Here is a 72,089-nt window from a genome sequence, read left to right on the forward strand (position 1 = left end):
GGCTCCAAAGAAAACGAGTTCAGTGGGAGGGTAACTATTCCACACCACTCATAAACGGTATTTATTTATTTATTTGGTATGAATTTATATGTAGTACAAGAGTATATTGGTTTTCACACAGTAATATAGGCAATGTAAGCATTGTTTCGCTCACCAAACACATCAACATACTTGATGGTTTTTGGCGACATTACCTGATCAGCATTTCTGACTGTTTCTTCCTCTAATGCTACATAAACTTTGTCCTTCAAATTGTCAGCAATTGGGGAAACACTCTGGCCTTGAATTTCGTACTGTGGCACCACATGTCTTTACTGGCCAGGTCACTGGTATTGGGTAAATTGCCGAGACAATGGCATGCCGGGGGGGGGAGGTCATTTGGGGTAAGGCATTGACTCTGCCCGGCATCTTGTAAAGGAAGGTGTCCCATGTATACGTACCAAAAATCACGCGCAAAATTTGAAAATTGTGCAAATTAAGGACCTTGCAATTGATGTGCATTTATATACATCAATGGGACTCACAGTGACAAAACATGTGGATGTATATATACGTCAACAAGAGTCGACAGGTTAAACAACTATCATTCCTCCTCCACACTGCCATTCTCCTGATCTTTCACTGCGTTCCACTTGTCTTTCAACTTCTCCTGGTACTCTGTCATTTTCTTTCTTTTGTCCAACTCACTTTCAAAACCTCTCTGCCACACCTAACTCTCCTAGCTTTCACCCATCTCTTACCTGCTCTCAATTTTTCTTCCACCATGTAGTGGTCAGACTTACCTCCACCCACCTCTCTCGAAACTCTCACATCCAACAATCTTCCTATTACATTCCTGGACACAACCACATAGTCCATCAATGCTCTATCAACAACACTTCCACCCTCCTGTCTCACGCATGTATACTTATTAACATCTTTCTTCTCAAAAAAGTATTTCCATTCACCATCTCTTGCTCAACACACATCCTTATCATTTGTTCCCAATTTTCATTTCTTCCAGGTACTCCATGCATACTAACTACACCTTCAACTTTTTTCTTATGCGAGGGAGAAGGAACCAAAGGCCATGAGCCCGCAATAACATTTCCCTGCAAGAGAAAAACAAAATACAAGAGAGCCAAATTCAAGATCCGATTATTTCGAGATGCCTGGACACACTGAGTTTGAAAGACTGGAGATCATAGGAAGAAGGAAATACTGACAGAGGGAGACAGTTCCAGAGTTGACCTGTTGCATTAATGAAGGACTGGGAATAACGTTTAACTCTTTCATTAGAGAGTTGGACAGAAAAAGGGTGAGAGTTTGGTGCTAGACGGGAGCTACACGCCCGTTGCAGAGGTGGTGGAAAGCATCCAGACAGTTCAGAGGAGCAGTGACCATTAAGGTAGCATTAGAAAAGAGATCAAGATGCAACAGTGCGGCGCAGAGACAGAGGTTGAAGGGAGTCAGTAAGAGGAGGAGAGTTAAAGAGACAAAAAGTCTTTGACTCCACCCTATTGAGAAGAGTTGTATGTGGGGAGCCTCCCCACACATGAGAGTTGTACTCTGGCTTCGGCTTTCCTGTCATTCTCTGACTAAATATATCTGTGCTGTTTACTTATCCCCTAATTCTACTGACTATCAAAAATTCTTTGACTATCTTACTTCTACGATGGAACACATTCTATCCATTTCTCCTTTCTCTGAAATCTCCATTCTTAGAGATTTCAATGTTCACCACCACCTTTGGCTCTCCTCTCCTTTCACGGATCCACCTGGTGAACAAGCCTACATCTTTTCTATCCTTAATGATCTAGACCAGCTTGTACAGCACCCTACACGTATCCCTGACTGCCTTGGAGAGAGCTCCAACATACTTGACCTCTTCCTCACAACTAATCCTTCTGTTTACTCTGTTAATCTTTTCTCTCCGTTGGGCTCCTCCGATCACAACCTTATTACCTTAACCTGTCCTATCACTCCGGTACGGCCTGTGGACCCTCCAGGGAAACGTCGTCTGTGGCATTTTGGAGCCGCGGACTGGGAGGCCCTCAGGCAGTACTTCTTTGATTTTCCCTGGAATGATTATTGCTTCCATGGCCGGGAGCCATCTGAGTGTACCTTGCGCATTATGGAGGTTATTCTCCCGGGCATGGAAGCATACATTCCTTTCTCATATCCTTTGACTAACGCAAGAAAGCCTTGGTTTAATCACGCTTGTTCTAATGCTGTCCGCAACAAGGAGAGGGCCTACAAAAGGTACCGGAGCCAACCCACCCCTGAATCACATCATCTTTACGTATCTGCCTGGAATCGTGCTAAGTCTGTTCTTCGCTCTACTAAAAATAATTTCATCCATACTAAATGCACTCAACTCTCCAACTCGAATTCTTCCCGCTCCTTTTGGCACCTTGCCAAAAATCTTTCTAACAACTTTACCTCAACATCCTTCCCTCCTCTTTTCTGCTCTCATGGTTCTGTAGCTATTTCTTCTACTGATAATGCAGATCTCTTCGCACAAGCCTTTCTCCTCCAATTCCACCTTAGACGATTCCGGTGCTATTCCTCCATCACTTCCACCCTCTGACTTCCTCATGGCTGACATTAAAATTTCTTCAGTTGATGTATTTTCTGCCATCACTGGCCTCAGCACTAACAAGGCATATGGGCCTGATGGGGTCCCTCCTGTTGTTCTCAAGAACTGTGCTTCTGCCTAGGCAAACTCTTTCGCCTTTGTCTGTCAACTTGTACCTTTCCTTCTTGCTGGAAGTTTGCTCTCATTCAGCCAGTCCCAAAGAAGGGTGACCACTTCCAACCCTCCAACTATCGTCCAATTGCTTTAACGTCCTGTATTTCAAAAGTTTTCGAGTCAATTCTCAGTAGAAAAATTATAAGGCATCTTTCCTATCACAACCTTCTTTCCAATCGTCAGTACGGGTTCCGTCAGGGACGCTCCGCTGGCGATCTTCTCACCTACCTTTCAGACTCCTGGTCATCCTCCTTTCGGGACTTTGGCGAAAGCTTTGCCATTGCACTTGACATCTCAAAGGCTTTCGATCGAGTCTGGCATAAATCTTTAATTTCCAAACTGCCCTCCTACGGTTTCTATCCTTCTATCTGTGCCTTCATCGCTAGCTTCCTTTCTGATCGTTCTATAGCCGCTGTTGTAGACGGCCATCGCTCTTCTCCTAGATCTATCAACACTGGTGTTCCTCAGGGCTCTGTCCTATCACCAACTCTCTTCCTTTTATTCATCAATGATCTTCTAAGCTGTACATCTAACCCTATCCACTCATACGCTGATGACTCCACCCTTCACCTTTCCATTCGGTAGCCGCAACGCCCATCTCAACAGTTACTTCAGCAAACAAGGGATGAGGCTATGGCACACCTAATGTCTGACTTGGCTCGTATCTTTGACTGGGGTAAAAATAATATGGTTGTTTTTAATGTATCTAACACTCAGTTCTTTCACCTATCAACCCAACAAAATCTTCCACAGGTATACCCACTAACGTTTAATAATATTCAGCTTAATCCTGCATCATCCTTGAACATGCTTGGGGTTTCATTTACTCGGGACTTATCTTGGAAAGATCATATTACATCTCTTGTAAAATCTGCTTCCAAGAGATTGGGTGTGCTAAGCCGACTCCGCTCTTTCTTTACCCCTGCACAATTGTTGACTCTATACAGGGGTTTTATCCGCCCCTGTGTGGAGTACAACTCTCATGTGTGGGGAGGCTCCCCACATACAGCTCTTCTCAATAGGGTGGAGTCAAAGGCTTTTCGTCTCATTAACTCTCCTCCTCTTACTGACTCACTTCAACCTCTGTCTCTTCGCCGCACTGTTGCATCTTGATCTCTTTTCTATCGCTACTTTAATGGTCTCTGCTCCTCTGAACTGTCTGCTTGCATTCCTCCACCTCTACGACGGGCGCGTAGCACCCGTCTGGCAGGAAACTCTCATCCCTTTTCTGTCCAACTCTCTAATGGAAGAGTTAACCGTTACTCCCAGTCTTTCATTTATGCAACAGGTCAGCTCTGGAACTGTCTCCCTCTGTCTGTATTTCCTGCTGCCTATGATCTCCAGTCTCTCAAACGCAGTGTGTCCAGGCATCTCAAAATGATCGGATCTTGAATTTGGCTCTCTATTGTATTTTGTTTTTCTCTTGGAGGGAACTGTTACTGCCGGCTCATGGCCTTTGGTTCCTTCTTCCTCACATAAAAAAAAAAAAAATTGTGCAGGGGTAACGAAAGACTGGAGTCGGCTTAGCACACCTAATCTCTTGGAAGCAGATTTTACAAGAGATGTAATATGATCTTTCCAAGATAAGTTCCGAGTAAATGAAACCCCAGGCATGTTCAAGGATGTTGCAGGATTAAGCTGAATATTATTAAACATTAATGGGTATACCTGTGGAAGATTTTGTCGGGTTGATAGGTGTAAGAACTGAGTCTTAGATGCATTGAAAACAATCAGATTATTTTCACCCCCTCAGAGATACAAGCCAAGTCAGACATTAGGTGTGCCATAGTCTCATCCCCTGTTTGTTGAAGTAACCGCCGAGATGGGCGTTGCGGGAAGCGAATGGAAAGGTGAAGGGTGGAGTTATCAGTGTATGAGTGGATAGGGTTAGATGTAGAGCTTAGAAGGTCATTGATGAATAAATGGAAGAGAGTTGGTGATAGGACAGAGACCTGAGGAATACCACTGTTGATAGATCTAGGAGAAGAATGATAGCCGTCTACAACAACGGCTATAGAACGACCAGAAAGGAAGCTAGCCATGGAGGCACAGATAGAAGGATAGAAACCGTAAGAGGGCAGTTTGGGTAATTAAAAATTTATGCCTGACTTGATCGAAAGCCTTTGAGATGTCAAGTGCAATGGCAAAGTTTTCGCCAAAGTTCCGAAAGGAGGATGACCAGGAGTCTGAAAGCTAGGTGAGAAGATCACCAGTGGAGAATCCCTGACGGAACCTATACTGACGATCAGAAAGAAGGTTGTGGTAGGAAAGATGCTTTAAAATTTTTCTATTGAGAATCGACTCAAAAACTTTTGAAATACAGGGTGTTAAAGCAATTGGACGATAATTAGAGGGTTGGGAATGGTTACCCTTATTTGGCACTGGCTGAATGAGAGCAAACTTCCAGCAAGAAGGAAACGTACAAATTGACAGACAAAGGCGAAAGAGTTTGCCTAGGCAGGGTGTAAGCACAGCAGCAGAATTCTTGAGAACAACAGGAGGGACCCCATCAGGCCCATATGCCTTGTTAGTATTGAGGCCAGTGATGGCAGAAAATACATCAGCTGAAGAAATTTTAATGTCAGTCATTAGGAAGTCAGAGGTGGGGAAGTGATGGAGGAACAGCACCGGAATCGTCTAAGGTGGAATAGGAGAAGAAAGTCTGTGCAAAAAGATCTGCTTTATCAGAAGAGAAAATAGCTACAGAACCATCAGAATAGAAAAGAGTAGGGAAGGATGGCGAGGTAAAGTTGTCAGGAAGGCTTTTGGCAAGGTGCCAGAGGGAGCGGGAAGAATTCGAGTCGGAAAGTTGAGAGCATTTAGTACAGATGGAATTATTTTTAGCAGAGCGAAGAACAGACTTAGCACGATTCCGGGCCGAAACGTAAAGATGATGTTATTCATGGGTGGGTTGGCTCTGGTACCTTTTGTAGGCCCTCTCCTTGTTGCGGACAACATTAGAACAAGCATGATTAAACCAAGGCTTTCTTGCGCTAGACAGAGGATACAAGAAAGGAACGTATGCTTCTATGTCCGAGAGAATAACCTCCATAATGCATAAGACACACTCAGATGGCTCCTGGCCATTGAAACAATAATCATTCCAGGGAAAATCAAAGAAGTACTGCCGAGGGCCTCTCAATTCTCAGCTCCAAAGTGCAACAGATGACGTTTCTTTGGAGGGTCCCCATGCCTACCAGAGTGATAGGACAGGTTAAGGTGATAAGGTTGTGATCGGAGAAGCCCAAAGGAAAGAAAAAGTTTAAGCAGATGGATTAGTTGTAAGGAAGAGGTCAAGTATGTTGGAGCTCTCTCCAAGGCAGTCTGGGATATGAGTAGGATGCTGTACAAGCTGGTCTAGGTCATTAAGGATAGAAAAGATGTAGGCTTGTTCACCAGGTGGATCAGTGAAAGGAGAGAAGAGCCAAAGGTGGTGGTGAACATTGAAATCTCCTAAAATGGATATTTCAGAGAGAGGAGAAATGGATGGTATGTGTTCCATTGTAGAAGTAAGATAGTCGAAGAATTTTTGATAGTCAGTAGAATTAGGGGATTAGTAAACAGCGCAGATATATTTAGTCAGAGAATGACAGGAAAGTCGAAGCCAGAGTGTAGAGAATTCAGAAGAATAGAGTTCAGGAACACGAGAGCAAGATAAGTCTTTGCGTATATGTACACAACATCCACCTTTGGCTTTGAAATGAATATAGAGAAAGTAGGAGGATACAGAGAAGGGTTTGTTGTCAGTTGCCTCAAGTCTCAGTTAGAAAGAGAAGGTGGGGTTTAGAGGAAGAGAGGTGGTGCTCAACAGAGCGAAAGTTAGAGGAATGGCTGCGAATGTTGCAGAAATGAAGAAGTGAGGTAGACAGTGGTTCCAGGCAGCTCAAGTCATCACCGGGAGAGGGGCAGAAGGTGGAGGCATTTATGGTCCCACCCCTGGGGACTCCGAGGCTGAGTGTTGAGAAGCCATGATTTATTGAATTTTGGAAAAGGAAGTGTAGTGTGTACTGTGCATGTAGTTTGGAGTAGATGATTAGATAAATTTGTATTGGAGAGCATGCTGGCCTACACTCTGTGTAACTGAGACACTGAAAAAGTTCAGCAAAGGGGGATGGTCGGGACCTAGTCCCGAGGGCTGATGAATCAGGAGTTCCAGCTCTCCCTGTCATCAGCTTTCCATCCATCTCAGGAGTATTACCCTGCTTGACTGGTGCTACAGTCTACTCCCACTCTAGCATTAAGATCTCCCATCATTACCACATTCACATTCGCTCCCAAACTCTGCAGACACTCATCAACATCATTCCAAAAAGACTTCCTCTCTTCTTCATCTCTTTCACTACCAGGCACATATGCACTCAAATACCTACAACTCGAGTTCAAACTTCACTTTCACCCACATCAGTCTCGATGACACATCCTTCCATTCAATCACACAATGCTGTACTTCTGGGCTCACTAACAAGGCCACACCTTCTCTTGCCTTTCCTCTATCAACACCTGATAATCTTCCTTTCACACTTCCAAACTTAGACTCAACTTTCCCTTTCATCTTTTGTCTCACTCAAAGCTAACACATCCAACTTTCTTCTCAGACATTCTCCCAATGCCCTCCCTTTTAACCTCAATCGTACTATATCCACGCATATTCATAGACCCAATCTTCAGGGTACGGGGATAAGTCAATCCCCCATCCCTTTCTATGGTCTGTCTCTTTTTAGGAACTGAAAAAACAGAGCAGGGGTCCCTAGTCCCCTCACCCCTCCCCTTTCAGTTGCCTTTAACAACAAGTAAGGAATACGGTGGCAGAATTCTTCCTAACACAACCTGGCCACAGAGTAGTAGTACCACCCCATAGTGCAGCCAGATTGTATCCCTCCCCCCCACAGGGGGGGACACAATCCTCACCTGTGTTGTAATCCTCACGTGTTGTAATCCTTACCTGTGTTATAAACCTCTCCTGCATTACTGTATATTCCTCATTAGAGTTATAATCCTCCCTAATGGTGTAATCATGTTATAATTCTCACGTGTATTATAATCCTCAGTATTGATCAACTGCGTTATTATCCTCACTTGTGTTACAGCTCTCAGAACATCATCCAGTGCTGGTTTGAATGGGGCATCAGCGGGCAGTTTCCAGGCAAAAAGCGTTTCCTGTAAACACTGCTTATCCAGATACAAGGACCTGGTTCCGTCCAAGTTTGCGAAGTGCTTGGGGACGATCAGTTGGTGTTTAGCAAAAATCCAATGTGCGCACGCCTCCTGTTGTGGTATGAAATTAGTTTTTTTGTTACATTAGTTTTAAGTTTTTGTCTTTTTGCACCTTATTTCACGTATCTCAATCGTAGAAAAAGACAACACAAAGTCTCTACTTTGCTTTCCATTACTCTTCGTGGGGAGCCTCAGATTCCTGTGTCAGTCTGTTGTTAAACCTCAGTACAGAAAGTGGAAAGATGGTAGTTTTAGGCCAAGTTAGAGTAAAAAGAGTATCGTTGGTCACTCTCGACATTAATGCCCTGGACTAAGCTGTTTAACCATGAGCTCATACACAACTGATGGGGCTATTGTAGTTGTTGATATGACGTGCTCAACTGGATGTGAACCCGGTGGTTTGCAGGTTGAAGTTCCCTTTCCCTGCAGTCCACCATCCTTTTGTGGGGGAGTTAGGGAAGGGAGTATGAGACGTTTGTAAAACCAGGCAGCTTCACTGCTCAGTCATATCAGTGCTAATACGAGAAACTATTCTTCTCCAGCAGCAACTGGGACAGTAAAGAATGCATTAACACAGTTATGTAGATTTTTTGGTATATATTCCGCTTTTCAACACAAACCTGTATTATTTTTATAACACTCCTTCTACACTGGAGGCCAGTACTGGATAAAGATGCCTTCTCGCGATGGCAGTAATACAACCGGTCAGTTCTGCTGCCTGGTTATAAAAACGTCACTCAACTCCCTCACTCCCTCCAAAAGGAGGTTGGCATAATGTGGGAGGGCAACTTCAGCCTGCTGTCTGCTTGGTTCATTTTCAGAGAGCCTGGGATTCCAGTTATTACTGCTACTACTAGTGCAAGAAAAGCTGACGGCTCAATGGTGAGTACATCCAACTCATAAAGGGATATGTAAACAGTCCTCTTGATTTTTCGGCAGGTCAAACTCTTCAGGTCAGCATGCAGTTTTCTTCCCTCCGTCCATGTTCCCCTATCTGTACAACTGGAGATCGGAGTGTAACTTCGGCTGTTACGAAACTTACACACCATACTCTTTTCACTTTAACTTGGGCCAAAACTGTCGTCTCTATCTTGAAAGCTGAATGGTAGCAATAGGTTAACACCAGAATATCTTGCTAGTCATTGGATGTTATGGAGAGGATGTAGGATCGTAGTATTGTCTTTTTCTGCCACTGGGCTGCGTGATTTTTTTTTTTTTTTTTAATGCGAGGAAGAATGAACTAAACGCCGCGAACCCGCAATTATTGTTCCTTCCAAGAGAAAAACAAAGTACAAGAGAGAGCCAAATTCAAGATCCGATCATTTCGAGATGCCTGGACACACTGCGTTTGAAAGACTGGAGATCATAGGAAGAAGGAAATATAGACAGAGGGAGATAGTTCCAGAGTTGACCTGTTGCATAAATGAAGAACTGGGAGTAATGATTAACTCTTGCATTAGAGAGTTGGACAGAAAAGGGATGAGAGTTTGCCACTAGACTGGTGCTACGCGCCTGTCATAGAGGTGGAGGAATGCATGCAGACAGTTCAGAGGAGCAGTGACCATTGAAATAGCGATAGAAAAGAGGTCAAGATGCAACAGTGCGGCAAAGAGACAGAGGTTGAAGGAAGTCAGTAAGAGGAGGAGAGTTAATGAGACAAAAAGCCTTTGACTCCACCCTACTGAGAGGAGCTGTATGTGGGGAGCCTCCCCACACATGAGAGTTGTACTCCACACAGGGGCAGATAAAACCCCTGTATAGAGTCAACAATTGTACAGGGGTAAAGAAGGAACGGAGTCGGCTTAGCACACCTACTCTCTACTCTCTTGGAAGCAGATTTTACAAGAGATGTAATATGATCTTTCCAAGATAAGTCCCGAGTAAATGAAATCCCAAGCATGTTCAAGGATGATGCAGGATTAGGTTGAATATTATTAAACATTAGTGGGTATACCTGTGGAAGATTTTGTCGTGTTGATAGGTGTAAAAGCTAAGTCTTTGATGCATTAAAAACAACCAGATTATTTTTACCCCAGTCAGAGATACGAGCCAAGTCAGACATTATGTTTCCCATAGCCTCATCCATTGTTTGCTGAAGTAACTGCTGAGATTGACGTTGCGGGAACCGAATGGAAAGGTGAAGGGTGGAGTCATCAGCATATAAGTGGATAGGATTAGATGTACAGCTTAGAAGGTCATTAATGAATTAAATTAAGAGAGTTGGTGATAGGACAGAGCCATGAGGAACACCACTGTTAACAGATCTAGGAGAAGAACGATGACCATCTACAACAGCAGCTATAGAACGACCAGAAAGGAAGCTAGAGATGGAGGCACAGATAGAAAAATAGAAACCGTAAGAGGGCAGTTTGGAAATTAAAGATTTATGCCAGACTCGATCGAAAGCCTTTGAGATGTCAAGTGCAATGGCAAAGCTTTCGCCAAAGTCCCGAAAGGAGGATGACCAGGAGTCTGAAAGGTAGGTGAGAAGATCGCCAGTGGAGCGTCCCTGACGGAACCCATACTGACGATCAGAAAAAAGTTTGTGATAGGAAAGATGCTCTAAAATGTTTCTATTAAGAATTGACTCGAAAACTTTGGAGATACAGGATGTTAGAGCAATTGGAGGATAGTTAGAGGGTTGGGAATGGTCACCCTTCTTTGGGACTGGCTGAATGAGAGCAAACTTCTAGCAAGAATTTAGCTGCAAAGGATTATAATCAGGGCTAACTTAAACTTGTTATGGATCATGCAGGGAGATTTGCGTCTTTGAGGGTCAAATCAAAGTCAAAAACGTTTAAACAAGTAAATCTTACATTACTTACAAAATTTCTACACAGCACACCACAGAATTAGACTCAATGAGATAATAAACAGGGGCACAGCAGGACACTTCTTACTTAGAATCATTCACAGATCTACTCAAACAAGATCAAACATACACTTCAACAAACAGAGAGCTTAATGGGAAGACTTACGTTACTGTGCTGCTATATACATGTTAAGTACAAATTCTTAACATACAACTCGATTTCTTTGAGTACTTCTAATACTACATCATTAAACTAAGAACGGAACTTAGATGAGACTGGGGTCGGGAGAGAAGTGCTCTTTCTCCTCTAGCCATTCTTCATCTATCCCAATAGCCACGCTTCTTTTTCCTCCACTCATCAGTCCGAACCGCAGCATTATATCTGTTTCAAATAAATTTTTCAAGAGGGTGGTCCCAACAGGTTATTCAGCTAGAGCTGGCTCCTGCATTGCATGAAGGCGGTCCTCTTCACTTGGGTTTGGCTCTGCCTGCTTATCCTCTTTGTATTTCAAAATGTGTTGATTCTTATCACTGCTGATATTCTGGGCTCCAAACTGGGTCGTAGTTGAGTCAGTACTGATGGTAAACTGAATCAGCATCAGTCGAGGTAGGAGGATATCTTATGGTCACTTCACATGGCCAAACCCCAGATAGCAGCCAGGCAGCAGGCAGTAACACCTCCTTTCCTGGAGAAAGAAATTTACAAGGAGAAATTTTCTTTACATTTCAGAAGGTTACATCCTCGACAAAGAGTCTGCCAAAACATTCCTTTCCCTCTTGACATGGTGGAGATTCAGGGCATAATCGTGAAGGAACACAGCCCAGCGAGTTAAGTGTTGATTCATATCTCTCAATTTTGCTAAAAATTGAAGGACAAGAAGCTGATGAGTTGGGAGAGTATGTAAGAAACGGAATCTAAAGGTGAAAGTAGGGAAGAGCAAAGTTATGGTCTTCGAGGCAGGTGAAGTCAGTGAATGTACAGTGAGGTTGGATGAGGAGAAAATGGAAAATGTGAGTGTGTTTAAGTACTTGGGTAGTGTGATGAGTAAGGATGGAAGTTTAGAGGGTGAAATGCTTGAAAGGGTACAAAGAGAAAGAAAGGTTGCTGGTTCCTTGAAAGCAATGATAAGAAACAGGGAAGTGAGCATCGAAATGAAAAAGTTACCACATGAGAGTATTGTGATGCCAACTCTAACGTATGGAAGTGAAGCTTGGACCTTGTTGGAGGAACAGAAGTCAAGATTGAGAGCTGTGGAAATGAGTTATTTGAGAGGAGCATGTGGAGTCACATGGAGAGATAGACTGACAAATGAGGAAGTGAATGATCGTTGTGATGTGGATGTGGATGTGATAGGAAGCGTTAGGAGAAAACATTGAGGTGGTTTGGCGATGTGGAGAGGGTGGAGAGTGAGAGACTAACGAGGAGAGTGTATGTGAGTGAGGTGGAGAGGGGAGAGGGAGGAGGAGGAGGCCGAGGATGAGATGGAGGGATGGAGTGGAGAGATATATGAGAGAGGGTTGTGTGATCTGGGAGCAGGGCAGGGAAAAGGCAGTGGACAGGGCGACATGGAGGCGATTTGTTTGTGGCCACCCCTTACGGGATTAAGGCGTCTGGCAATAGATAGACAGAAGATAATGGTGTCCATACACAGAAATAGGCATTGAACGTTAACCAATATACACTGAAAAATGTTGGTGGGTAAGTATGAGTGCATGGAGTTCATTTTCAATAATGGAGTAGCAACACTAAACATTTTGCTGAAGTCATAAACAGGTTGTTCAACATTAAGACCATCATCTTGTAACCGAACTGCACGGGACCGACACCATTAGAATCAGTACCTAATTTAAAGACTTACTGACATTAGGGGCTTGGAGCAAAGGTTGACTAGACAAAATCACCTTAACTTTTGAAAATGCCCCTTCATATTCTTCCTTCCACAAACATTTGTCTCCTTTGTTTAATAAAAGTGTGAGGGTATCTACATCAGGGGAAATTTACAACAGAGCTCCGATAGCAACCCTCCACACCCAGGAATCTCTGCAGTTCCGTTTTGTTCTTGGGTAGCTTGAAATTTGCGATGGCCTCACCTTTGCCATTAGGCGGACTTCCTTCACCCAATCCTACCATATAACCTAAGTATTGAACCTGGGTCTTTACACAGTCACACTTCTCAACGGTGATTACTAAGATAATAGATGGCAGTGTCTGCAGCAAGGCACGTAGATGGATCAGGTGTTCATCCCAGGAGTTACTGAACATAAACAATCACTATATGTGGCACATCCCTTGATATCACAAGTAAGTTTGTTCATTAGCCTCTTGAACGTGGCTGGAGCATTTTCCATACTGCATGGCATGTCTTTCCATTTGTAAGTATGAATATCAGTCCCCAAACAGGAAGTTTCTTGGATCCTTTCAGTAAGTGAGACTTCCCAATATCTCTTAAGCAAATAAATTTTGTTAATGAACTTTGTACTGCCTAAATTGTCAAAACATTCATCTTCTCTAGAAAGTGGATAGGTGTCAGTCTTAGTGAGAGAAGTGGCCCTACAGTAATCTGTGCAAGAACGATAGGACACAGGATTTTTAAAACTAAGATGGCTATGGAGGAACACTCGATTTGGCATAGTTCGATCAATCCCTGCTACATGTGGATCAGCTCCTGTTGGATAATGGACTGCGTTTGTGAACTCACACGGTTGGGAGGTTGCTTTATTATAACAGACGTCTCCAACATCGACATCGTGCGGTGTTGCATCCATCAACCCAGGGTAGTTCTGGGAAACATGAGGATACGTCCTTAGAAAGAAGGCCAAGTTATCACGTCGTTCAGCTGTTACGTTAGAGAATGTTTCCATTATTCCATCCACGTCCCCTGGTTCTCTCTCCAATTGACGGTGTGGTCGTACGTCAAGGGGCAGCCTGGCTCATGTACTGTCTCGGTAACTGACACCACACATGCTGCATTAGGGGGCCCTGCATCTTCTTGCTCAGAGTACTCCTTCTGCATATTGACATGGAACAACCTTCGTGTCCTACAGTCTTTGGTCTGTTTAACAAAGTTAACATCACCTACCCTCTTCCAGTGTTGCCACTCCTAGGGTTTTTATACTAGATCTTGGGTTTTTGGCTCCGACCTTGGAGTCTTGGCGATTTCTTCCTGAAATCACAAAAATCTAGTTTTTTTTTTTTTGGCAATTCACATATATATGAACTGAAATAGTGAGTAAAATAATAGCAAATTGGGCGAATTGTAGTGGAATTTTTAAATCAAACTTGAAAATGTGGCCGCACTACTAGCTGAAGCTGGACACGTCTCATTCCTGTGAGTTCGTTTGCGACAGTCTGTCGATCTATCCCTTCCCAGCATCAGTTAGATCATTGTTGTGTCTGCGGTAACACGTCAGACTTAAGGGTGCCAAACATTTGATTCTGCTGCCTAATTGCTAGAAAAATTGTAAATTACGTCAGCAATGAGTGACACTGAGGTACCTAGTTGCAGTGGAGCCAGTACACCACCAAGAAAAAAACCCAAAGTATGGTATCAGCAAGCTTTCCGGCAGGAGTGGTTAACAGATGTGGAGTTTAAAGACTGGCTTAAAGCTGACCCTAAAGAGAAATACACTGCAATCTGCTGTGTATTGGACACAAAACTGAAACGCTGTAATAGGTCTAGGCTTCTGAACTATAAATCTTCCTCTAAACATGTGAAAAATTTGAGTGCAAAGAAAGGTGCCACAGTGATTGATCAGTTCATCATCAAGAAAAAGCCTGAAGAAGATTTTCAGAGTAAAGTAAGCAGAGCTGAACTTTTGCTATCTGGATTCATGGCAGAGCATGGGACTCCATTTAAGCAAGCTGACCACCTGATACAAGTAGTAAGAAAGATGTTTCCAGACAGTGAAATAGCGCAGAATATGACTTTGAAAAAAACTAAAGCAGCGTATGTGATGAGAGATGGTATTGCGCATGAGGAACGTGAGGAAATAGCCAGAGTGTGCAGGGAAAATGTGTTTTCTTGTTGACGAGAGCACCGACATATCTGTATCCCAGATCCTTGCAGTAATGGTGAGGTATTTTGACCAGAGGAAAGGCAAAGTGACTGACGCATTACTTGACATTGTTGAGATCGATGATGCTAGTGGTGAAGGCCTCAATAAAGCTGTAAAGGAGCTGCTCGCAAGCAAGGATATACCCCTTCATAATATCACTGGATTTGCGAGCGATAATCGTTCAGCTATGCTAGGGATAAACAATGGGTTCCAGGCTTTTCTGAAGAGAGATGTGCCATCAGTGATTATATTAGGACGCACATGTCACTCCTTTGCTCTTTGTGCAAGCCATGCCTGTTCTCAGTTACCTTCCTTCTTGGAGCAGTTTTCAAGAGACGTTTGCTGCTATATCACTCGCAGCAGTAAGCGTCAGCATCAGTTTCAACTAATTCAAGATATTGTGGAGAGTCCAAAACGCCGAATGTTAAAGCTGTCTCAGAAGCGGTGGCTATCAAGAGGACAAGTTATCGCTCGGATATTAGAGCAGTGGGATGCCCTTGAACTGTTTTTCCAAGCAGAAATTAAGACAGAGGCTGTGAAACTCGATGGGGCAGCAGAAATACACAAAACCATGGCCAACTGTGGAACTAAGCATATGCTTCTATTTTTGAATTATGTCCTCGGCAATGTAGATAAGATGAACCTTGAATTCCAGTCTGGATATTTTAGGCTCAGAACCCTGTATGCTGCCATTGCCGATGAGTGCAGAAGTCTACTAGCCATGTTTGTTCGAGAAGTGTTTTTTTTCCAAGACACTTGCTAGTATTGATCCCTGTGACAGTTCGCAGTACAAGAGACTAGACGACATTAATTTGGGTGGGCGATGCCAGGCATTGCTAATGAGAGAACTACTACCAGATAAGGAAGTAAAGAAAAGATTTTCGCTAGATTGTCAAAAGTTTCTAGTGGAACTGTGTAGCCAAATGAAAAAGAGATTTCCCCTTGAGGAAGACTGTACTTGTTAAGCTGCAGGTTATAGAGCCCAAAGAAGCATTGAATCCTCAAAGAAGTGTAAAGTCAATTGCTGAACTTGCAGTATGCTTTCCAACTCTCGTCAAAGAAGAAGACTTTGATGTTTTGCAAGATCAGTGGCAAGACTTGCTTTATGGAAAAGAAAGTCTGCAAAACTTGAGCCACAATGCAACCTCTTTCTGGCAAGATATACTTATTATCAAGGATGGTAATAACCTTGTGAAATTTGATGTGCTTTCAAAATTAATGTGTGGCCTTCTAGCCTTACCCCATTCCTCTGTCTGTGTTGAAATAGTATTCTCGCAGGTTAACATGGTTAAGACAAAGCAAGCAGACTTTAGGCGAATACAACTGCAGACCGATTACTCGCTAAACGAGCCATCTCACATCAGGAAGTAGCCTGTCACGAGTGGGAACCTTCCTCTGTACGTCAACACTGGCAAGTGTCACCAAAGTCACACAGAGAGAACCAGCCGGAGTGAACAAGCAACTCTGCACTCTTGGGAGCCCGATATTGCCAGCAGTGATACTGATGAGCCCATACAATTCTTCCTTCAATGATTTCTGCTGTACTATAGGTAAGATTAATATCAATTTTGGTCATATTTTAAGAATCAGCATTTATTCCAAGTGTTATTTGAACCTAGTAGTTTTGGGGTCAATCTTTTTTTTTAAGTTGGCCATTTGGGCTTTTATTGTTTCTGTGAGTGGCAACACTGTCCTCTTCTCAACTACATAAGGGCCTGAGAAACTTGCCTGTAATAGTTGTCCATGAACAGTGACCCAATGCTAGCACTCTGGCTACTAGGTGAAACACTCTGCTCCTAGCCTGCTTGATTTTATCATACCAACTCTTTGACATCTTTTGAGCGGACTTCAAATTTGCCTTCGGTACTTCTAAACTCTTGGCCTGTTATTATTTGAAATATGAGACATACTGTAGGTTAGTAGATTAACTTGACCCTCATCACTGACCCCATGTTCCTAATGCTGGACTTCTCATCTTGTGACAAAAAATCAACTCAAGTCGGGAGTAACCTATGGAATCAATTGGCGTCTCGCTGGTTGTAAAGAACAGGAAGGGGAGGACCTTTGTCCCAGTCCTTTTCATGAACGATACAATATTTCTTTAACATTTGTTTGAGGGTGAGTTGATATCTCTCCAAACCTCCCTAACTCTGCGGATGGTAGTCTGAGGTGATGTGGGAGATCACAAACTCTTTGAGGGTTCGTCTGAATAATTTTGACATGGAACTGTTCCTCTGATATGACTGCACCTCACTTGGAAGGTCAGACTTAGTGAAATATAAATTTTCTCCCTTATCACTGCTTTAGCTGAAGTGTTTTGCAAGGGGATGGCTTCAGGATTCGTAGTGGTCATGTCTAACATGGTTAGAATATACTGGTGGTCTGATGAGGTCCTTGGCAGAGCAGACAATATCTAGAACTCCAGCGAATGGGACATCAGAGACAGGAGGAGGAACCAGTGGCACTACAAGAACAGGCTTGTTACTCTTACCGACCAGCTGGCAGTGTTGCATGAGCTACAACACTGCGAAAAATCTCAATGAATTCCAGGTCAGTAGAAAAATTGCAAGACTAGAGACAGAGTCTTCATCACTCCCAAGGGACCTGCCAAAGTAGAAATATGAGCAATTGCTAGAATATCCTGTCTCCATACCTTTGGAACAACCAATTTTCATGTATGTTCGCCCACTCATCATTATGAGCAGCACAGGGAGGTCTCGAACGAAGCATCAAGATACCATTCACTCATAGGTAGAAATAGTCTGACAACTGAGCCTCACGTTCATCCTCACCCACTATAGAGTCAGTCAGAGCTGCTGCAGTCTCTGAATCAGCTCTCTGCATCTTAGCCAGTCATAGCTAGACCTGCAGTACTATGTGAGGAGTCCTTAACCTCAGAGTAAGTCAGCTGGGTAAAGCAAGTATCAGCCAGAGAAATATCATCTGGCACCTCATTAGTATGAACATAATCACTAAGTAGACGGAATATTGCCATCTTGGCTCTAGTTACAACACAGGTAGAGCACAGTGAAAGGGATTTTACCTCCGGTGCTTTTGTCCTCTTCTCGCTTATGGGACTTTCTGATACACAAGGAACTGCACTCACTTACCCTTCTAAGTCACTACCCAAAAGGAAAAGGACCCATTTCACAGGAAACTGGTCAACAATGACCACAAATACCGGACCTGAAACTAATTCTGACTGAGGCTCCACTTCAGCCAAGGGAAGAGACACACAATCAACTACTCCCTGTAATAAGACACATTCGTCTGGCTGGGCAACATTTATTATCATCTTCAGCATAAGAGATTGTGATGCACCTGTCTCGGGGAATTGTGACTAGCTTAGTATTTTCATTAACAATTATCACTAGTCCTTTAGAAATGAATCTAGCCAACAGTGTGTCTATGGGAGAGTCACTTTGCTTACGGTTTGAGGAAGGATGCTCTGATGAAGACTTATTACCATCTTCATTAATTACCGACAGCTGCGGTACCCCATTTTCACTAATGTTCAGTGATAGCTCTTCAGGACTTTGACTTTCAACAGCTGACTACTTCTTTCTCATATCCTTTGACTAACGCAAGAAAGCCTTGGTTTAATCACGCTTGTTCTAATGTTGTCCGCAACAAGGAGAGGGCCTACAAAAGGTACTGGAGCCAACCCACCCATGAATAACACAATCTTTACGTTTCTGCCCGGAATCATGCTAAGTCTGTTCTTTGCTCTGCTAAAAATAATTTCATCCATACTAAATGCTCTCAACTCTCCAACTCAAATTCTTCCCGCTCCTTCTGGCACCTTGCCAAAAACCTTTCTAACAACTTTACCTCATCATCCTTCCCTCCTCTTTTCTACTCTGATGGTTCTGTAGCTGTTTCTTCTACTGATAAAGCGGTTCTCTTCGCACAGACTTTCTCCTGCAATTCCACCTTAGACGATTCCGGTCCTGTCCCTCCGTCACTTCCCCCCTCTGACTTCCTCATGGCTGACATTAAAATTTTGTTAGCTGATGTATTTTCTGCCATCACTGGCCTCAATACTGACAAGGCATATGGGCCTGATGGGGTCCCTCCTGTTGTTCTCAAGAACTGTGCTTCTGTGCTTACACCCTGCCTAGGTAAACTCTTTCGCCTTTGTCTGTCAACTTGTACCTTTCCTTCTTGCTGGATGTTTGCTCTCATTCAGCCAGTCCCAAAGAAGGGTGACCATTCCCAACCCTCCAACTGTCGTCCAATTGCTTTAACGTCCTGTATTTCAGAAGTTTTCGAGTCAATTCTCAATAGAAAAATTTTAAGGCATATTTCCTATCACAACCTTCTTTCTGACCATCAGTACGGGTTCCATCAGGGACGCTCTGCTGGCGATCTTCTCACCTACCTTTCAGACTCCTGGTCATCCCCCTTTCGGGACATTGGCGATAGCTTTGCCATGGGACTTGACATCTCAAAGGCTTTCGATCAAGTCTGGCATAAATCTTTAATTTCCAAACTGCCCTCTTATGGTTTCTATCCTTCTATCTGTGCCTCCATCACTAGCTTCCTTTCTAGGCGTTCTATAGCCGCTTTTGTAGACGGCCATCGTTCTTCTCCTAGATCTATCAACAGTGGTGTTCCTCAGGGCTCTGTCCTATCACCAACTCTCTTCCTTTTATTCATCAACGACCTTCTAAGCTTTACATCTAACCCTATCCACTCATACGCTGATGACTCCACCCTTCACCTTTCCATTCGGTTCCCGCAACGACCATCTCAGTAGTTACTTCAACAAACAAGGGATGAGGCTATGGCACACCTAATGTCTGACATGGTTCGTATCTCTGACTGGGGTAAAAATAATCTGGTTGTTTTTAATGCATCTAAGACTCAGTTCTTACACCTATCAACCCGACAAAATCTTCCATAGGTATACCCACTAATATTTAATAATATTCAGCTTAATCCTGCATCATCCTTGAACATGCTTGGGGTTTCATTTTCTCGGGACTTATCTTGGAAAGATCATATTACATCTCTTGTAAAATCTGCATCCAAGAGATTAGGTGTGCTAAGCCGATTCCGTTCTTTCTTTCCCTCTGCACAATTGTTGACTCTATACAGGGGTTTTATTTGCCCCTGTGTAGAGTACAACTCTCATGTGTGGGGAGGCTCCCCACATACAGCTCTTCTCAATAGGGTGGAGTCAAACCTTTTTTGTCTCATTAACTCTCCTCCTCTTACTGACTCCCTTCAACCTCTGTCTCTTCGCCGCACTGTTGCATCTTTATCTCTTTTCTATCGCTACTTTAATGGTCACTGCTCCTCTGAACTGTCTGCATGCATTCCTCCTCCTTTACGACGGGCGCGTAGCACCCGTCTAGCAGCAAACTCTCATCCCTTTTCTGTCCAACTCTCTAATGCAAGAGTTAACCGTTACACCCAGTCCTTCATTTATGCAACAGGTCAACTCTGGAACTGTCTCCCTCTGTCTGTATTTCTTGCTGCCTATGATCTCTAATCTTTCAAACGCAGTGTGTCCAGGCATGTCGAAATGAATGGATCTTGAATTTGGCTCTCTATTGTATTTTGTTTTTCTCTTGGAGGGAACTCTTATTGCGGGCTCATGGCCTTTGGTTCCTTCTTCCTCGCATAAAAAAAAATTCTGGCTTCACACTCACTAAACACTACTGAAGATGGATGTGACTACCATTCAGTCTATTTAATGGGGTTGCTCATTTCAGCTTTAGCAATCCCCCAAGTATTTATCAGAGCAATAGATTTGGTTCTGTGACTTCCTTTCATTTTTCTACAAGACCTTTCCTCTTATAAAACTGATAAAACTTGGACATTCTTACTGATCCATTAGCAACAATGTTCCCATTCTCTGTAGTCGAACTAACATCCTCTGGGGTCACAGTTTTCTCCAGTGGAAGCCATGTAAACTAATATTAACTGCTTTGCAGCAGGATGGGTTTATTGAGTTTAATTGATCCACTCACCAACATATACCAAATAAACAAGGCTTAGAATCGTATATGCAGATAATACATTAATTATCTGCCACAACAGCTGCCTCAGCCAAATTATCCACCTCTTTCTTAAATAGGTGAGGGTGAGTAGACTTTAGCACCAGTCGACCAGGGCAGTACTCCCGAGGTGGATGGAAAGCTGATGACAGGGAGTGCTGGAGCTCCCGTTTCATCAGCCCTCAGGACTAGTTCCTGACCATCCCCCTTTGCTGAACTTTTTCAGTGTCTCAGTTACACAGAGAGTAGGCCAGCATGCTCTCCAGTACAAATTTCTCTAACTATCTACACCAAACTACATGCACAGTACACACTACACTTCCTATTCAAAATTTACCAAAATGGCGTCGTCTTATCAAGCCTCGGAGTCCCCGGGGGGGGGGGACCATAAATGCCCCCACCATCTGCCCGTCTCCCGGTGACGACTCAAGGTGCCTGGAACCACGGTCTGACTCTCTTCTTCTTCATTTCTGCAACATTCGCGGCCTTTCCTCTAACTTTCACTCTGTTGAGCACCACCTCTCCTCCTCTAAACCTCACCTTCTTTTTCTAACGGAGACTCAGCTATATGAGGCAACTGACAGCAAACCCTTTTCTGCATCCTCCTACTTTCTCTATACTCATTTCAAAGCCAAAGGTGGCTGTTGTGTATATATACGCAACGACTTATCTTGCTCTCGTGTTCCTGAACTTGATTCTTCAGAATTCTCCACACTCTGGCTTCGGCTTTCCTGTCATTCTCTGACTAAATATATCTGTGCTGTTTACTTATCACCTAATTCTACTGACTATCAAAAATTCTTCGACTATCTTACTTCTACGATGGAACACATTCTATCCATTTCTCCTTTCTCTGAAATCTCCATTCTTGGAGATTTCAATGTTCACCACCACCTTTGGCTCTCCTCTCCTTTCACGGATCCACCTGGTGAACAAGCCTACATCTTTTCTATCCTTAATGACCTAGACCAGCTTGTACAGCACCCTACCCGTATCCCTGACCGCCTTGGAGAGAGCTCCAACATACTTGACCTCTTCCTCACAACTAATCCTTCTGCTTACTCTGTTAATCTTTTCTCTCCGTTGGGCTCCTCCGATCACAACCTTATTACCTTAACCTGTCCTATCACTCCGATAAGGCCTGTGGACCCTCCAGTGAAACGTCGTCTGTGGCATTTTGGAGCCGCGGACTGGGAGGCTCTCAGGCAGTACTTCTTTGATTTTCCCTGGAATGATTATTGCTTCCATGGCCGTGAGCCATCTGATTGTGCCTTGTGCATTACGGAGGTTATTCTCTCGGGCATGGAAGCATACATTCCTTTCTCATATCCTTTGACTAATGCAAGAAAGCCTTGGTTTAATCACGCTTGTTCTAATGCTGTCCGCAACAAGGAGAGGGCCTACAAAAGGTACCGGAGCCAACCCACCCCTGAATCACACCATCTTTACGTTTCTGCCCGGAATCGTGCTAAGTCTGTTCTTCGCTCTACTAAAAATAATTTCATCCATACTAAATGCTCTCAACTCTCCGACTCGAATTCTTCCCGCTCCTTCTGGCATCTTGCCAAAAATCTTTCTAACAACTTTACCTCATCATCCTTCCCTCCTCTTTTCTACTTTGATGGTTCTGTAGCTATTTCTTCTACTGATAAAGCAGATCTATTAGCTCAGACTTTCTCCTCCAATTCTACCTTAGACGATTCCGGTGCTGTTCCTCCATCACTTCCCCCCTCTGACTTCCTCATGGCTGACATTAAAATTTCTTCAGTTGATGTACTTTCTGCCATCACTGGCCTCAGTACTAACAAGGCATATGGGCTTGATGGGGTCCCTCCTGTTGTTCTCAAGAACTGTGCTTCTGTGCTTACACCCTGCCTAGGCAAACTTTTTCGCCTTTGTCTGTCAACTTGTACCTTTCCTTCTTGCTGGAAGTTTGCTCTCATTCAGCCAGTCCCAAAGAAGGGTGACCACTCCCAACCCTCCAACTATCGTCCAATTGCTTTAACGTCCTGTATTTCAAAAGTTTTCGAGTCAATTCTTAATAGAAAAATTTTAAGGCATCTTTCCTATCACAACCTTCTTTCCGATCATCAGTATGGGTTCCGTCAGGGGGACGTCCAGCTGGCGATCTTCTCACCTACCTTTCAGACTCCTGGTCATCCTCCTTTCGGGACTTTGGCGAAAGCTTTGCCATTGCACTTGACATCTCAAAGGCTTTCGATCGAGTCTGGCATAAATCTTTAATTTCCAAACTGCCCTCCTACGGTTTCTCTCCTTCTATCTGTGCCTTCATCGCTAGCTTCCTTTCTGGTCGTTCTATAGCCGCTGTTGTAGACGGCCATCGTTCTTCTCCTAGATCTATCAACAGCGGTATTCCTCAGGGCTCTGTCCTATCACCAACTCTCTTCCTTTTATTCATCAATGATCTTCTAAGCTGTACATCTAACCCTATCCACTCATACGCTGACGACTCCACCCTTCACCTTTCCATTCGGTTCCCGCAACGCCCATCTCAACAGTTACTTCAACAAGCAAGGGATGAGGCTGTGGCACACCTAGTATCTGATTTGGCTTGTATCTCTGACTGGGGTAAAAATAATATGGTTGTCTTTAATGCATCTAAGAATCAGTTCTTACACCTATCAACCGACAAAATCTTCCACAGGTATACCCACTAATGTTTAATAATATTCAGCTTAATCCTGCATCATCCTTGAACATGCTTGGGGTTTCATTTACTCGGGACTTATCTTGGAAATATCATATTACATCTCTTGTAAAATCTGCTTCCAAGAGATTGGGTGTGCTAAGCCGACTCTGCACTTTCTTCACCCCTGCACAATTGTTGACTCTATACAGGGGTTTTATCCGCCCCTGTGTGGAGTACAACTCTCATGTGTGGGGAGGCTCCCCACATACAGCTCTTCTCAATAGGGTGGAGGCAAATGCTTTTCGTCTCATTAACTCTCCTCCTCTTACTGACTCCCTTCAACCTCTGTCTCTTCGCTGCACTGTTGCATCTTTATCTCTTTTGTATCGCTACTTTAATGGTCACTGTTCCTCTGAACTCTCTGCTTGCATTCCTTCACCTCTACGACAGGCGCGAAGCACCCGTCTGGCAGCAAACTCTCATCCTTTTTCTGTCCAACTCTCTAATGCAAGAGTTAACCGTTACTCCCAGTCTTTCATTTATGCAACAGGTCAGCTCTGGAACTGTCTCCCTCTGTCTGTATTTCCTGCTGCCTATGATCTCCAGTCTTTCAAACGCAGTGTGTCCAGGCATCTCAAAATGATCGGATCTTGAATTTGGCTCTATATTGTATTTTGTTTTTCTCTTGGAGGGAACTGTTACTGCGGGCTCATGGCCTTTGGTTCCTTCTTCCTCGCATAAAAAAAAAAAAAACATGCTTGGCAATACTCGCATTCCTAGTGAAGTTCTCCATAATTATAAGTTCTCTCAGCTTTGTGATATCCTTATTAATTTTCTTTTAGAGTGCTGCCAATGATCAAAATCCTGAAGTACTCAAAGGAGTAAACTGTAGTGTAATATCATACATTTGGGGATCCCAACGTAACTGCCACGAGGGTACCGAGCCCAGCCTTGAGTGTGAAATCCGAGCCTCTACTATTCTTGGGACTTACAGCTTCTCCTTGAAGTATATGATGAGTACTGTGGAAATTTGATTTCTTCCGATGAATGTATTATTAAGTCTAACTGGAGTGAAATAATTCCATATTTCTGATATGTCCAAAGTAGTTAGTCGAACCGTGAGGGAAAAGATGGGCTTGAATTCCACTTAAAGAGGGTAGCTTGAATTTTGGTTGGCTCAGGTATACGGGTCCATTTACTCCCTAATACACCTTGCAGGCCACCCACATCGTGCTGGTTGGAGAAGGTAGTTTGAAAACCCGAGATAGGATGTTTGCATTTCTTTTGATGATACTTCCAATGTTGACAAACCCAATTTCTCGATGAACTGAATACTGACTTCTCTCACAGTGATTTACCTTAAATGATCTATTAAACAATAGCAAGGTGCCATCCTTCCTGGTCGCAGGTGGACTCGGGGAGGATCGATATTTATTACTGCAACTCCCCACTATCATACTAAAAATGAGATTTACATGTGTCAGTCAGTCCAGATCACAAGGGGACTCAGAAGTTACAACATGTTTAGTGAATACAAATTTTCAACCTAGGAAGCAATATTATAACATATGAATTGATCTGATTTCATTACTACACACACACAAAAAAAAACGATTTCTCAATCCTATATTAATAACAATCACGCTCCGATACATCAATGAAATAAGAAAAAATCGGTAGTGTGCCCACTTACAGCCCAAACTAAATCTAGATTTGGACTAAACAAAGGGGGGTGGGAGTGTAAATTTATGTAAGTGTGACGATGTGGCTGGCGAGATTGTGATTTGGTTGGTGCTGCGTGGCCTCTGTGAATGAGACGAATGATGGTCACGGAATAATAAATCAAGAGTTATGCTAGCGATTACAACTGTTACTCATTCTGTTCTTCACAACTCAAAACATGAAGTGAGTGATCAACATAAATAAACTTAATGTGTAAATAAATGGGAGGGGGGATGGATATAAGGGCTTTATGTACTGACCTGTGAATGAGATGAGAGATGGTCACGGAATAACACGCACAACGCGTGCTCTTCTTTATGTAGGGGGACCAGTTCGATAATGCCTGAGTGTGTCAGCTCCCCGATTACTCTTATTCCTTAGCACCCATGTCACGAGTCGTTTACTCTGCAATTGACTTGTCGGAGTTTTTAGTATTCACAGAAATTGAATAACGATAGTTAAAATTTGAGAACTGTTGGTAATGATCTCATCACTTGATATTAAATTTTCATTATGGGGTTCGGACGCTACTTATCTCGGTTAAGTCTGGCCACGGGTATACATGCAGCAGCCAAAAAATTCAATGTTCGCATCTCATAGGATGTCGTGTTGACTGCCTCTCCCTTCTGATACTCGTCAATTAATGTTCTATCATTGAAATGGATTAGAACTGAAGGATATCCCTGAATTTACTTAATCAGAAGACTATGAAGTCTTGGCTAACTTAAATGTCTGCCAAATCATTGCTACCAATGTGTCTCATGGAGGGGGGGAGGAGTGTAATCGACTGATGCAATACTTTACGTGAATTGCATAGTACATAGATGTTTACCTCCTACATGAACTCTACACTACAAAAATCGCACTAATACTATACTTATATTACACATATACTAAATTACAATCATCAGCAACACTTATACTAAATTGTATTGTATTACCAAATCACACTCATATTACATTTATATTTCACTTATAGTAAATCATAACCTAACCTGCTGGCACTACAGTTGCACCAGTTGAACAGGGTGGTACTCCTGAGGTGGATGGCAACCTGAAGATGGAGAGAGCTGGAGCTCCCATTTAATCAGCCCAGGACCTGGTCCTGACCGTCTCCCTTTGCTGAACATTTTCAGTGTTCTCACTTACATACTCTCATGATACCTCTGCCTTCAACTGTCTACACCACGTTAGATATTACATGTATTTTCATTCCCCCTTAATAATGGCCACTGCATTAACATCAGCAGACACAGTGGTATCTGGGATTGCTACCATCGGCAGGGTAGGGCTGGCAGCATAAGGTCCTCCCGGTTGCTATCAAGCAACTGTGCTGACAGCGACTAATGCAAATACACTTCATGTTCTTCAGCAGAGAAGCACAGGTTCAGCCCTATACTTCACCAATATCCGTGGCATTAGTACCAATTTGAATTCAGTTCACTTTTTTCTTCAGTCAGTATCCCCTCTAGCCCTGTTCCTAACAGAATCCCAAATCTCTCCCACTACTGAAGTATCCTTATTTTGTTCACCTGGTTACCATTTCCTCACAAACTTCTGTAACAAGGGTGGCACCTGTTGTTATATCAAATCTGACTTTTCAGTTGACATTGTTTTGAAATTCACTTCAGCTAACTTCGATTATTTATTGTCTAAACTAAGTTATCTAAATATTACCAAATATATCCCTTTTCTATATTGCTCCCCCAGTGCTTCTTCAGAACTCAGTGTATTTGACTCCATACTCACACAGTTGACTAACCTTAACCTCACCCTTAGCACTTAACTTACCATATTGAGTGATTTTAATGTACATCGTATAGAATGGTTATAGCATTTGCAAGGACTGATGATACTGGTCTTGAATGCGAGCTGGTTGCAGAATAGTTTAATCTCACACAGTTGTCAATGCAGCCAACCTGAATACTAGATAATCCTGACTGTAACGCCTGTCTCTTGGAGCTATTCTTGACAATTCAGATCAGTACAGGACTGAAGTACTGTCACTACTTGGATCCTCTGACAACAATCTCATCAAAGCCATGTTAGTCGGCTTCCCCAAACCTCCCCATTCTGAGTCTGTTAGGGTGACCCAATGGCACTTTGATAGGGTAGACCGGGTTGGATTCAGAAATTATCTTGCTGACACTCCATGGCAGTCATTTTTCTCTATTGACATCAAATCTACCTAGGCACACATTAACCCTTCCATGCACAATGACATGTTTGTTGTCATTTGGGCGTGTCTGTGAATATATGCGATGACACGTTTGTCGTCATAAAAGCATAAAAACCTTCGTCAAAGAAAAAGTTTTCAGCTGATTGGCATCATTTTTGGACGCGTCATGTTCCCGCGTGTCTCATCAAAAGTAATGACTTGGCAACCTCGGGGCCCAAGAAGTGCAGCAGCCTGGCCAGGTTGATTAGTTCTGCATCAGCTGTCAGGGAAGAAGGTAGCGCGTGACTGGGCATTTAAATCTCACTCTATTTACCCCGTCCCGGGATACGCGTCATATTCCATTATACCAATAGTGCTTGTGTTTACTTTTTGGGCACTATTATGATTAGATTTGGTGTTTGCAATAGGGAATTAGGCATTTGTGAATCATTCACGGCCGTTATTCTGCCGTTGGCCCAACGAAGATTGTGGTAGGCCTACCCTGTTTATCGGCAATTCCCAACAACTACACTCCCTTTACCCTGCACCCAATGTGAGTATTCAACCACTGAATAATAGCGACAGTGAATCAGGTGAATATAGTGTGCAATAGCCTGTGAATAAGGTGATGGTGAAACGTTTAGCTGAGGGAGGCGGGAAACTGCCTGACGACACGGCATTGTCTTGAAGAGAATATTTGCCAAGGTGTTGATGAAGTCCTTGTTTTATGCTGATATTTGGTGGATAGTGTTATTGTGCAACAGATAGTATAGTGGAACGAGTGTATGTGATGAATTATTGGCTAGGACAGGAGTCATGTACACCTTACAGCCATGGCACACTGTTGTCAGGAGGGGATAAAATACACAAGGTTTATAGGGATATTTGATTTTATCATATTGTTATATTTATTCCGTATGCTTTCTGTGTGAAATAAAGCATGAGTGTAATTGATATGTTTATCATATGCTTGTGTGGATGAACGTAAACACTGCACCACGTGCTCATCAGAAAATATCGTCAGCGATACCTTAGGTATCGCAGATGTGACATACAGAGCACGATCAGGTAGTGTTGTGGTGAAATATACTGTATGTCTCATAAAATGATGGATTTGATTCTGTGTATTGTGAAATAAAATCGTAAACACTGCAGCATCTTCAGGTAAGGGAAACATCATCTGCTACACCTCAGCGGACAGGTAAGGCCATGTACTTTTACTTGGTGTGGTGAAATATACTGTTTATCTCATATATGGATAGATTTGGTTATGTTTTATGTGAAAAAAACAATGGAAAAGTGACCCACGTGCTCGTAAGGAAGAGTACATTTCGTTCACCTAGGTAGCACAAAGGTAGCGACCTGCAACGCCAGGTCAGGAACACATGCATTTACATTTTATTGTTGAAACATACTGTGTACCTCATAAAGTGATAGATTTGGTTAATGTATGATGTGAATATAACGTGAAAGACTGACCCAAGTGCTCGTAAGGAAGAGAACGCCTCTTACATCTGAGTCAGCACAAAGGCAGCAAAATGCAACGCGAGATACGTAATTGTAGATGGTGTATCTCATGCAGTGACATATTTTATTATTTGTTTATGTGAAAAGAAAGTGAAAGTGAACCACGTGCTCCTCTAGAAATCATTGTCTGCTACACCTTACCGGCCAGGTATGGGCCACATAATTGACCTACGTAAGATGTGCATTTACATTTTTTTGGTGAAACATATTGTGTATCTCATAAATTGATAGATTAGGCTACGTATTATGTGGAAATAACGTGAAAGACTTAGCCACGTGCTCGTCATGAAGAGTGAGTGTCATACACCTGAGCTAGCACAAAGGTAGCAAAATGCAACGCAAGGTTAGGAACACGTGCATTTACATAAATATGTTTTTTTTTTGTTTTTTTTTGTGAAATATATTGTGTATTTGGTTATGTTTTATGTGAAAAGCCAGTGAAAAACTGACCCACGTGCTCGTAAGGAAGAGCACGTTTCGTTCACCTAGGTTACCACAAAGGTAGCGAAATGTAACACGAGGTTAGGAACACATAGATTTACATATATATATATATATATATATATATATATATATATATATATATATATATAGATTTACATATATATATATATATATATTGATGAAATATACTGTGTTTCCCGTGTATTAATATATTTGGCTATGTTTTATGTGAAAAGACAGTGAAAGACTGATCTACTGCAGCGTGTTCTCGTAAGGGAAACACTGTCTGCTACACCTTAGTGCACAGGTAACGGCCTATGGAAAACGTCCATTTACATGTCACTGGTGAAATGTACTGTGTATCTCAGAAAAATGATAGATTTGGTTATATGTAATGTGCAAAGAAAATGAAAGGGATAACCACGTGCTAGTGGCCCCTACCTGTGCGCTAAGTCAGGTGTAGGAGACGATGTTTTTCAAGGTCATACACGTATATCATGAATCCTTGCATTGTGCCAGTGTTGGGCCAAGTTCTTGGTTGGCTGTGACTCCTTTATTTCAGCTCACACTTCTACCACAGCATTCGACTGCCACAGGGTACACAATCCCTTCTGACAGCTATTTATTCTCCAGTTGGCTTGCAACGACAGCAGTCTTGCAAAAATGAGACGCGGGTTGGCACCACGCGAGTGGCATAAGATCCTTGATGAGGTAAAGTCAGACAGCGACATTGAGAGCGACCATTCTGGGGTGGAGGAGGTTTAGCTGACGTCATCCAGTCAGCAAGTGGAGGTGCCCCACCGCCTTCCTTCGTGGGAGACCACACCACCATCATCAGCCGGCTTCACTGGACAACCCTCCCCACATCTAGGACCTGCCGGCCCCACTGCTCTCTTCACTGGCTCCCAATCTCCAGGCCCCTCTGCCCCCCTTGGTAAGCCAATGTCACCGGAAGCCGGGCCATCATTCGTTGTGATGGCCCTTCCACCTGCTTCTGCCATGCAGGATGCTACAGTGACATCCTCGCCAGTCAAGTCGAGGAGCCTGATGTCCCCAGATCCCTCTGTCTTGTCCTCATCATCGTCCGAGGTGTCCCCTCCTAGACGAGGGTGTCGTGGTCCGCTGCCTGGACAAAGAGGACGTCCAAGGGGTCGGAGGGCAGGCCGAAGGGTGTTGACAGGCTGACCTGTTGCCACTGCCGCTGAAGAGGATCCTGGGTGGAGCAGGGACCTGTTCACACCGAACCATGGGCCGTTCACTGGCTCCCCGGGGATGAAGGTGGATATTCCAACAACTCCCCTGCAGTTCTTCCAGCTCTTTTTCATACTGGAGTTGTCATACCTCACCGTGGAAACCAACCAGTACGCCACATTCCTGGGGACTCAGCTGGATGCCTGGTTCTCCTGCAGTGAAGAGGAGATGGCCAAGTTCCTGGGGTTATACCTTTTCATGGGGGTCATGCACCTTCCAACCATCACGCACTACTGGCGGAGCTCCAAGCTGCATGACTACCCTAGGGTCCAGCGGCCGATGAGTGGAAGGCATTTCAGCACCATCCTGAAGCACTGTCCATGCCTTCAACTCACTCACCATTCCCCAGGACAACCAAGATCGGCTCATCCGTGTTCACACGGTTATGGAGTACCTCCTTCAGCGGTTCCAGTCAGCATACCTACCCAAGGAGCAGCTCAGCCTGGATAAGGACTGTCTGGGGTGGAAGGGCTGGCTGTCCTTCCGCATCTACAACCCCCAGAAGCCCAACAAGTATTCCATCAAGATGTACATGCTGGCTGAGACGTCCTTGGCTACATATGGAACCTCGAGGTCTACATGGGGGTGCAGCGTACCCTCCAGAACACCATGGAACCGTTGAAGGACCAGGGCTATAAGTTATTCATAGACAACTATTACAATTCTGGAGCCCTGTGCGAACGACTCTTCACTGCAGGATTTTATGTGTGTGGGACCCTATGGCTGCCTAGAGAGCGCCACGCCAGCTGCAGGCCATCGCCAGGGCTAAGAGCCTGCCCAAGGGGGACATGGCATACAGGCACAAGGACAATGTGCTAGACCTACTGTGGAGGGACAAGCGCATTGTGAACATTGTGTCCACCTTCCACACTGCAGACACCATTCCGAAGAGGGTTTGAGGAAAGGTGCGGAGTAATGACGGGTGAACAACCTACATGGAGAAGGTCATTCACAAGCCCATCATTGTGGAGGAGTACAACAGGTATATGGGTGGGGTGGATCATTTCGATCAGATGGTCCAGTACAACCCCATCCAATGCCGAACTATCAAGTTGACGAAGAAGATCACATTCTACTTCATCCAAATGGCACTGTTCAATGCGTTTGCCTTGTATAAAACGTACAGATGTGCACAAGTAACTCTCCTGGATTTTTTTTTTTTTTTAATAACAGAAGAGAGGAAGGAAAAACAAATGAACAAAAAAAAAAAAATCCATGCACCAGATTACTGGTGTCCTCTGTTCATAAAATATCTGTAACAGTTAGACTTGAACAGCTGTAGGTTGAAGTTTGGAGGGAAACAACTCTGGGGAAGCGAGTTCCAGAGAGATGCAGTTCGGGGAATGAAAGAATTCTGATAGGCAGAAGTTCTGCAATATGGCTGAGTGACATTCCAGTCATGAGCGCTACCAGATGCCCATGTAGCATGAGGGAAGGCATGGAGAGGTGGCACAATGGACGCAACTTCGTCCGAGCATTTGCTAAAAAAAAAATCTGTAAAATAATGCAAAGGAGGCAACATTCCTTCTTACTTGTAGGGGAGGTAGTTTGTTAGTAATGGCAGGGTTATTAATATTTCTAACAGCTTTGTTCTGAATTTTGTCTAGTTGTTTTAATGCAACCTCTCCACATCCATTCCACAAGGGTGAGCAGTATTCAAGCTGAGAGCGCGCATGACTCTTATAAATTATAGCTAACTGCTCGTCAGTGAAGTTACGGATTCTGTACAATAATCCAAGTTTTTTTGAGGCAGTTTTAGCAAGTGATCTGACATGAGAGGTCCAACTGAGGGCATTGTTAACCCGCCCCGTCCCGGAGACGTGAATTCACGTCCTCACATAATGTGCACTCATATCCCGGCAACATTGCAAGGTCCCTAATTTGCACAATTTTCAATTTTCGTGAGTGATTTTTGGCACGTATACACGGGACACCTTCCTCTACAAGATGCCAGGCAGGGACAATGCCTTACCCAGCATGACCTCCTCCCCCCCCTGCATGACCTTTTCTCTGCAATTCACCTGTTATCAGTGACCTGGCCAGTAAAGCCATGTCATGCCACGGTATGAAATTCAGGGCCAGAGTGATTCCCCAATCGATGACAATGTGGAGGACAAACATTAGAGGAAGAAACAGTCAGAAATGATGATCAGGTAATGTGGCAAAAAAAAGGTGAGGAATGGTGATGAGTTAGTGAGTGAAACAATGCTTATAATGCCTATATTACCATTTGAAAACCAATATACTCTCGTACTACATATAAATTCGTACCAAATAAATAAATAAATACAATTTATGAGTGGTGAGGAATAGTTATCTTCCCATAGAACTCGTTTTCTTTGCAGCCAGCCTGACAGAAAACACTGTAAGGTAAGGAGGTACTCCTACCTGGATCGAGTATTTTAAACCTCAGGTAAGCAATTTCTCTATGAATTTTCGATGTTTCTCACCAAAAGCGGATGTTTGAGCCAAAAAAAAAGTCCAAAAATGTCGGGACTGGGGCGTACCACTGCCCAGAAAACGTCGGGATGGGGCGGGTTAAGCGAGACGCCGAGAATTTCAATACTTTTGGAAATGGGAATATTTGTAGCATTGAAGGTAATATACGATTCTGGCAATACCTGTAAATTGTATATATTTAGTTTTACTTGCATTAAATGAGACAAGGTTATTTTGTCCCCATTCACTGATCGTGGATAAGTCTTGGTTTAAAGAGATGGCTGTACTGAGTTGAGAGTTGGAGATATCAGACTTTGTGAATGGATGTCTGAGCGTGAATGATCTATGAAGTGTTGAGTCATCTGCATATGAATGGATGGGATTGTGGGTGACAGATAGGAGATCATTAATATGAACGAGGAACAGGGTTGGTGCTAGAACTGATCCCTGCGGCACGCCGACGTTAATTGAGTGGAAATTGGAATATACATCATCTACTTTTACTCCTATTTTTCTGTTGCTTAGATATGAGGAAATCAAAGGAACAAAAGAGTTTAGTCCATAGCAGATCATCTACGATCTTCTGCATTTCCACAAAGAGGACTGGCCCGCATCTGGACACACACTCCACCACGCCCCAGACCTACCTACCCAGCGGCGAGCACCAGCATCAACTGGCACCCAGCAGGCACAATGACCAGCGCCAAGATTGGCCCAGTCACCTCCAGCACCAGCACAGCCTGCAGGAAACCCCACACCAGCACTACCAGAAGCAGGGTCATCACAGGTGCCACCATCACCACCAACACCACCTGCAGGAGGCCCATCAGGGGTGCCAGAACCACCACCACCTCCAGTTGCTGGTCTGTTGGGAGCACTTGTGCCTTGGCCTGCAGCTCCCACATGAGAGGACCACACAACACGAAGGTATCCAAGCAAGCGTCGCCGGGTCATCGACAATGACATGAGGTTGGATTGCACTCTGGGCCACCACCGAGCGAGGATCCCTGACAAGAAGAGGCTCGGGTGTGCATTGTACTTCAAGTCAGGGATGAGGAAGAACACAAGGAACATGTGTCCTGTATGTGATTTGCTGCTTTGCATGGGTCATTGTTTCGACCGGTACCATACCGAGCGATACCTTCACTAGTGGAGCACACACACACACACACACACACACACACACACACACACACACACACACACACACACACACAGTACAAAACTCCTCACCTCCCAACTCGTCTGGTCCTGCAGGAAGATCATCGCCACTGAAGAAGTACGTGATATTCTTTTTTTATTTATCTATTCACCTGTATTTATGTCAGTATATTTACATATACATATATATTGTTCTTTACCTCAACACAAATGACAGGGAAATAAGTACAGCTTCAGTTTTGGTTGCTAGCAACAGGTTTAGTGTTCATGTATGGTTGCTGAGAGGACTAAAAACTAAACAAAAATAATTATATAAAATAGTTGTTGGTATAAAACCAAAGAAAGCGTAGCTAGCAAACATAAAAGTGTTAGTGCACTACGGGAAAATACCGTAAGTGAGCCCAGCTGATGTCGGGTCAGCACGTGGCAAAATACACCGTAGTTTTTTGCATTTTACTCGAAAATATGAGACCTAGGATAACCGTTCTTTACTGAGAAGAAAGAGAAGGAAATTGTGCATAGGATGATGAAATAAAAACATAATGGTGCCACTGAAAGTTCTTCGCAAACCCGCCCCGAATAAAAAAATTGTTTTCTGTCGAAAATGGGTTTTATTTTTTCGCTTATTGCTCAAAGACCATACCTCGTATCAAACTGGGACCTGACCCATTCGAAAGCTAATAAAATTCCCTTTCGATTGATGGTATAACATGTAGAGATTGATTCGTAAACATTCGACTTGTGATGTTGGGAAGTGAAAACTATGATCCCGAATGTTTATTCTGAGCACCCTAACATAGTCTACGTATAGTGTTTTTTTTTTTTTGTGTGTGTGTGTTTTTTTTTTTGCTTATCGTGTAGAACAAACATCGGCGAATAGGAATATGTGGGTTTTGTGGCAAAATAAATATGTTTGGATGGCGAAAATAAGTCGAGAATACACAATTTTGGAGCGTGCGCCGGCCTGGGGGGACGGGAGAAAAGCCTGCGTGTCAGAGCAGGGAAACCTTAAAATCTTTTCCGCGCGTGAAAGGGTTAATGACTTAGTACAAGATGGTATGGAATTTATCATACCAAGTCAAGAGTTCACTAAAAGATCAGACACCCCAAAATGGTTTGATTGCAATTGTGCCACAGCAACAGCCCAAAAGTCATTAGTATATAACTTTTACATAAAATACATACATCTGAATTACCCAGTCAATTTTATAATGCTAGTAACCATGCAAAATCAGTAATAAATCTCCCTAAATCAAACATTCTTCACAACCAAGCATCCAAACTTCTAAACAGTCCTAGTGACAATAGAATATTCTGGTCAACTCCCAGTTCTTCCAGTATTAACTTTAACAAGCTATCACCCACTTCCTCACTAAAATCTTCAGACGGTAATATTACAAATGATCCGTGTGGTAAAGCGAATATCCTTGCCAGTATAATTACTAGAAATTCTACGGTAGAGGAAGTCAGCCAGAACGTCCCAGTACTTGAACCTGACTCTACCGAAATTGCTCCACTTAAAATACAGACTAGATACGTAAAATCCATCCTAGACAATTTACCAACCAACAAATTCCAGGCCAGGGTCGAATTCCCCCAATTGTTTTGAAAAAATGCTCCCCAGAACTTGCTTCTCCTCTAGCTAAATTATTCAGACCATGCATTCGTACTTCTTCACTCCCTGGTTCTTGGAAAGAAGCCAATATCAACCTAGTTCCGAAGAAAGAAAATTCCCTTAACCCCTCTGATTACAGACCAATAGCTATCACGTCTTCTCATGGTAAAGTATTTGAAACTGTAATGAATAACACATAGTTAGACATCTTGAACCCAACAACTTAAATTATTAGTGATAAACAGTATGGTTATTGCAATGAAAGATCAACCATTGACATACTCAACCTCCTGACTCATATCATCCATCAATCAAATGACCAACATGGAGAAACTCATGCAGTGGCCCTTGATATTTCTACAGCTTTTGATAGAGTGTGACACCATTCCCTGCTGTCCAAACTCCCTTTTATGGACTAACGTCTTTTGTTCCTCTTATTTCTTCTTATCTCAGTGACAGAAAGATCAGAATAAAAGTAGATGATGTACTGTATATTCCAATCTCAACTCAATGAATGCCAGCATGCCACAAGGATTATTTCTGGCTACAACCCTATTCCTAATTCATATTAATGATCTGTTATCTGTCACCTGGAATCCCATCCATTCATGTACAGATTACTCAACACTTCACACTTCATTCACACTTAAACACCCATTCACAAAGTTTAATATCTCTAACTCACAACTTGGTACAACCATCTCCATGAATCAAGACGTACCTAGGATCACTGAATGGGGACAAAATAACCTTGTCTTATTTAATGCCAGTAAAACCAAATATATTCAGTATACTAATACAGTTATTGCCAGATTCCTATATTACCTTCAGTGCTACTAATATTCCTATCTCCAAAAGTGTTGAAATTCTTGGTGTTTCACTTAACAATGCGCTCAGCTGGATCTCTCATATCAGATCACTTGCCATAACTGCCTCAAAGAAATTTGGATTACTGTACAGAGTTCGTAGCTTCTTTACTGACGGGCAGTTAGCTACAGTTTATGAGAGTCATGTGCGCTCTCAGTGGGAATATTGCTCACCATTGTGGAATGGATGTGGAGAGGTTGCATTAAAACAACTAGACAAAATTCAAACCAAGGCTGTTAGAATTATTAATAAAACTGCTGTTACCAATAAACTACCTCCCCTGCAAGTAAGAAGGAATGTTGGCTCCCTTGCATTATTTTACAGATTTTTTTTTGGCAAATGCTTGGACGAGGTTGCGTCCATGGCGCCACCTCTCCATGCCTTCCCTCGTGCTACACGGGCATCTGGTAGCGCTCATGACTGGAATGTCACTCAGCCATATTGCAGAACTTCTGCCTATCAGAATTCTTTCATTCTCCGAACTGCATCTCTCTGGAACTCGCTTCCCCAGAGTTATTTCCCTCCAAATTTCAACCCACAGCTGTTCAAGTCTAACTGTTACAGATATTTTATGAACAGAGGACACCAGTAATCTGGTGTATGGATATTTTTTTTTTATTCATTTGTTTTTCTGTCCTCCATTCTGTTACTTAAAAAAATCTACAGGTAAGTAGGAATGTTGCCTCCTTTGCATTATTTTACAGATTCTTTTATGGCAAATGCTTATACGAAACTGCATCCATTGTGCCACATCTCCTTGCGTTCCTCTGTGCTACACGGGCATCTGGTACCACACGACTGGACTGTCACACTGCTGTATTGCAGAACTTTAGCCTGTCAGAAATCATTTATTCCCCGTACTGCATCTCTTTGGAACTAGCTTCCCCAGAGTTGTTTCCCCCCTAACCTCAAACTACAGCTGTTCAAGTTCAACTGTTATATATATATATATATATATATATATATATATATATATATATATATATATATATATATATATATATATATATATATATATATATATATATATATATATATATATATATATATATATATATATATATATATATATATATATATATATATATTAATGAATGGAGGACACCAGTCATCTGATGAATGAATATTTTTTTTATTTGCGTTTTCTTTTCTCTCTTCAGTTATAAAAAAAAAAAAAACTTCCCCTTGGGTCTGATATTTTTGTTTGTAAGTGGTCCAAAATTTGAGATTATATGTCTCTGGTACAAGTTCATAAACCCTACGAACTGCATCCTTTACCACCACATAATCAGCACACTGGTCAACTGATAAAGCAATGTAGGCTTCCTGTGCTGTAGCCTTATGTGCATTCTGAAGCTTACTGGACTTTCTGCTATAGTCATTCAGGCACCACTAAGGAATTCACACTCAAGGCGATTCATTCTAACGAAGCCTCATATAATGCTTCATTTTAGCAACTAAGGATTTCATAAGCAAGGGACTCAGCTTTATTAAGCCCCATTTGATGTTTTAGTGTAGCTCTCTAAGGATTTATCACACAAGTTTTTAACTTTTCCGAATCCCTACATGGTACCTGACTTTATCAAAATCCCGTATAGTCCATATGTTTACTACATTAAATTTGTACTTGTTAAATACTGTAGGTAAGTTTCATCCTTTGTCGTCGTCAGCCACAGTGGCAGTAGTTACTTGTATGTTTAAGAGTTGAATTAAAAATTATGAAATACTTGATGTCTTTATCTGAACCATCTGCTTCATTGATACTGTTGTTGTTGTTGTTGTTGTTGGTGGTGGTGGTGGTGATTGATAATTGTGATGATTTTGTTGTTGTTACTGTTTTTGTTGCCGCAGGTTCGTCTGAATATGAACTCAATAGACTGAATTTTAAAGCTGTCCTTTTCTTGAGATCCAGCATTGCCATTAGGGGGGGCAGGGTGTTAAGGGACGTTTATAGGAAGGCAATGGAACTGCCCAATTATATCGATGCCACATCATTCAGGCTTCCTTCCTTAATACCTCTCTTGATACAAGGCTTATCAAAGGTCAACAATACATTTCCATCTTGCTGTACTGTCACCAGTTCAATGCATGAAGGCTGAAGAAGAAAAAAAATGCATTTGTATTTTCTGCTATAAATAAAATGGTGGAAAGTACGTTACGACTTAGGGTCATATCTGTTTCACTTTACAGTATATTCCTTGCCTAAAAGTAGCAAGAATAATTAATGTTAACATCTTTCTGTTACGAGCTGTTACAGACAAAAAATATATATATCACGTGAATTAATTCGTTTTTATTTTTATCTGAATCTGACTTTACATATACCTCGTAAGAGTAAAAGGACTTGTGAACTAGTTTTTTTTTCTTTGGACTAAAAATACAATATTAATACACTATGTACCCCAGGACGCTTTTTCTACATTATTCACGTGTCCTCCAAATGATTACTAATAGTATGAATGCAAAAGTAATGATGCCCTAAGGCTGAAGAGGTCAGATACTAAATTATGTTACGGGTCTGTTTCATATCAATAAAAAAAAAAAAAAATCTGCTTGCGGGAATCATATGGGAAATTAATCAGTCTAATGTTTGTCTCGTAGTTCCCGATGTAGGGGAAGGGTGAGGCTCCGACACCAGCAGCCTCTCCACTACAAAGGCCACACTGCCCAGGGTGATGCCCACCAGGAGAAGCAGCAGAGGTCCCTGCACATGGATAACAGACAGACTCCTGAAATTAGTTTGGCTGTGTTCTGTTCCATCCTGCCCTTGCTGTTTTATTTCTTCCCTCTGTTTCATTCGACTTTCACGTGCAGCGGCGTCCATTGTTTCCTTTTTCCACTGCTCATACAGACCAGCCTGAAAACAGACAATTGCAGTAGTGAGTAGTGGAAGAACCTAAAATAGCCATCGTCAGGTCCCAATGAAGTACATGCTCTCATTTTTATGTAAACCTTGTAGGAATCTCTTAACCATTTGTATTATAACATTGATATTTATTCTTCTGTATTCTAATGCATTGGACATACTGAATTTATGTGGAGTCACCAGTTATACGCATAGCGGTACATGCACAGTGTATAATGACAATACAACATGTTAACAATCGATTTAACAATCTGTTCTACAACCCTGATAAAGCAAAATCATTACATATAATGCATCAACATCAATCTAGGCTGGTCACTCCTGTCTCTCATTCAAAGTAACGTGGCTGGTTGTGCTATAGTTCAGGCAACAGCTAAGAATACTGTACCGCCCCCTCATACACAGTGGTACCATCACCACATTTTGTCGGTCTGTTTGGACTATATCGATATACTGTAACGTGGTCTAAAACAATGTGGTCGCTACTTGTCTCTCTGTAGCATGCTTTTGAGTAGTCAGGCCGCATCGTTAGGAATTACTTCTTTATTTTATTATTCGGAACATACTTTTCGTCCCCAGTTTATACTTTTTATACTCCTTGTGGAAATGGTACGGTGCGTGTGAATCGCACAAATACATTAACTAGGGCAGTATTTCGCAGAATCGAAAAGGATATCTTAGTGCAATGAAATAGGGGCCAATACTTTTTAATGATGCAAAATTATGTATTAGGTACTGTATAATGCAGCTGAAAAGAATGTTTGCCGATATATTTTCAAGTTACATTCAGCAAAAGAAAGGCAAAATACTGGTGTTTAATCGCTGAACGGTGGAACAGATTCTCTCATTTAAGTCATATAGCTTTGCTTCAAACATGAACCATATATCACATTACCTGTATAAAAGTAAATGTTAACAATCCTCAAAGTTCTTAGTAATCTTTTAATTTTAAGCATTATTTTCATGTTTTGAACTTTTGATAATGATCATTCTTCGGCACATAGGCCTATATAGGACTAATGTGATTTATAGAGTCGTCTGGTATATTCCCATGTAACTCCACTGTTACTGGGGAGATACAGGTATAAATTTCAATGAGTAACACGTTTGGGCTACATTTGAAGTATATGTCACGTTTTCAAGGGCCACCTGGCTCAGACTGACAAAACTGTCTATTTACAAACTTCCCCTAGGGCACATAAACAGCCACTGGAACTAGATCCGTTAACTTTGTTGCAATATCCGTCATCTATTAGTTAATGCTAATATAACGCCTATATGATGCAAGATTCCATAGCATCAGTTTTGTTCTTAAGTGTCTTCTTACAGGCTTTTACTGTGCATTACAAATGCATATTTTAGTCATCAAAGAAAACTCTTCACCTGTTATGCCTCCCAAATATAGTCAACGTTTATGCAGATTTCACCGACTTTCGCCTGTACGATCCTTGGGATAACACGCTATAAGATATGTTTCTTAAACAGACACAGAAAGAGAGAGATAGAGAGGGGGGGAGGGCTTTCCAAAGAGTAGTAGTATCTCAGAAGGTCGTACGACCTTTACATCAGAGGTACAGTCATAAAAGTTCGTGGGGGTCCGTTTGTGTGTCGGCCTGTGCAGTCCCCACCCCTTTCTGAACGGCGAGTCTTGGGATAACGACCTGACTACTCACACACCCATCACGGCAGAACTGTGACGTTGATGTCACAAAGTATGAAAGGATTATACTTGTCAATCGTGTGTTATCGGTAGTCATAATCAATTACATATTTAATGTGTATGATAAGATATGAAGGTTTAAGGCCCTTTAATGTCCAAGTTTTCAATAATGAAGTGGGCAGTGGCGATGGTAACGCAGGCCGAGATGCATTTAAATCGTTTTGAAAATTTGCTTCGTATCCACATGAATAATATTGTAAACCATTAAGAGCTAAAAGAACACAGCATCTTCCATTAAGGCTGTTTAGCTTATAATCGTCATACCGTATATTCCTACAAATATCCAAAGAAAACCAATGAATATTAGGTAATAAAACATTTTAAGTAGACCAAGACTCGAAACAATGAGCAGTGAGGCAGTCTGAGTTGGCCAAAGCCGTTTTGGAACAGCCCCGAATCTAAGGCAACAATACTGAAGGAAAATTACAAAGCTGGAAAGAAACTAGTCATGTTATTACTACAGGAAGCAATTGACTTACTTCAATATTGTCCTGTAAATAGTACGTGAATAGTGTCTTTCCTGCTTCGTGTTTTTCCTTCAGTAGTGTTGCCTTTGACTCAGGGCTGTTCCATTACGACTTTGACGAACTCAGACTGCTCCACTGTTCATCGTTTCGATTTTTGGTCTACTTAGAATGTTTTGTTTCTTATTATTCAGCTTTGATTTACATTGAATATTTGGAAGGATTTACGGTATGAGGACGATATGCTAAACAACGTTATTTTTTTGATGCATGAAAGAAGGAAGAAAAGGCCAGGGGCCCGCAAACCGTTCCTTTTAAGAAAAACACAAAAACAATACAAAAGAGAGCCAAATTAAAGATCCGTTCATTTCGAGATGCCTGGACACACTGCGTTTGAAATACTGGAGACCATAGGATGTAGGAAATACAGACAGAGGGAGACAGTACCAGAGTTGACCTGTTGCCTAAATGAAGCACTGGGAGTAACGGTTAACTATTGCATTAGCGAGTTGGACCGAAAAGGGATAAGAGCTTGTAGCTAGACGTGTGCTACACGCCCGTCATAGAGGTGGTGGGAAGCAAGCAGACAGTTCAGAGGAGCAGCTATCATTGATGTAGCGATAGAAAAGAGATAAAGATGCAACAGTGAGGAGAAGAGACAGAGGCTGAAGGGAGCCAGTAAGAGAAGGAGAGTTGATGAGAAGAAAAGCCTTTGACTCCTCCTATTGAGAAGAGCTGTATGTGAGGAGCCTCCCCACACATGAGAGTTGTACTCTACACAGGGGCGAATAAAAACCCGTGTACAAAGTCAACAACTGTGCAGGGGTAAAGAGGGAACGGAGTCTGCTTAGCACACCTAATCTCTTGGAAGCAGATTTTACAAGAGATGCAATATGATCATTCCAAAATACGTCCCGAGTGAATGAAACCCCAAGCATGTTCAAGGATGATGCAGGATTGAGCAGGATATTAGTAAACATTAGTGGGGACTCCTGTGGAAGATTGCGTAGGGTTGACAGGTGTAAAAACTGAGTTTTTGAAGCATTAAAACAACAAGATTATTTTTACCAAAGTCAGAGATGCGAGCCAAGTCAGACATTGTGTGTGCCATAGCCTCATCCCTTGTTTGTTGAAGTAACTGCTGAGATGGATTTTTCAGGAACCGAATGGAAAGGTAAAGGGTGGAATCATCAGCGTACGAGTGGATAGGGTTAGATGTACAGCTTAGAAAGTCATTGATGAATAAAAGATAGAGAGTCGGTGATAGGACAGAGCCCTAAGGAACACCACTGTTGATCGATCTAGAAGAACGATGGCCGTCTACAATAGCGACTATACAACGACCAGAAAGGAAGGTATAGATGAATGCACAGATAGAAGGATAGAAACCGTAAAAGGGCAGTGTGGAAATTAAAGATTTATGCCAGACTCGATAAAAAGCCTTAGAGATGTCAAGTGCAATGACAGGAGTCTGAAAGGTAGGTGAGAAGATCGTCAGTGGAGCGTCCCTGACGAAACCCATGCTGACGAACAGAAAGGAGTTGTGATAAGAAAGATGTTTTAAAATTTTTGTTAAGAACTGACTCGAAAACTTTTGAGACACAGGATGTTAAAGCAATTGGTCGATAGTTAGAGGGTTGGGAATGGTCACCCTTCTTTGGGTCTGGCTGAATGAGAGCAAACTTCCAGCAAGAAGGAAAGGTACAAGTTGACAGTCAAAGGCGAAAGAGTTTACCTAGGCAGGGTGGAAGCACAAAAGCACAGTTCTTGACGACAACAGGAGGGACTCCATCAGGCCCATATGCCTTATTAGTATTAAGGCCAGTGATGGCAGAAAATACATCAGCTTAAGAAATTTTATTGTCAGCCATGAGGAAGTCAGAGGGGGGAAGTCATGGAGGAACAGCACCGAAATCATCTGAGGTGGAATTGGAGGAGAAAGTCTGAGCGAAGGGATCTGCTTTATCAGTAGAAGAAATAGCTACAGAGCCATCAGAATAGAAAAGAGGAGGGAAGGATGATGAGGTAAATTTGTTAGAAACGATTTTGGCAAGGTGCAAGAAAGAGCGGGAAGAATTCGAGTTGGAGATGTGAGAGCATTTAGTACGGATGAATTTGTTTTTAGCAGAGCGAAAAACAGACTTAGCACGTTTCAGGGCAGAAACATAAGCAAGATGTGATTTAGGGGTGGGTTGGCTCTGGTACCTTTTATAGGCCCTCTCCTTGTTGCGGACAGCATTAGAACAAGCGTGATTAAACCAAGGCTTTCTTGCATTAGTCAAAGGATATCAGAAAGGAATGTATGCTTCCATGCCGGAGAGAATAACCTCCATAATGCGCAATGCACACTCAGATGGCTTCCGGCCATGGAAGCAATAATCATTCCAGGGAAAATCAAAGTAGTGTTGCCTGAGGGCCTCCCAATCCGCAGCTCCAAAGTACCACAGTCGACGTTTCTTTGGAGAGGCCACAGGCCATACCGGAGCGATAGGACAGGTCAAGGTAATAAGGTTGTGATCGGTGGAGCCCAACGTAAAGGAAGGATTAACAGTGTAAGAAGAAGGATTAGTTGTAAGAAAGAGGTAGATACTATGTGCATTTAGCTCTTAATGGTTTACAATATTATTCATGTGGATACGAAGCATATTTTCAGAAAGATTCAAGTGCATCTCGGACTGCACTACCGTCGTCAATGCCCACTTCTGTAATAAAAACTTAAATATTGAAGGGGCTCTAAACTTCATATCTTATGATACAACATTGAATATGTAATTCATTATGACTACCGATAACACATGACTGACAAACATAATCCTTTCATACTTTATTACATCAACGTCACAGTTCTGCCGTGTGTATGTGTGTATGCGTTGTCACGTGGTTTTACAGACTCGCCGACCAGAAAGGGGTGGGGACTGCACAGGCCCACACACACCTGAACCCCCACGAACTTTTATGAGTGATATTCTATCTATCTATCTATTGCCAGACACCTCAATCCCGTTTGGGGTGGCCACAAACAAATCGCCTCCAAGTCGCCCTGTCCCCCGCCATTTCACTGCCCTGCTCCCAACTCACACCCCCCTCTCTCATATACCTCTCCACCCCATCCCTCCATCTCATCCTCGGCCTCCCCCTCCCTCTTCCCCCCTCCACCTCACTCACATACACTCTCTTCGTCGGTCTTTCGCCCTCCATCCTCTCCACATGGCCAAACCACCTCAGTGTGTTCCTCATAACGCTTCCTATCACATCCACATCCACACCACAACGCTCCTTTATATCCTCATTCGTCAGCCTGTCTCTCCACGTGACTCCACAGGCTCCTCTTAAATAACTCATTTCCACTGCTCTCACTCTTGACTTGTGTCCTTCCAACAATGATATTCCATGAATAAATTTACCAGGTATTAGTTGCCATTCAAATAATGAGTGGAAAATGGAGTAGAGATAAAGGCTCTCGCCACCCACCTCTCCCACCTGCGAAACGGGCACGGAAAAGGATGTACACCTAACCCGGGGGGGAAAGCGTAGGCTAGGAAATTGGAGGAAATATTCACTCTAACAAAAAGTGAGGTCTGGCATAACTCTGAACTGCTCTGTCGACGAAGTGTCAACTACCTGTGCTGGTAGACGATTCCAGATACAGCAGATCTTATACGTGGAAAAATTGCCTAATGTATCATATGGAATCCTCACTGGAGGGGTATCAACTGCCGGTTCATATGGGGTAACGAGGCTATTATAGTAAAAATAACTTTATCACTAGGCAGTGTTGAGAGGAAAATAAAATAAATAGGTCAGTTATATATCCGTGTTTCAGTATGGTTTTCTCTTTACATGCTGGTTATTTAACATAATTCTAGTATTAGAGTTTGATATTCATAGGTTACTTCTTCATAATACACACTGTTACCAGACCCATAAACAGTGCTGGGATACTACAGACAAGTAATGATTTTTATCGTCCACTTTTAGCAAGGCGAGGCGATATATATTTTGTGTGTGTGTTCTTACCTAATTGTTCTTACCTAATTGTATCTTTACATGAATTAGTCAAGCTCGTACTGTTCGGTGTCTTAAACCATATTTATCGTACATAACCTTAAATTTATGAATTGTTTTGGCACACACTATTTCATTCGGTAGTGCATTCCACTGCTCAGTTGCCCTATTTGGGAAACTAAATTTCCTTACATCTTTATCACCTCTTTTTTTATGCAGTCTTTTCCAGTGTCCTCTTGCTGATGTATCCCCATAGGTTATGTAATCATTTATGTCTATTTTCTCCTTCCTTGATATTCATTTATATATCATAATCATGTTTCCTCTTTTCCTTCCCTCCTGTAGTGTAGGCAGATTCAGTTTTTCTAGTCTTTCTTCGTAGCTTAGATCCCTTAAGCTTGGCACCCATCTTGTAGCGGCCCTTTGAACTTTTTCAATCTTATCTATTTGTTTTTTGAGATGAGGATTCCAGACTACTGATGCATACTCCAGGGTTGGTCTTATGAATGATGTTATTATCTCTCTTAGCATGTCTTCATTTATGTATGTGACTGCTATTCTCATATTTGCAAGCAATGTATACATGTTCCGTACCTTCTCACTGATGTGGTCAGCCGGAGTTAGTCTATTATTAATAATCACACCTAGGTCCTTCTCTCTTTCTGATGTGTGTAGGGTTTTATTTCCTAACTTATAATCCCAGTCAGGTTTTCTTCCACTTTTACCAAACTTTTTTTTTTTTTTATGTGTCCGACTCTGGGCATAGGCTTCACAGCCTGCTACCAAGGCCCAGTAGTCCTCCTACATACCATACACCTCTGCATGTCACCATTTCGGCGCTAACACCAACCATCCATATTAAATACATGCTAGGGCTGTCTCATACGGGACTGGTGTATTAGTATTAGTGGGGATATTATTACGACGTGTCGGCGGGTCTTCTGGTAGATTAGTTACAAGAGTCTGCATTAGTAACTGACCTTAGTATTTTTGCATCATCGGCAAACATATTTAGATAGCTTTCATTTCCAGTGTTGCTATCTGTATCATTTCTATACACTAAACACATGATTGGTGCCAGCACTGAGCCCTGTGGAACTCAGCTAGTCACTTCTCTCCATGATGAGTACTTTCCCCTTAGTACTGTTCTCATTTCTCTTGTTTTTGAGAAAATTTTGCATACAACAATACAGTTTGCCTCGATTTCCTCCTTAATGGTATAGTTTCCATAAAAGCCTTTGGTGCGGTACTCTGTCAAATGCTTTCTTAAAATCTAAATAGATACTGTCCACCCATCCTTCTTTTTTCTGTAATGTTTCTGTTACTCTGTCATAGTAGCTCAACAGATTAGTAACACAAGATTTTCCTTTTCTGAAACCAAACTGTCTTTCTGTTATCATATTGTGTTCTTCTAGATGATTTACCCGAGCTTTTCTTATCAGCTTTTCTAATACCTTGCTCACAACACTGGTTAGTGATACTGGTCGGTAGTTGAGTGGATTTTGTCTATTTCCTGTCTTGAATAAGGGAACAATGTTTGCTTTCTTCCAAATATAAGGTAGTTTACCTTGTCCCAAAGATTCCTTGAAAATTAAATATAATGGTTTACTTAACTCCTTTGCACATTCGTGTAACACCTAGCATGAAATTTCATCAGGACCATTTGCTTTTCCTTTGTCTAATTTACTTAGCTCCTGTATTTCTTTTTCTGTTATTTGTGTATCCGGTAATATGTGTGGACATGCCTGTTCCATATCATCCCTCTCAAAATTATTTTCTTCTGTAAAAACTGACTGGAAATTCTTGTTTAGTGCTTCACAAATATCTTTCTCATGTGTATAGGTGATCCCCTCATCCGTAATGGATTGTATTTTATCTTGTACTTTGGTTTTTCTTCTGATGTAGCTGTAAAATAGCTTCGGTTGATCACTACTTTTAGTTATAATATCCTCCTCAAACTGTTTTTGGGCTTCCCTCGTTATTCTTGTTTAATCTTTTCTTGCCTGTTTATAGTTGTTATATGCCCTCTAACTTTTGTGTCTTCTGTATCTATTCCACATCAAATCTCTTTTTTCTTTTTATTTTTTACATTCTGTACTGAACCATTTCTTTAATTTTTTTCTGCTTCTTTGTGCTGTGGAATGCACTTCTGGACTCCTGTTTCATAAAGTTCACAGATTTTTTTACACATAGCATTCAGATCTTGTCCTCTAAGCTCCTTTTCCCAATCAGTTTCTAACAAGTAATTCTTTTGGTTGTGATAGTTTCCCTTTTTATAATTTACGCTCTTTTTGTAACTTTCGTTGCTGTTAACTGTGTCATATGCAATCCTGAAGTTGCAATTTAGTACTGCATGGTCGCTTTTGCCGAATGGAGGGTGATACATTAAATTGTCAATATCGTTTTCTTGCCTAGTAAATATAAGATCTAGCACTGAGGGTGCATCGAGTCCTCTTTTTCTGGTGCTTTCCCTTACATGTTGCGTTAGGAAAAACTCCTGCACGAGATCCAGGAGCTTTTGGTCCCAACAGCTTTCTTGGCTTATTATATCTAGAATATTCCAATTTATATTTGTATTAAAATCTCCAGTTAATATAATTCTTTCCGATTTCTCTTCCATTCTATGTAGTAATGCTCTTAAACTCTGAATTGTACTCTCTGCCAGATCCTCATATTCGCCTCTTTCCCATGTGTTTGATCTGGGTGGCATGTACAAATTGGCTGCAATTACTTTCCCTTCAGATGGATTGATATCTATTGCAATCAGTTCTACTTATGAGGGTATATCTAGTTCTATTTCTTTGACTTTTAGATTTTTCTTTGTTCTATCTATCTATCTATCTATCTATTGCCAGACGCCTCAATCCCGTTTGGGGTGGCCACAAACAAATCGCCTCCAAGTCGCCCTGTCCCCCGCCATTTCACTGCCCTGCTCCCAACTCACGCCCCCCTCTCTCATATACCTCTCCACCCCATCCCTCCATCTCATCCTCGGCCTCCCCCTCCCTCTTCCCCCCTCCACCTCACTCACATACACTCTCTTCGTCAGTCTTTCACCCTCCATCCTCTCCACATGGCCAAACCACCTCAGTGTGTTCCTCATAACGCTTCCTATCACATCCACATCCACACCACAATGCACCTTTATATCCTCATTCGTCAGCCTGTCTCTCCATGTGACTCCACAGGCTCCTCTTAAAAAACTCATTTCCACTGCTCTCACTCTTGACTTGTGTCCTTCCAACAACGTCCAAGCTTCACTTCCGTACGTTAGAGTTGGTATCACAATACTGTCATGTAGAAACTTTTTCACTTCCATGCTCACTTCCCTGTTTCTTATCACTGCTTTCAAAGAACCAGCAACCTTTCTTCCCTGCTGTACCCTTTCAAGCACTTCACCCTACAAACCTCCATCCTTACTCATCACAGTACCCAAGTACTTAAACGCACTCACATTTTCCAATTCCTCACCATCCAACCTCACTGTACATTCATTGACTTCACCTTTCTCTTTGTTAATATTATAATTCATCCTCCTTTTTTAAAGTTCCTATTTCTTCTCCATATACTGTATTCCTCTAAGTTTAGGATGTCATTTGATATCCTTGGTGTTAATTTTGTTTCAGTTAGGCATATTATATGTGGTTCATTTTCTCTGATATAATCATTCACCTCTAATAATTTAGGTACAATTCCATCCACATCTGAGTACTTCAACTTAATCATCTTATTTACATACTTGTCATGACTCGGTTTTACTACTTTCCTCCTTTTTCTTCCCTCCTGTTTTAAGTACCACTTTCGAACCTGCTGTCTGATTCCTTTGTCAGTAATTCCAGTTCCTCTTGTGTCAGGCATCTTTTTATCCATACATTTTTGAAATCCTCCTTTTCCATGAGTTTCTTTGCATTTTTTAGTATCTCCTCCAGAGTGTTTACACTCTAGAAGGTTACCTTTATGGGCCTTGACTTATTTCTCTCGTATTTCCCTAACCTTTTGTGTTCCTCTATGTCTTTATTACAAATTTCCTCTGATACTTCCTTCAATATGCTCATTACATTTGCCATCTTTTTGTCTCTCGAGAGCTTGTTTCTTATTTTTTCCTCTTCAATATCAGTGATTACTATAGATTTGTTGATATCTACTGAATCTCTGACCAATTTAGGGTTGTTTTGGATTATTCTTTTCACTTCCTTTTTAATTAATAAGGGTTGCTTTTTTCTTCCACCCTTGTTTCTAAGTCTTTCTTTACTTTCAACAATTCAGCATATGTGGTTTCAACATCATTTTTGTAGCTTTGTACCGCTTCATTCACCTGTGTTATCTTCTCAATATCACTGCTCTGCTCTATCAGATTGCTTGCATGCCTAATTGTCTCTGTATCATTTCTGAACTCTTCCATAATGCTCTCGTGGTGTACGACTGTACCTGCCATTTCACTAATTTTCCTCCTAAGTGAACCCACCTCTACTGTCAGCTCATCTATTGTTGTGTCTTTCTTGTTGATTTCTTTTCCTATTTTTTGTTCATTTCTTCCTTCTGCCAGTGCAGCTGTTTCTTGATTTCATCAGTTTCATTCTGAAAAGCCATCTTTAATCTGCTTACTCGTTCCACCAGTTTATTGTAAGTCTCCATTTCAACCAGTTCTTGGTAGAAATCATCATCCTGCTTTCGACCTTCATCTCTTTTCTTTTCCAAATTTGCTTTACTAAAGTAGGCCATCATGCGGTACTAAGAGCACGGATTCTACTTACAGTACATTCTCTGGCGCAGAGTCACAGACTAAACAACTGATCAGCTGATCTTGCCCATTTTTGCGCTACTTTGTTTTCTTTACTATCTGAATAACGGTCTTACTCATAACTTCTTTATATATTAGAACACCATTTAGTCTAACCTGGTACAGAGCTTGACTCATATAAAGATACTAATTTAGGTATAACCACTGGCCAGGTTTTGGCCAGGTACGGAGTGGTGTTGACGTGCGTCCACTCTGCTCAGCGCCTTGTGAGTGTGTGTGTGTGTGTGTGTGTGTGTGTGTGTGTGTGTGTGTGTGTGTGTGTGTGTGTGTGTGTGTGTGTGTGTGTGTGTGTGTGTGTTTGTGTGTGCCCGAAATATGTCGAAGAGTTGTGGAATTTCCACCAAACCATGACAAAATGACAAAAGTGATTAACTTTTAGTAAGGACTTGAACAAAGGTGACCGAATGCCAGCCGCTATACATCAAAGTGCATTTTGTCCATTATGTCAGCAATGGACAAAGGTATGTTCTTAAAATTAGGTTTGAAGGTAGCTTGTACCTTTGCCAAGATATTTTGCCGGTGATTGGCATTTGGCTTCGGAATGCTTTTGTTTTTCATTTCACAAAAAAATTAAACAGACTTCAGAATGAGAATTCTCTTCTACGTTTAACCCAGTAGAAATCATTGTCACCCCGGGGTGAAGGTTTGGTGCATTTTCACAACATAAATAAGGAGAGAACTCCAGGCTGGGTCCTATGATCTTTGAGACTACCTGATAGACGAATGATTGAACCTTCCCCATAAAATCCCATCAGCAGCAACTTAGGGTTTTGGAGGGTTGAGTGCAGCGGCGGTGTATGTTACCCACCATTCATGACATGCTTTAGAAGCTACAACAAAATTTTGTTATAATTTGTGTGAAGATAACCAGCCATGCCTCATCCAGTAATGGTTGTTCTGCAGTGGCACTGTTGAGGTGTTTGAGCAAATTGGGAGGAACTTCAACTGCTTGTGTCTGAGTTTCACCTTCTGTGTTTGCCTTCAGGAGACTATGGTGGGAGACAAGATTCTTCCTGCTCTAAGAGGATATACAGTCATTCACTCACCAGCTCTTATGGACTGTAGTTCTTGAGGTGGCTGTGCTCTCCTCTGCTGTACTGATGTTCCATTTACTTATTTTCCTGCATGGTCCCTCCTTCAGGCTGTGGCTGTTCAATTACACCTTGGGAGGAATTACATATTTTCTTTTCTTTATTTACCCCCCCCCCTTCCACGCCCCTCTGTGCCTTGACCACTTTATTCGTCAGCTTCCTAGGCCATTTGCTCTTCTAGGTGACGTGAATGTGCATCATGCGATGTGGGGAGAAAATTTTTGTAACGCCTTTGGTGATCTGGCATCTTTGGCTGAGGATTTGGACCTGGTTCCGGTGAGCACGGGAGACCTGACACATTTCTTGTATAAACCGGTACTCTATATATTACTGATCTTACACTGGTATCCTTGACTCTTCGCTGAACATTTCATGTGAGATTTTGTCTGATTTGATTATCTCTGACTTGAATGGTATTGATCATTGCCCTATTGTGGTTAAAGCATTCAGCTATGTGTCTGTGAAGCGGGTCCCTCGCTGGTGTTTGGGTACGACTGAGTGGGAAAAGTTTGCAGATCACTGTAGTCTCGACTGTATAGTAATGTTCCCAACTTTCAAAGGGCTGATGATGAAGAACAGTATTGCACATCTACTGAATGAGGCGTGTGCTTTAAGTAGGTGTGACCACAAAGCTCCTTGTAAAAACTTTAGGAAGATTTTTTTTTATGCGAGGGAGAAGGAACCAAAGGCCATGAGCCCACAATAACTGTTCCCTACAAGAGAAAAACAAAATGCAAGAGAGAGAGCCAAATTCAAGATCCGATCATTTCGAGATGCCTGGACACACTACGTTTGAAAGACTGGAGATCATACGAAGCAGGAAATACAGACAGAGGGAGACAGTTCCAGAGTTGACCTGTTGCATAAATGAAGGACTGGGAGTAATGGTTAAGTCTTCCATTAGAGAGTTGGACAGAAAAAAAGATGAGAGTTTCCTGCTAGACGGGTGCTACGCTCCCGTGGTAGAGGTGGAGGAACGCATGCAGACAGTTCAGAGGAGCAGTGACCACTGAAGTAGCGATAGAAAAGAGATAAAGATGCAACAGTGCGGCGAAGAGACAGAGGTTGAAGGAAGTCAGTAAGGGGAGGAGAGTTAATGAGATGAAAAGCCTTTGACTCCACCCTACTGAGAAGAGCTGTATGTGGGGAGCCTCCCCACACATGAGAGTTGTACTCCACACAGGGGCAGATAAAACCTCTGTATAGAGTCAACAATTGTGCAGGGATAAAGAAGGAACGGAGTCGGCTTAGCACACCTAATCTCTTGGAAGCAGACTTTACAAGAGATGTAATATGATCTTTCCAAGCTAAGTCCTGAGTGAATGAAACCCCAAGCATGTTCAAGGATAATGCAAGATTAAGCTAAATATTATTAAACATTAGTGGGTACACCTGTGGAAGATTTTGTCGGGTTGATAGGTGTAAGAACTGAGTCTTAGATGCATTAAAAACAACCAAATTATTTTTACCCCAGTCAGAGATATGAGCCAAGTCAGACATTAGGTGTGCCATAGCTTCATCCCTTGTTTGTTGAAGTAACTGCAGAGGTGGGTGTTGTGGGAACCGAATGGAAAGATGAAGGGTGGAGTCATCAGCGTATGAGTGGATAGGGTTAGATGTATAGCTTAGAAGGTCATTGATGAATAAAAGGAAGAGAGTTGGTGATAGGACAGAGCCCTGAGGAACACCACTGTTAATAGATCTACGAGAGGAATGATGGCCGTCTACAACAGCAGCTATAGAACGACCAGAAGGGAAGCTAGCACTGAAGGCATAGATACAAGGATAGAAACCGTAAGAGGGCAGTTTGGAAATTAAAGATTTATGCCAGACCCGATCGAAAACCTTTGAGATGTCAAGTGCAATGGTAAAGCTTTCACCAAAGTCCCGAAAGGAGGATGACCAGGAGTCTGAAAGGTAGGTGAGAAGATCGCCAGTGGAGCGTCCCTGACGGAACCTGTACTAACTATCAGAAAGAAGGTTGTGATGGGAAAGATGCCTTAAAATTTTTCTGTTACGAATTGACTAGAAAACTTTTGAAATACAGGATGTTAATGCAATTGGACGATAGTTAGAAGGTTGGGAATGGTCACCCTTCTTTGGGACTGGCTGAATGAGAGCAAACTTCCAGCAAGAAGGAAAGGTACAAGTTGACAGACAAAGGCAAAAGAGTTTACCTAGGCAGGGTGTAAGCACAAGCACAGTTCTTGAGAACAACAGGAGGGACTCCATCAGGCCCATATGCCTTGTTAGTACTGAAGCCTGTGATGACAGAAAATACATCAGCTAACGAAATTTTAATGCCAGCCATGAGGAAGTAAGAGGGGGGAAGTGATGGAGGAACAGCACCTGAATCGTCTACGGTGGAATTGGAGGAGAAAGTCTGAGCTAATAGATCTGCTTTATCAGTTGAAGAAATAGCTACAGAATCATCAGAGTAGAAAAGGGGAGGGAAAGTTGATGAGGTAATGTTGTTAGAAAGGTTTTTGGCAAGGTGCCAGAAGGAGTGGGAAGAATTCGAGTTGGAAAGTTGAGAGCATTTAGTACGGATGCAATTTTTGTAGCAGAGCGAAGAACAGACTTAGCACGATTCTGAACAGAAACGTTAAGATCATGTGATTCAGGGGTGGGTTGGCTCTAGTACCTTTTGTAGGCCCTCTCCTTGTTGCAGACAGCATTAGAACAAGCGTGACTAAACCAAGGCTTTCTTGCGTTAGACAAAGGATACGAGAAAGGAATGTATGCTTCCATGCCCAAGGAAATAACCTCCATAATGCGCAAGGCACAATCAGATGGCTCCAGGCCATTGATGCAATAATCATTCCACGGAAAATCAAAGAAGTGCCGCCTGAGGGCCTCCTAATCTGCAGTTCCAAAGTGCCACAGATGACGTGTCTTTGGAGGGTCCACAGGCTGTACCGGAGTGATAGGACAGGTTAAGGTAATAAGGTTGTGATCGGAGGAGCCCAACGGAGAGAAAAGATTAACAGTGTAAGCAGAAGGATTAGTTGTAAGGAAGAGGTCAAGTATGTTGGAGCTCTCTCCAAGGCAGTGTGGGATACGGGTAGGATGCTGTACAAGCTGCTGTAAGTCATTAAGGATAGAAAAGATGTACAGTAGGCTTGTTCACCAGGTAGATCAGTGAAAGGAGAGGACAGCCAAAGGTGGTGGTGAACATTGAAATCTAAAATGGAGATTTCAGAGAAAGGAGAAATGAAAAGAATGTGTTCCATCGTAGAAGTAAGATAGTCGAAGAATTTTTGATAGCAGAATTAGGGGATAAGTAAACAGCACAGATATACTTAGTCAGAGAATGACAGGAAAGCCGAAGCCAGAGCGTAGAGAATTCAGAAGAATCGAGTTCTGGAACACGAAAGCAAGATAAGACGTTGTGTATATTTACACAACATCCACCTTTTGCTTTGAAACGAGTATAGAGAAAGTAGGAGGATACAGATAAGGGTTTGTTGTCAGTTGCCTCAGACAGCTGAGTCTCAGTTAGACAGAGAAGGTGAGGTTTAGAGGAGGAGAGGTGGTGCTAAACAGAGCGAAATTTAGAGGAAAGGCCGCGAATGTTGCAGAAATTAAGAAGTGAGTCAGACGGTGGTTCCATGCAGCTCAAGTTGTCACCGGGAGAGGGGCGGAAGGTGTGGGCATTTATGGTCCCCCCCCCCCGGGGACTCTGAGGCTGAGTGTTGAGTAGCCATGTTTTTTTTTAAATTTTGGAAAAGGAAGTGTAGTTTGGTTTAGATAGTTAGATAAATTTGTATTGGAGAGCATGCTGGCCTACTCTCTGTGTTACTAAGACACTGAAAAAGTTCAGCAAAGGGGGATGGTCAGGAACTAGTCCTGAGGGCTGATGAAACGGGAGCTCCAGCTCTCCCTGTCATCAGCTTTCCATCCACCTCGGGAGTACTACCCTGCTCGACTGGTGCCACAGTTTAAGAAAACTCGTGCCCCTTATCAGTGGGTTCTTAAGAACTCGTGTCAAACCTTGTGGAGAACCTATGTCTCCGCAGCCACCTTATCCACTCCGTTACCATTGATCTGGAAGATGGTGATGAAAATAACGGGTAAGCAGTCACCTTCTCCTCCCTTGGTGCTTAAAATTCAGTGATCTTCTTTAACCAACGCCTCTGAAGTAGTTTCAGCCCTGGCAGAGCATTTTAATGATTTTTTTTGTTCAGATCCCTCCAAGCCATGTATCTTATTCCGGCTTCAACAGGAAAGGTTTGGTATTTTCTTTCTGTAGACTGAATGGGAACTTTATGTTTTCTTTGCCGTCTCTAAACTCAAGGCTGCTCTCCAGCAGTGTAATGACTCTGCTGCTGGACCTAATGACACTCTTTTTGCAATGATTTACCATTTTCCGTACAATTCTCTATTTTTATTAATAATTTATAATTCGATAAGGGATGAAGATAAAAGTATCCACTAATTGGGGGATGCAAATGATTCTTCCATTTCCTAAGCCACTTAAAAACTATTTTAATGAGTCCAAATATTGTGTCAACATGTTTGACCTCTTGTGTATGCTGACTGAGAAGATGGCTAGCGTGAGGCTAACTAAAGAAAAGGTTTCTTCTCTCTGTCACAAAGAGGGTTTCATTGGATGAGATGTACATTGGACTACCTCATCGGACCTGAGTCAGCAGTCTGTGAGTCTTTTGCATCTGGACAACATCTAGCAGCTTTGTTCCTTGCCTTGGAAAAGGCATATGATATGGAATGGAACCATAGCATTCTGTATTTCGCAATTTGGAGCTACATGGCCACCTGCCATTGTTCCTTTGAGACTTCTAGTTGAACTGCAGGTTTCAGGTCCATGTGCTCTCCTCACTCTGTCCTACGAGTTCAAGCAGAAGGTGTTTCATAGAGGGGTGTGCTAAGTGTTCCTTTACTTCCTGTTGCAGTCAATGGCATACTTGATTCCCTGCCACAAAGGGTGTCTTCTTTCTTTTATGTGGATGACCTAGTGATATGGTTTGCTGGTTCCCAGATGTGTGCTGTTGAGAGGAGGATGCAGCTGATGCTGGAAAGGGTCGTCAGCTGGGCAGACTGGAGAGATATCCGTTTTACTTCAAGCCTGATTTTTCTGTCCAGTTTTATAGATTAAAGGGGCTGGTGCCTGCAACAGTGCATGGAGAAGACTAAGTTTCTAGGCTTAACGTTTGACTGTCAGGTTACTTGAGTTTTACATTTGAAATTTCTTTGAGTGTCATGTGTGCAAGCAATGAATTTGTTGAAGATAGGTTGCTGTCTTATATCTCACACCTCGTGGGGTGCTGCTCGGAGTTCACTCCTTCATTTGTATCAAGCTTAGTGGGATCTAAGCTTGCCTACGGTTGCGAGGTCTACTCCTCCTCCACTATACCGCAGCTTAGTGTTCTCAGTCTTTTGCATCATGCAGTTTTGTGTCTTGCCATTGGTGCTTTCAGATCCTACCCAGTTCCTACCCTGTGGAGGCTGGTGTTCCTTCCTTTTATCTACAGAACAAGTCTCTAATCATTCATTGCTGGAGTCGCATAAGATATATTCCATAGTCATTTATTGCTGTTTGTGTATCATGGCAGTCATTTTTTCAGTATCATGTTTCTCATCCTCGCACTCCACATTCCTTTGGGTACAGGGTCAGGCAGATTATGGGGGATTTAGGTCTCTCTGCATAGCCTGTCTGTCCCGCTCGGCAACGAAGAATTGCACCATGGTACCTTCCCGAGGTGCAGGTGTGCAGGGATCCTTAGGATACTAAATCTTCTCTCTCTTTTCCTTTTCTGGCGCTTCATCAGCCATCAACTATTTCTGGAACATTCCATTCACAGAAGCACCCCTTCCTGTATATAAAGGTGGTTCAGAGTCACACACTTATTGTTTCTCATCCTCACACTCCACATTCCTTTGCCTACTGGGTCAGGCCGATTAAGTGAGCTTAGGTTTCTCTGCAGTGTGTCTGCTGTGTCCAGTTCCCCAAAATCCCTCCATGGTCCCTTCCTGAGGTGCAGCTGTGCAAGGATTCTCAGGTTACGAAGTCTTTTGTGTTGTCTCTGGCTCTTCTTTAGCTGTTATGACACAATCGTCATTCCACAGAGAAACCGTCCTTGTATATACAGATGGTTTAGAGTCAGACACTGGTGTTGGGTAGTGGGTGAATTCCCAGATTTTGTAAGGGTAGGAATTCTTCTAATTTCCACTATTTTTACTTCAGAATTGAATTCACTTCATCCCCTGTCCTTGCCTTTCTCGAGTAAGGCAAGGACTCATGAGCATGTCGGTGTGGACAGCAATGAGGCGGAAGATATATTAGCAAAATCCGCATCCTCCCAATGACCCCTGCCAACTACCCCCTTCCTGCTTCTGATTTGACGCCTTACTTGAAGTATGTGATTCTTATTTGTTGGCAGAGCCTGTGGAATGCTGTTATTAATAATAAATTAAGGGCTGTTTCTCAGAGAGTGTTAGTGCCGAGGGTTCTCCCCTCCATGTCTTAGCGATTTGAGGTGGCTTTTGCCCAGCTACACACTGGGCACTCATGGCTTAGTCATAAGTTCCTAAAGTGTGGTGGGGCTCAACCAAATTGTGATGACTGCTTTGTTCCCCTTACTGTCCATCACATGCTAGTCCTGTGTCCTAGTCTGGGGAACCTGCGGTTGAGGTTTCTCCATAGGCATAGCAGGGTGGATGGTGCCTATTCTCTGTCCTTCATACTTGGAGGAGCCTCCGGCTATCTGACTGATATTTTATTCTTAACCAATTAACTGCGGGGATGTTGGGAGTGTGCCATGCCCGTCCGGCGGGGATAATCGTGCTTCGACTGAATTTTTAAGAATATTTGCCAAAAATCAATTATTAGTCCTAGAATATTATAATTAAATAAGCATATGGCACATACCTTCAGCTTTCTCCTGGGATGTTTGTTAAGCCTTCGTCGACTACCGTAGGACTTGTGGAAACTTCTGAAGTTGGGTAAAGAAGTCTCCACTTAACACTTCTCGATATCCCGTAATATGGTTACCGCTGCCTGATATTATCACTGCAAACACTATTCTATGAATTTCAAGTAGTTTGGAATCCATATTCCAAAAAAAAAGAAAACAGTGTGAAAGCAATGTAAATTACGTGTGCATACGAGCTTTCCACCCGCACTCGTTCCCTGATGGTATTCTGAGGCAGAGCTGTCATTTATTATCTACAAACACACTCAAACTTTATATTCCTAGTACTTTATTACACTTGTTTATATATACAATACTTATCCATAAGTTTCTTTCAGTACTAGTGGTTTATTTTCACTCCAGGCATTCACTTTCTCGTTCAGTAAACTGGCGTAGAGAGCGAAGCTTTCACTTTCACTTTCATTACTCCAAGTATTTATATTCGTATTTTTATATTACTAATAATTTACATTTCTATTTACATTTTCTATTTTATTTTCATTATTTACATTTCTATTTACATTATCTATTTTATTTTCATTATTTACATTTCTATTTTATTTACACTATGTTATGCACTGTCACTTACAGTAACTTATAAAACTATTTTCCACTATTCATTTATATTTACATTCATTGCTTTCACTTGCTATTTACATTTGCCAGAAATTCTACCTTAAAGGAAGCCAGCAAGAACGTCCCAGCACTAGAACTTGACTCTCCTGAAATTGTTCAGCTTAAAATACAGACAAGGTACGTGAAATCCAGCCTAGACAATTTACGTACCGACAAAACTCCAGGCCCAGATGGAATTCCACCAATAGTTTTGAAAAAGTGTTCCCCAGAACTTGCCTCTGTTCTTGCTAAATTATTCAGATTATGCATACGTACTTCTTCATTCCCTAATTCATGGAAAGAAGCCAATATCTACCTAATTCCAAAGAAGTTCCTCTGACCTCTCTGATTACAGACCAATAGCTGTCACATCTTCTCTTGGTAAGGTTTTTGAAACTGTAATTGATAAGCACCTAGTCAAACATCTTGAATCCAACAACTTAATTAGTGATAGACAATATGGTTTCGCCAAGAATGTTCCACCATTGACATACTCAATCTCCTGACTCATACCATCCATCAATCAGTTGACCTACATGGAGGAACTCATACAGTAGCCTTGGATATTTCTAATGATTTCGACAGAGTGTGGCACCGTTCCCTGTTGTCCAAACTCCCTTGCTATGGATTAAACTCTTTTGTTCCTTTGATTTCCTCATATCTCAGCAACAGAAAAATAAGAGTAAAAGTAGATGATATATATTCCAATTTCCACTCAATTAACGCCGGCGTGCCGCAGGGATCAGTTCTGGCACCAACCGTGTTCCTGGTTCATATGAATGATCTCTTATCTGTCACCCACAATCCCATCCATTCATATGCAGATGACTCAACACTTCATAGTTCATTCACACTCAGACATCCATTTACAAAGTCTGATATCTCTAACTCTCAACTCAGTACAGCCATCTCTTTAAATCATGACTTATCCATGATCAGTGCATGGGGACAAAAAAACCTAGTCTCATTTAATGCTAGTAAAACTAAATATATACAATTTACTAATAGACAGGTATTGCCAGAATCGTATATTACCTTCAATGCTACAAATATTCCCATTTCCAAAAGTATTGACATTCTCGGTGTCTCGCTTAACAATGCCCTCAGCTGGACCTCTCATGTCAGATCACTTGCTAAAACCGCCTCAAAGAAACTTGGATTTTTGTACAGAGTCCGTAACTTCTTCACTGGCGAGCAGTTAGCTATAATTTATAAGTCATGTGCACTCTCAGCTTGAATACTGCTCACCCTTGTGGAATGGATGTGGTGAGATTGCATTAAAACAACTAGACAAAATTCAGAACAAAGCTGTTAGAATTATTAATAACCCTGCTATTACTAACAAACTACCTCCCCTACAAGAAAGAATTAATATTGCCTCCCTTGCATTATTTTACTGATATTTTTATAGCAAATGCTCAGACGAAGTTGCGTCCTTTGTGCCACCTCCCCATGCCTTCCATCGTGCTACACGGGCATCTGGCAGCACACATGACTGGAATGTCACTCAACCATATCGCAGAACTTCTGCCTATCAGAATTCTTTCTTTCCTCGAACTGCATCTCCCTGGAACTCGCTTACCCAGAGTTATTTCCCTCGAAACTTCAACCTACAGCTTTTCAAGTCTAACTGTTACAGATATTTTATGAACAGACAACACCAGTAATCTGGGGCATTGATTTTTTTTTTGTTCACTTGTTTTTCCTTCCTCTGTTCTATTCTATATATAAAAAAAAAAATATTTACACATTATTTACATTTTCACTTGCATTTTTTTAGAGTCACCAGAAAGATCGTAGTCACTGTCCATCATTATCATTGATACATTAGTCAGTTCACGTTCCACAGCAGTCACTTAGCCCTTTACCCCTTCCCACACGAGGTTTAGTAGGGGTAGAGATCACAGGGCCCTTTGCAGTGGGCTGAGAAGCGGCGGAATTGGACAGGCGCGAAACCGACATGGTTTCACCTGGAAAGATGACAGTAAACTGAATGATGTGGCCTATGGGCAGGGAAGGGTTGACAGTGTCAGCATGGTGACAGCTGCTAATTTATATGCTATGAAATGATTGGCAGGATATCTATACAATACATAATAAATTAGGTAGGTCCAGGTGAATGTAAATATCACTTAGGCTTCTCCCATCCTTTCCTATATATTTTTTTATTATGAGAATAGGTCATATGGCATATTTCAAGGGGAAATAAACAAGGAAAATTAGCGAACGAGTGCACGTGGGGTGTTGCCAGGTGACACTTAGCCCATTCCAGATGTATGGCAGTATCAATTTCCATTTCTTTTTCTTTTATATATTATTTTGTATAAGAATAGGACATAGGGGACATTTCAATGGATAAAATGAGTGGAAAAATCCAACCAGGATTTGCGTAGTGCAACGCGACTGGGCAGGTGGGAGGAGAGGGTACTGGAGGGGAGGTAAGGAGGGGAGTCAAGGACAGGTGAAAAATGGTTGTCAACAGTGGATGGGAGTACAGATGACATTAGCAGAACTGACTATAGTTGGACACTGGTAGTACTGATAGATGATACAAGCCACCACTTGAAAACCCGGGCGAATTCAAAATAACACAGACTCACAAAAGTGACGCCCCACGGTATGATCCCTTGCTCCCGAGTGTCACGCAAGTGATGCCCCGCGTTAAGGGGTTAAGGAAGTGAAATGCTTACACCTTTTATAGATGACTGATAATCGAGCTGTTGCAGTACCACAATTATTATTTCCAATAATTAAGTTCAATTCTTTTGTCATTTACAGAAAAATTGTACTGATCTCTGAGAATGTAACTTGTCAATGACTTGGAATTGGTGATGACTCATTCACTACTAGGGATTTATCCACAACTGGGTAATAGTGCTTGGAGGTTGCAAAAATACAATATGTAAGACACCATCCTTGTGAAATTAATAACTTCTCTACTACAATAATATCTTTAAAAATATTGCTACCTGCAGTCATTGTGAAATGCTCAGAGATTTTGTCACCAGTGTAATGCAAATTTTAGACATTAATAAATGACACCCGTGTAATGCTGGGTATTTTAGAGATTATGGAAAATGGGGTAGCGTGATCTTATTAGCGAATTTTAGAGATTAAGAGAAATAGGGTAGTGTGATCTTATTTGTGAACTTTAGAGACTAAGAGAAATAAGGTAGTGTGATCTTATTTGAGAATTTATGGGAAATGAGGTAGTGTGATCTTATTAGAGTTTATAGGAATTGTGGTAGCGTTATCTTATTTGAGAGGGCGTGAGTAGTTAGATATTAGCACACAATACAGGCCACTCAGTCTCATCTGTACCACTCCTTAAAGGATAGCAAAACTCGAACTCGAAATAACTTACCCTAAGATTTACTAAGCATTAAGAACTGAGACAGATTACTCTTCAAACTGTGAATGAACCCAAACGAAATAGTAATGAGGATCTACATCACTAGAAATGTGGATCTTTACAAGCTAAATTACAATTGAAAGAATACCGATACACCTGGATATATTAATCCCATGGTCACAGTTGGACTATCGGGATGATTCAAAGAATACTCCCAAGATATTCTCTTGAGATTAAACTCGTATAACTCAAGAATCATATGCAGCAAAGTTACAGTAATTATATGAACAGTGGTCAAATGGACTGTAATCAAAATGGACTAGCCGATATATTCGTTACTTAAGCTACATGAACTAGGAAAAAAAGGGGGGTTGTTGTGATTTAGTGTCATGCGATTGGCAGTGGCTTGAACGGACAATCTCTGTAACGATGGAAAGCGGAGCAGCGTCTCATTATACAGTACAAGAGAGATCAAGGGAAATATCACAAATTTAACTTACGTATATGAGGACTTATCACATGAGGGAGAGAGGGGGGTGATGAGTGTTCGGACACTATCCTGTAATGATGAAGAGGAGCGACGATCTGAAATATTCGACGCCGCTTCTCGCCGTTTATAAGTATCAAGACAGTGTTCGGGAATCGGCTAAAACTTTAACTAATTACTTTGTAATATTTTGTTTCTACTAGATCTCCAAAGAATACGAGATATAAGTTTGCACTTGACATACACAGATGAATGACTTATGATGTTTAAAATTTTTGTAACAAGCATACAGGAACTTTAATCATAATGAAGCCAAATCAATTAGGAATCAGAACAATTTTATTACCCGTGTTGGTTTATATGCCTACGTGACTGTAAACAAGACTCCAATAACACGAATTTAGCGCTTCACTAATGATTATCATCAACAACCTTACTTTCAGACAGCTCTCAATCACCACTGCATAGTTCAGAAGGGGACTACTATTGACTTCGGCAGGTAAACCTCTAGATCAGAATATGAAAAAAGACTCACGATTATTAATCCCTACTAAAATTTCCACGGTTATACTTCTTTGTTGAAACGGCTGATTCATTATGTATAAACATTAGTCATATTTACACCAATACTCAGTTTGGTACTGTCAATAACAGGATCATGCTCAAATTATGAGTATCAACTAAGACTAGACTTAAATATAGAACTTAACCGTTATATCATGAACTGTACAGACTATATTTATAACATTACCTACTGTAAGTTTAAACTTACAATACTGTCTGTTAGTAACGTATACTAATTCTTAATATTATGGCACTACACGGGTCCTTGCTCCGGGAAAAAAAAAAAAAATTAACATCGGAAGTCAACATTCAAATTGTTCATCTACATTTCCTAGGGACGAGTGTGTGGATGGGACAGACTTACCATATTTGAACAAAGATTTGCCTGACTCATCCTCCAATAAGTGGCACCTGTCGGTCCACAAGTAAAAACACGTACCCCAGGGGGTCGTTTCTCTGTCACAGTAAACTCTCGAAACCCAGTGGAGAGGTGTGCCCCAGCCAGCCTCCTGCCTGGGTGGCAACAAGGTCGTCTCATTTGGACTAACCCGTACTCTCACTGCCAGGATCATCTCAGGGGCGCTTACCATTCACACAACATACGGACTAATTGCATCCTCACTCTCATCCATTCATTCTTATGCTTCCACCTCTCCACCAAGCAATTGATGAGGACCTATCAGGTCCTGAAGTCACTGTTTCACCCTAGACCGTGTTGACTGTAACTAGAGGGGGGGTAGGTGCACACTGCCCCTCGAATTAAGATAACCTTCCCACTGAAGTGGGCTGCGCCAAATACCCCAAACTCCTATGAACTCTATAAACAAGATGAAACTCTCTGAACTCTCAATCGATGAAACTTCTCTTGAACTCAAAATTGTCACAGTCAATAATCAGACAGTCCGACCCACACACATTTCCCTAACCATCCCTTAACTTAATACTGCAATAACCAGCTTCGACACTCAACATTCTTCAATAAGTCTCTGGGGAGGGCGTCTCTCATGGGGCGGTAATTGTTCATCAATCGAATCAGGTTTAAAGGCCTCTTCCAGGGGTTCTAAGAGCCACTCTTCACCTCCATACTCGGGCTTCACTTGTCCTGCAGCTCTTTGCACCTTTTTCCCCGTGAGCACATTTTCTACCACATACACACTTCCGTCCATCAACACTTCCACTACACGGTACGGACCATCCCATTTCACACTAAGTTTTTGACCAGGTGCCACAGTTTCCTTCTTAATCCACACAAGGGTTCCAACTCCAACCGGTTTGCCAAGTCCTTATACCAATGCATCATCTTCCAGTGTGTTTCCCAAATGAGATCATGGGTGACCGCCATCTCGTCTTCCTCACCGTCGACAGAGGGTAAGGGTGCACCGACCAGCCTAGGTGGATGGCGAGAGAAGAAGGCGAAGTAGGGTTGCTGTCCCATGGATGTATGGACTGCCTGATTCATGATGATCTGACATGACTGGAGCAGATGGGGCCATCGAAGAGGGTGGCCCTGACATAGGGCGGAGAGGACTGACTTCAGAGTCTGCATCCGCTCGGTGACGCCATTCCCTTGGGGATGATAGGGGGTCGTGTAGTAGAGGGTGATCTGGTGTCGGTGGCAGAATTGCTGAAAGTCTCTGCTGGTGAACTCGCCTCCGTTGACCAGGAAGATACCATGAGGTGTGCCATAGTCTGCCACGTACTGCCCAAGTTTGTCTGTGATTGTGTGGACTGTTTTGTTTTGAGGGGGACGAACCTATTGAATCGGCTCCAATGGTCCACTACTGTAAGAACATAAAGGTACTCCTGGACTCCAGCAACCATATCAGTAAAATCTATCCCTATCCCATCCAGCAGCTCATTCGCTAGAGGCAATTCCTTCCACTGTTGCTGTAATCCAGTGTCCCCTTCGAATCTCTGACAAATTACACATTTTTTTATTTATTCACACACATCAACCTTAAGATTTTGCCAGTATTACAGTTGTTCTGCCTTCTTGATAGTTTTCTTTTGTCCTAAATGACCAGTTAACTCATGTGCATGTTGAAGGGCCTGTACAACTAAGGCACGAAGGACTATGAGGCTGTAATGAAGACTACCATCTGTCTTCTCCCGCACAAAATATAACACTTCGTCTATTAAGGAAAACTGATCTAAGGTGGTTTTGGGTAGTCTTTTGGCAGGAACTCTACCACCTTCGAGATACTGCGCTAGTTCTCCCCACATGGGTTCTTCTCTTTGACAGGCCTTCATTTGTTCTCGATCTAACTTGAGCCAGGTGGCTTCAGGTGGATGGACTACTGCTCAAACTGGGTGTGACAACTGATCTGCTACAAAATTGTTCTTACCCTTGAGATACTGGATGTCATAGTTATATTCTTGCATTTCTAGGATCCATTGATTCATTCGAGGCAATTTAAACTTCTGCTTGAATATAGTAGTGAGAGGTTGGTGATCAGTAACTACGGTAAAACGGTACCCCACAGATAATGATGGAAGTTACGACATGCAAGGACTACTGCTAAGGCCTCTTTATCTGTCACTGAATATCGAGTCTCACAGGGGTTCAACTTTTTAGAGAAATACCTGATCGGCTTGTTGGAACCATCTAATTGAATCTGGATCAGGACTCCACCAACATGAGTGTTACTAGCATCTGTAGTGAGAATGAATGGTTGTTCTACCTGAGCTCTAAGACTGGGGCATTCATGAGGCAAGACTTGAGATGTTCAAAGGATTTCTGGCATTCATCCGTCCAGATAAATGTTACTTGAGATTTAGTTAAGTTGGTAAGGGGTGCAGTAATTTTTGCAAACGATGGAACATGTTTTCTGTAAAACCTGCACATTCCTAGAAATCGTCTTACTTCCTTTACTGTGGTGGGAGGTTTCATCTTTGCGACTGATTCAACATTTTTTGGATCAGGTTTCCTTCCTTCAGCAGAAATCTGATGACCTAGGAAGGTGACTTCTTTAAAGCTGAATTTGCATTTACTAAGATTTAATTTCACTCCTTTTTCAGTAAGTAACTAGAAAAGCTGCCTCAGGTGGTCTAGTAAAGTTGGGAAGTCTGGAGCCCAAAGAATCAAATCGTCTAAGTAATTTCTGACTGACCCTTTCTGTAGGAGGGGTGTAAGTATTTAACTCATTCGCCTGGAAAAGATTGCAGGGGAGCAATTAAGTCCGATTGGGAGTCGTCTGAATCTGTATAGTGCAACCCCATCACTGCAAGTAGTAAGGTCATGACTTTCTTCATCTAACAGAATTTGGAAATAAGCCTCTTAAATGTCAAAAGTGACAAAATACTGATGTCCGGCCGCTTGTTCTGCTAGTTCATCCAATTGTGGGAGGGGGTAGATGTCTGTCGCAAGGTGTTGATTCACATGACGATAATCGAGACACACATGTTTGCTACCATCCAGCTTATTTACAAGTACAGTGGGTGGCAGCCAGGCACGGTAGATTGTTCTGTGATTTCTCTGTCCTCCATATTTTTTACCATATCCACAATGATCTGTTTCGCTTGTTCGGGATAGTGGTACATGGGTCCATGACTGGGTTGAGGATCAGCTACTTTGATATGAGCAGGAGGGCCACTGATGAGTCCTAACTCACTTTTGTCGGGAATAAGGAGAGTCGTGCTTAACCCTCTGCGTGCCAGTGCCGTTTTAAAAAGGTCTGACATAATTCCGCGGCCAGTGCCAGTGCCATTTTAAAACGGTTTAAAATACAACTTCACTGTGACTGCATTTTTCAAGATTCGCGGGTAATTTGGCAGGCATGTAAGGTAACTGTTCCTCTACCATCCCCCAGGCTGTCAAGGCCATACACTTACTCTCTCCCCCCCTTCACTCTGACTGTGGCTCACTCTGCCTGTGTGCCTCACCCAGTGCTGTACATAGTGAAGGCATTTTGTAAATATTTTCATGTAAGTGTAAGTTGTAAATATTTTTAATGTAATTGTAAGGACTATATAGTGAAATCAAGTTGTAAATACCTTCTTGTAAGTGCCAGGACTGTACATAATGAGGTCATGTTGTACCTATCTTCAAGTAAGTGTAAGATAATGCATTCACAGTGAGAAGGACATGCAAATTGTGATAGATGCTGAAGTAATAAGTAATCAGAAAAGTGTACTGAACATTGCTATACCTTCCCAGCATAAATACCTGAGTATACCTTACACAGTAAACGGCTTTCTCTAACGTACGTGATGAGCATGAGAGAGAAGCTGTACCTGTACACGAGTATGTAGGACTCAATAAAACTCATTTCTGAGCCTCTGTGAGCATTTTAATGGCGAAATTCATTGTTACCACATCAATATCTATCATTTTAGCCAAAAAAAAAAGGTTGAAAAATGGCCGGCACTGGGGTGACCCATAGGGCTAAAAATAGCTGGCACGCAGCGGGTTAAGGATTAACTGAGATAAGTCTTCTTGCTGGGCACTAGTGAGATGTTACCAGTTTAGTTCTTCAATCAATTCTTTCAACCTCTGAACACGTGTCCCGCTTTGTCTGACTTGATCATTTTCTGGGAGCAGGTCATTGTGACTTTAAGTGACATTAACCCTACCAGGTGGATTATCAATTCTCTCGTACGATCCAATAATTGTGCCCTTACGAAATACCTTCTCCTTCTTAGCTGCATTAGTGAGAGGAAAGTAGACTGAATTCTCAGAACTGACTTTGACCAAACATGGGTGACTGTTATGACTGATCCTAGGTTGAGGATAAATGATAAGGTTAGTGCCTGGGTCGTCTCTTACAGGATAGGCAACTGATATGGATCTACTTTCATGGTGGTAAGAAGATTGATTTGTGGGAAGTGTTGTGATGGGTTGGAGGGTTCGACTGGGTCAGCCTTCACTCTTTCAACTATGTTCCTTTGTTAGTGAATGTGATTCACAACATAAGGGGTGCCTCCCCATACCATGACTCTCCTTACTCCATCCCACATGAGAGAAGCTTGACCTAGTACATCGCCACCTAGGAGCAGATCCGTATTAATATAAGAATTTGGCACTACCGAGAACCATTGTTTATGGATCTTCTCATCTCCAACTCCAATTTCTGCCTGCAACATTCCCAAAAATCTCAAATGGGCGCCTGTGACTCCATGCAAAAGAGGCGGGTTTTGCTGTGTATTTACTTCTCCCCCAATTTGCCTGACAGCTGATTCGTTAGAGTGAAACTACTCCCTGTATCAACTATATCTTCTATCTTTCCATTAACCAATACAGTGACGGTGGGGGATGTATGACCACCGGTTAGTCATAACTTCTGGGGTGGATTTTGTGAATCTTTTGATTTAGAGTCATTTTGTCCTGGAGGTTTATAGTTACGTCCAGGACACCCACGGTCTCCACGACGACATCCAGGTCTGCGGCAGTCAAAACAATGTCTGGGAGGAGGCTTCTGCCAACACTCTTGGAGACTATGTTATGAAGCTAAACAGTGGGAACAATATTTACCACTACATGTTTTGGAGTTACTAGGTTGCCCTTTATTCACTCATGCTAGGCTAGATTTGAGCTTGCAGACCTGGCGTTTTAATTCTTCCACTTCGTCTTTCGGCCCAACTGGACTCGAGTGATCTGTCTGGTACACCGATGTGGACGGCAACGGCCGATTCTCGAACTCCTTTCCTTGACGTTATTCTTAGCAGGCACTGCATTGACACGAAGGGTCTGACTCACTTCAAACAACTGATGTTCATGTTCAACTCTATCAAGGAACTTCTTTAATGGGTACTCATCGTCTAGGAATCCCTCGAGTTTTTCTCGTGATGGGAGAGGTAAGCCATACCACAGCTTCCATTGGACTGCTTTGTCATGGTTAGGGAACTTTTCGTTAGAGAATTTATGTTCTATCGCCGCATGCTGGCAGATGAAACAGTGTGTGTGTGAAAGCCTGGGGTGACTCTATCCAATCATAACACATTGATTCTAATTCCTGCCAAGCCCGATCAATACTGACTTCAATGGCAAACTCTGTTCAAAGAAATTCATTAACCCCTTAACCGCGAGCTTGTTTTGCTTTTTCTTGCGGCTCCTGAGGGCATAATCACGCTCCGACAGACTCTTTAACCCTCCCCATCCCGACGTTTTTGGACCTTTTTTTTTTTTTTGGCTCAAACATCCGCTTTTGGTGAGAAACATCGAAAATTCATAGAGAAACCGCTCACCTGAGGTTTAAAATACCCGATTTAGGTACAAGTCCTTCCTTACCTGACTGGGTTTTCTAACAGGCTGGCACCAAAGAAAACGAGTTCTATGGGAGGGTAACTCTTTTATCCACTCATAAACAGTATTTATTTATTTACTTGGTACGAATTTACATGTAGTACAAGAGTATATTGGTTTTCAAACATTAATATAAGCATTATAAGGATTGTTTCACTCACTAACTCATCACCATTCATGACCTTTTTTTTCCCACATTACCTGATCATCATTTCTTCCTCTAATGCTATGTAAACATTGTCCTCCACATTGTCATCGATTGGGGAATCACTCTGGCCCCGAATGTCTTTATTGGCCAGGTCACTGGTAACAGGTGAATTTCCGAGACAATGACGTGCAGGGGGGGGGGAGAGGTTATGTGGTGTAAGGCATTGTTCTTGCTTGGCATCTTGTAGAGGAATAGAGGAAGGTGTCCCGTGTATACGTGCCAAAAATTACTCGCGAAATCACTCGCGAAAATTGAAAATTGTGCAATGTTGCCGCGTTAATTCACATCACCTGGACGGCGCGGGTTAAAAATATTTTGCCAAAAATCAGTTATTAGTCCTAGAATATTAAAATCAGATATGCTTATGGCACATACCTTCAGCTTTCTCCTGGGGTGTTTGTTGAGCCTTCATCGAGTACCATAGGACTTGTGGAGACCTCTGAAGTTGGGTAACAAAGTCTCCACTTTATACTTCCCGACAACCCGTAATATGATTACCACAGCCTGATATTATCACTAGAAACACTATTCTATGATTCTCAAATAGTTTGGAATCCATACTCCAAAAAAAAAAAAAAAAACACTGTGAAAGCAATGAAAATTACGAGGGCGTATGCCCTTCCCACTTCCGATCGTTCGCCGCTGGTGTTCTGTCATTTATTATTAAAAAAAACACTCAGTTTATATTTCTATTACTATATAACACTTATATATATCTACAGTCTTTATCCATAAGTTTCCTTCAGTAATAGTAGTTTATTGTCACTGTAGGGATTCAATTTCTTTCAGTAAAATACGTAGCATTCACTTTCTCGTCCTGTATACTAGCACTGAGAGTGAATGTCACTTTCACCTTCACTCTCATAACTCATAGTATTCATACATGCTAGAGTGAAACTTTCACTTTCATTACTCCTAGTATATATACTCGTATTCTTATAATACTACTCATTTACATTTCTATTTACGTTCTTTATTTTATTTACATTATTTATATTTCAATTTTATTTACATTGTGTTATGCACTGTCACTTGAAATAACTTATAAAACTATTTTCCACTGTTCTCTTATATTTACATTCATTGCTTTCACTTGCTGTATACACATTATCTACAATTCCACTTCCACTGTTTTACTCAACAGAAAGATCGTAGTCACTCACTATCAATTGTCAGCCCTTTACCTCTTTCCACACGAGGTTTAGTAGGGGGTGAAGGACACAGGGCCCTTTGCATGGGGCTAAAAAGCGGCGGAAGTTAGCAGGAGCGAATCCGGCGTACTTTCACCTTGAAAGACGACAATAAACTGATAGTGGTGGGCCGGGGTGGCCTACCTAGGGAGAATGCATTACTGCCAATGTCAGCCTCTTGAGAGCTGCTAATATATAGCAGTGAAATGATTGGCAGGAAATGTAGACAATACATTATAAACTAGGTAGTTCCAGGTGAATGTAAATATCACTTAGGCTTCTCCCTTCCCTCCTTATATATATTTTTAGTAAGAGAATAGATTATACAGCATATTTCAAGGGGAAATAAACAGCGAAAATTAGCGAACGAGTGCACATGAGGTGTTGTCAGGTGATAATTAGCCAATTCCAGGTGTATGGAACTCTCACCTACTTTATTTCATTTTGGTATATATTATTTGGTATAAGAATAGGGCATAGGGCTTATTTCAATGGATGAAATCAGTGGAAAATTCCAGGGAAGATTTACTTAGCGTACCACAGCTGAGCAGGTGAGAGGAGAGGGTAATGGAGAGAAGGTAGGGAGGGGAGTCAAGAACGGGGAGAAATGGCTAAATTGTCAACAATGGATGGGAGTACAGATGAGATTAGGAGTGCTGACTAGTGTTGGACATTGGCAGTACTGATAGATGATACAAGCTACCACTTGAAAGGCTGGGCTAATTCAAAATAACAGAATTGCAAAAGTGACGCCCCGTGGTATGATCCCTTGCTCCCAAGCGTCACGAAAGTGACGCCCCGCAGTTAAGGGGTTAACCCTTTAACCGCAGGCTTGTTTTGCATTTTCTTGTGGCTCCCGCGGGCATATTCACGCTCCGACAGACTCTCTAAAAATATTTGC

At 42.2% G+C, this 72,089-nt stretch overlaps 1 protein-coding gene across 1 annotated transcript; it reads left to right on the top strand.

The window, feature by feature from the left end:
- Positions 1-14,769: 14,769 nt before the first annotated feature.
- Positions 14,770-30,084, top strand: LOC145395594 (uncharacterized). Its single transcript, XM_080269164.1, has 2 exons — positions 14,770-15,549; positions 29,953-30,084. Exons 1-2 carry the CDS (start codon positions 14,770-14,772, stop codon positions 30,082-30,084), a joined length of 912 nt encoding a protein of 303 aa, XP_080125290.1.
- Positions 30,085-72,089: the final 42,005 nt, after the last annotated feature.

The sequence above is a fragment of the Coenobita brevimanus genome, chromosome 32 (genome assembly GCF_032717465.1).
Source record: "Coenobita brevimanus isolate Jiangsu-jjx chromosome 32, ASM3271746v2, whole genome shotgun sequence".
Lineage (NCBI taxonomy): Eukaryota > Metazoa > Arthropoda > Malacostraca > Decapoda > Coenobitidae > Coenobita > Coenobita brevimanus.

Bases quoted from the DNA above. Each gene is read 5' to 3' on its own strand.
- LOC145395594 (XM_080269164.1), top strand. From the start codon at position 14,770: ATGTGTTTTCTTGTTGACGAGAGCACCGACATATCTGTATCCCAGATC. The intron at 15,550-29,952 runs GTGTTTTTTTTC...TTTATTCTCCAG, and splicing joins TAGCCATGTTTGTTCGAGAA to TTGGCTTGCAACGACAGCAG.